Raw genomic sequence first — 72,089 nt, forward strand, 5'->3', positions numbered from 1 at the left:
AATGGTTTATAATTGTGGAATAAAAAGACTTGTGTTATTTTTGGTATTCATCTCTAAGACTATAACTTGTGGTATGTGTGTAAATTGTGGGGTCACAGTACGCAGTAGTTGGTTTTTTATTAAGATTGAGTGTTATTAAGGGAAATGGAACTCGTGATAATCCGGATCCCCGACCCCAGATTTGGGGTGTTACAGGTCACCTGAAATATTTTTAAATTCCAGAGATTCAGAATCCTTTTCTTTTTACAGGCTTGCGAGCTTGGTGTCGTCGAACGTTACATTCAATTGTGACACATGAAACATCGGATGGATTATGCTATAATCAGGTAATTCCAATTTATAAGCCACCTTTCCAATGAATTCTAACACCCTGAACGGTCCATAAAATCGGGGAGCCAACTTCTCGTAAGGACCTGGCCTACGAACGTTGGCAATAAGGTTGGAGATTAACATAAACCAAATCATTCACTGTGAATCTCTAATCTTTATGTTTTGCAATCAACTGTTATTTTCATCACATGTTGAGATCTCATGAGATTAAAACGGATACCATCCAAAATGGCATCTCGTTCCAGCAACGATTATTCGACGTTGTCGAGAAGTGTTAAATCCTTGCTCATTTTAGTTACATGTGGTGGATCTCTGCCATAAACCACTTTCAAGGGGCTCATCTTCGTAGAGCAATGAGGTAAAGTATTATACGAGAATTTTACCCGTGACGACCATTTAGCCCAAGCATTTGGTTAACCTCCCATAAAACAGTGAATCTACATTTTTTAATATATGTTAAGTATTTCCGTTTCGCCATCCGTTTGCAGGTGGTAGGCCGTACTTTTCTTCAATTCAGTACCCTGCATTTTAAACAACTTTTTCCAAAACATGATGAGAAATATGCGATCTCGATTAGATACTATTGATGTAGGAAAGCCGTGAAGACTAACCACCTCTTTCATGAACACATTAGCAGCAATCGAGGCATCAAACGGATGATGTAAACCAATGAAATAAGCATACTTAGAAAATCTATCCACCGCTACACACGTTATGTTGAATCCTTGTAATAGTGGCAACCCTTCTAAGAAGTGTATTGATAAATCCTCCCACACCATTATAGGGATATGTAGTGGCTCCAATAGACGCCCATGGGAATGTTGAGATAATTTATTTTACTGACAGATGGAGCAATGTTGCACGAATGCAGTGACGTCTTGACTTATTCCTCCCGGTACCATTTTATAACCAAGAGAATATATATTTTTAAAGCTCCGGCATGACCTCCCATTGTTAATGTGTGATATTCTCATAATAGTATGGCAATGATAGTTGAATGTTTGGACACAACAACTCTGCATTTGTATAAAAACTTATTCTTCATCACAGAAAAACCCACCAGTGCCTCAAGTCCTCTAAAATTTGTTTGATACCACTATCAGCTGCAATTTCTTTCTCTAACACTTCCCACGAAACCACCAGAATTGAATATAGTATGTTCAAAGTGATATCACCCACTTGTTTCCGAGATAAGGTATCCACCACTCTATTGGATGTCCCGGGATTAAATTGAATCTCGAAGTCAAATCCCAATAATTTGGTAACCAATTTATGATAAATCAATATTAACTTCCCTTTGCCGAATTAGAAATTTCGGACTCTGTTGGTCTGATCTCACAATAAAATGGCGTCGAAGCAAGTAGTATTTCCATTTATGCATGGCTAGGCAGATTGCAATGAGCTTATTTCCGTATCTTGACTTTTTTTTGGGTACAAGGGCCCAAAGGTTTACTAAAATAAGCAACATGCCTTTGATTTTGCATTAGGACTGCGCCTATTCAATACCCAGATGCATCTTCCTTTTAACACAAATACATGTTGAAACCATTGCTTGTTTTAGTTTCTCAATTTTTGCCATTGCACTCAATTCCATTTATAGTTGTCTTCTTTGAGCTGATCAGTTTTTGGTCTGGAAATCTAGTCGTAATTAGCAACAAATTTACGGTAGTATCTCGTTAGGCCCAAAAAACCCCTTAACTCCATAAGATTTTTAGGTTGTGTCATTCCAATATAGCTTTCACATCTTTTGATCAACTTTTACCCCCGCCTGCGAGTTGACATGCCTGAGATATGTAATGGTTTGTTTACCAAACTCGCATTTTCTAATTAATATATAAGGAATGAGCTGTCAAGGTTTCTAGAACCATGTTGAGATGTCATGTGTAGTCCTCTTTATTACTACTATAGACGAGTATGTCGTTGAAAAACACTAGCACGAATTTCTTGGGATATGGCTGAAAAATGTCATTCATTAATGACTGAAAAGTGCATGGCCCATTCATTAATCCAAATGGCATTACGAGAAACTCATAATGCCCGTCATTAGTGTGAAATATCTGTTAGATATATTTGATAATGTCATGTCTAATATGATTTGTGTTTAGTTTTCAGATCTTACTTAAACAGGACAAATCAGTACTTAACTGGAAATCAGTACTTATACTGAAGTCAGAACTTAAGTTATCATGAGATATTTATCAGGAGATAATATCAGGACTTAAGGAGACTTTCAGATAGGGAAGGCGGCTGATTGAAAGGAAAGAAGATCAAGACAAACGCAAAAAGAGATATGCATTAAGAAGGAATTCTATGAAGAATAGAATACTTGGAAGAAAAGATATCTGATTGATATATTTTAGGAAGCAGAATTATATTCCATATCAATTAGCGATTATCTTGTAACTATGTAGTATATAAACACAGACATAGGGTTTACACTATATGTGTTATCATTATCGAGAATAATATTCGTTGCAACCCTAGCAGCTCTCGTGATAGTTTGTTCATCACTGAGAGAGGACAGTTCCATATTGTAACAGAGTTTAATAAAGTTTGTTTTCTGTTACTTGTGTTCTTTAATTCGATTTGATTAAGATAAACATTATATCCAACCCCCTTCTACGGTGTGTGTGTGACCTAACAAGTGGTATCAGAGCAGATCTGTTAACACACAAAAAGTTTAAGATCTAAAAACAATCATGTCTGACAAAGAAACTCCAACCAAGCCCACCAAAACTGAAGAACCTCCAAAGACTCAAATCCATAGTCGATATGAGACTATTAGAGTTCCCATACTGAAACCATCTGAATATTCCATATGGAAGGTGAGGATGTCTATGTTTCTGGAAGCTACTGATCCAGAATACCTTGACAGAATCAATGAAGGACCACACAAATCAACCAAACTCTCTGTTATAGTTGCAGGTCAACCAGCAAAGTTTGTACCAAAGGAGAAGAGTGATTATACTGCTGAAGATATCTCATCAATTGCTAAGGATGCTAAGGTACGACACTTGTTGTATAGTGCTATTGATAATGTAATGTCAAACAGGGTAATCAACTACAAGACTGCAAAGGAGATATGGGATGCTTTGGAGATAAGATGCCAGGGAACCGAATTAATTAAGAAGAACAGGAAGACTATACTTACTCAAGAGTATGAACACTTTGACTCAAAGCCTGATGAGTCATTAACTGGTTTATATGACAGATTTGTCAAACTCTTGAATGATTTATCACTAGTTGACAAGGAATATGAACTTGAGGATTCAAATCTTAAATTCCTGTTAGCATTTCCTGAAAGATGGGATTTGAAGGCCACCACTATAAGAGACAACTATAATCTTGAAGAAACAACTCTTGATGAAATTTATGGGATGCTCAAGACTCATGAACTTGATATGGAATAAAGAAGCAAGAGGAAATGAGGAAAGTCAAGGATAGTTGCTCTTAAGGCTGAGGAGGAATCTCCCAAAGCAGCTACCTCAAGGAAAGGCAAGGGAAAAGCTCTCATCACAAAGTCTGATACTGAGTCATCAAGTTCTGATAGTGATGATGACTCAGAAACTGAAAGCTTGCCTGAGATGGATGCTGATGAAGAGATGATGAAGCTGTGTGCTCTTATGGTGAAAGGAATCACAAGAATTGCATACAGAAAATTCAGAAAGGGAAAGAAATTTTCCAGGAAAGGTGCAAGTTCTGATAAAAAGAATTTCAGAAAATCTGAAGGCAAGGGAGGAAAGTCTGAAAGAGGAGATTACACAAATGTCAAATGCTACAACTGTGGTGAGAAAGGCCACATATCTCCTGATTGCAAGAAAGTGAAGAGTGACAAAGGCAAGGCTCTTGTCACAAAGAAGAAAAGTTGGACAGACACTTCAGACTCTGAAAGTGAGGAGAACTATGCCTTGATGGCAAATGCTGATAGCAGTTCTGATGCTGCTGAGTTAAAGGTACCTCAAACTACTTATGCCTTTCATACTGATGATATTAATGAGTTGAGAAGATATCTTAAAACCATGTTCATTAGTTATAGAGATCAAACTTTAACATGTCAAAAATTAACTTCTGAAAATCTTGCTTGTAAAAAGAGGAATGATTATTTAGAAAAAGAGTTAGTCATGTTCCATCAAACTCAGAAAGATAGAGATGATGCTTTCTATGTTAGGGATGAAGTACTTAAAATGAATGAATCCCTAAAAAATGAGTTAGAAAAGGAAAGAGAGATTATTAGAACTTGGACTAACTCTGGCAGAACAACTCAGAATTTGTTAAGTAGTGGAAACTGGAAAGAGGGCTTAGGTTATGGAGATGATAAGAATGATAAAGGAACTGTAGAAATTAAGCCTATAGTTATTAAACAAAAGCCAAAGGTAAAACATGTTAAGTTTGTAGCTGTAAAGTCTGATACTGATAAATCAGAAGTTAAAGAGAAATTAACTTCTGACAAACCAAAACAGGATAAGCCAGCTGAAGTTAACATAGGCTTAATGACAAAGAAGCAGCTTAAGCATAAGCTGAAAGATGTTAAGAATGTAAACAAGGTAAAGTCACCTAGGAAAAATAGGAATGGAAAGGAAGGTGTGAATAAAAGTAATGATTACAAGCATGTTCCTAATGCTCCTAGAAAAACATGGCATAACTGTGGAAATTCTAACCATCTGGCTTCTTTTTGCAGGAAAAATAAGAACATAAACTCCTTACCATCAAAGTCAGGAGTTAAGAGTCAGTCTGTTAGATATAAGCCACAAAATCCTTGTTTTCATTGTGGTAGTTTATGGCTTTCCATTTATACCTGTAAGGAATATCATAGTTTGTACTATGATAATTATCAAATAAAACCTTCTTTAAAGAAAGTTAGCATTGTTCCTTCTAGTATAAGTATTGATGCAAAGTCTGATACTGTAAATTCTGATGAGGAAACTGTTAACATAAACTCCGATGCTAAATCCGCTGTAAATGTTAACAAACTTAATAAGGCCAAAGGATCCAAGCAAGTCTGGGTCCTTAAAACTAATCATTAGTGGTCTTTGTGATTGTAGGGCAACAGGAAAAACATCCTAGTTCTGGACAGTGGATATTCAGGACATATGAATGGAAATAAAGCCCTACTATCAGACTTTGTGGAGAAAGCTGGCCCAAGTGTTTCTTGTGGAGATGGCAACATTGGAAAAATCTTGGGATATGGCAATATCAATTTGGGGAATGTCATCATTGAAAAAATAGCTCTGGTCTCAGGGTTTAAACACAATCTGCTGAGTGTTAGTCAAATCTGTGACAGAGGTTATCATGTGGATTTCTTTAAAGAACACTGTGAAGTTGTAAGCAAATCTACAGGAAAAGTTGTTCTGAAAGGATAAAGGCATGGTAACATTTATGAAGCCAAGATTTCAACAAGTACTGATGGTTCTGCAATCTATCTGTTAAGTGGAGCATCAATTGAAGAAAGCTGGAATTGGCACAATAAACTCTCTCATTTAAATTTCAACAATATAAATAAACTAGTCAAGAAAGATCTTGTGAGAGGACTGCCAAAATCAGTACTTGCTCCTGATGGCCTTTGTGATTCATATCAGAAGGATAAACAAAGAAAATCTTCATTCAAGAGCAAGAGTGAATCATCAATTCTTGAGACTTATCACCTACTACATATTGATCTATTTGGTCCAGTGAATGTCATGTTTATTGCAAAGAAGAAATATGCTATGGTCATAGTGGATGAGTTCACCAGATACACATGAGTGTATTTCTTGCACACAAAAAGTGAAACTGCATCTATTTTGATTGATCATGTCAAGCAACTGGATAAATTGATCAAAGATTCTGTGAAGATTATAAGAATTGATAATGGCACTGAGTTCAAGAATTTGATCATGGAAGAGTTCTGCAAAGACCATGGAATCAAGCAGGAATTTTCTGCTCCTGGAACTCCACAGCAAAATGGAGTTGTTGAAAGAAAGAATAAAACTCTTATTGAAGCTGCACGAACTATGCTTGATGAAGCAAAGCTACCAACCTATTTTTGGGCTAAAGTTGTGTAGACTGCTTGTTTCACTCAGAATGCAACACTCATTAACAAGCATGGAAAGACACCATATGAGATGGTGAAGAAAAAGAAGCCAAATCTGAAGTATTTTCATGTATTTAGATGCAAGTGTTTTGTTCTTAAGATTCATCCTGAACAGCTATCCAAATTTGATCTAAAAGCTGATGAAGGAATTTTTGTTGGATATCCACCTTCCACAAAAGCCTTCAGAGTCTACAATTTAAGAACAAGGGTTTTCATGGAATCTATCAATGTCTCTTTTGATGATAAGAAGATTACTGGACTTGAAGATTTCAATGATCATGATCAGCTGAGATTTGAAAATGAAGATTTAAATTCTGATAATGTAAATCCTGACAGTCTAAATCCTGATACTGCAAACTCTGATGGATTAAACTCTGATATTATTGAAACTGTGGTGACTACGCCAAAGGAAGATGCACCTGTGCAGGGGGAGCATACTGAAGATACAACCACATCTCAAGAAGCATCAGAACCTACAACTGGCTCTTCAAGTTCTGATTCATCAAGTTCTGATGAGCCAAGTTCTGATAATTCTGGAAACTCAAATTCTGAAGGATCCAACTCAGAGAGCATAATTTCAGGGGGGGCATCAGAAAATTTTGATGAAGACAGCATGGATCATGCGGGAGCATCTAGTTCTAGAGAAAACCTTCCATCTGCAAGGAAGTGGACTAAATCACATACACCTGACTTAATTATTGGAAAACCTGATGCAGGTGTCAGAACTAGAACAGCTACATCAAATAAATGTCTTTATAATTCTTTTCTTTCTCAGACTGAACCAAAGAAAGTGGAAGAAGCTCTTCAAGATGTTGATTGGGTGCAAGCAATGCAGGAAGAGTTAAATAAATTTGAAAGAAACAAAGTATGGACCCTAGTGCCAAGACCAAAGAACAGATCTGTTGTTGGTACAAAGTGGGTGTTCAGAAACAAAACTGATAGTGATGGCATAATTACAAAGAATAAAGCAAGGCTGGTTGCAAAAGGATATTCTCAACAGGAGGGAATTGATTATGATGAAACATTTGCACCAGTTGCTAGATTGGAAGCCATAAGGATATTTTTGGCTTATGTTGCTCATAAAAAGTTTACTGTCTTTCAAATGGATGTGAAAAGTGCTTTTCTCAATGGATAATCGGAAGAGGAAGTATATGTTGAACAACCTCCAGGCTTTGTAGATAGATTCCAACTTCCAAATCATGTCTACAGGCTTGATAAAGCACTTTATGGCCTTAAGCAAGCTCCAAGAGCATGGTATGAGACTTTAGCTCAGTTTCTTCTGGAAAGTGGATTTAACAGAGGAACTATTGACAAAATACTGTTCTACCTCAACCATGGAAAGTACTTACTTTTAGTGCAAATATATGTTGATGATATCATTTTTGGTTCTACAAATGACAGACTTTGCAAGAAGTTAGCCAAACTGATGCAGTCAAGATATCAAATGAGTATGATGGGGGAACTTAGCTATTTTCTGGGCCTTCAAGTCAAGTAGAATGAAGAAGGCACTTTCATTTTTCAATCCAAGTACACCAGAAATTTGCTGAAGAAATTTGGAATGCAAGATTGTTCAAGTGCATCCACTCGCATGGCCACTGCAACAAAATTGGATAAGGATACTGGTACATCAGTAGATATTACTGATTACAGAGGTATGATTGGCTCATTACTCTATCTAACTGCAAGTAGACCTGATATCATATATGCTACCTGTCTTTGTGCAAGATTTCAAGCAGATCCAAGAGAACCTCACTTAACAGCTGTGAAAAGAATTTTCAAGTACCTTAAGGGTACAGCTGATCTGGGATTGTGGTATCCTAGAGAATCAGACTTTAAGCTAATAGGTTACTCAGATGCAGATTTTGCAGGATGCAAAATTGACAGGAAAAGCACAAGTGGAAGCCGACAATTTCTTGGAGGCAGATTAGTTTCTTGGTTTAGCAAGAAACAAAAGTCAATTTCCACATCAACTGCAGAAGCAGAGTACATTGTTGCAGGAAGATATTGTGCACAGATTCTTTGGATGAAGAATCAGTTACTGGATTATGGGTTAACATACTTTAAAATCCCTATTTACTGTGATAATCAAAGTGCTATTGCTATGACAGGTAATCCAGTTCAACATTCAATGACAAAGCACATCAGCATTAGGTACCACTTCATAAGGGAACATGTGGATGAAGGTACAGTGGAATTGCACTTTGTTCCAACAGATCAACAACTAGCAGATATCTTCACAAAACCACTGTGTGAAGCTACTTTTACAAGATTGGTAAATGAACTTGGAATGGTTTCAGGTTCTTTCTCTAAATCTGCTTAGTTTATGTTCTGGTACATCAGATTTTATGATCAGTATTTACAGATATTACTATATTTGTGTATTATGTGCTTAAATTGAAAATTGCTTAAGTGCTGATTGTTGTCTGATGTGAATTTCTAAACTCTGATAGTGATATGAATGTTTCTGTGACTATTCAATCCAATGAGGATAACTATACTAGATGCTGATCTAGTAGTCTTTAATATACTAAAGTCCCATGTTTGAAGTAATTGTTTATGTGGAAATCTTTTAAACACAAGCAAATTCTGATATTGAGCTTAGTTAAGTTTACTTTGTGTATCTTATTACTAAGTCAAAAACTAGAATAGTGCTTCTTATCTGTTAAGTTCTGATGTTAGTAAATCTGATGGATGTACTAAGTGCTGATAAACCTCACTTATCAAAAGAAAAAGGAAAAGAAAAAGAAATAAAAATCAGGTACTCCTTTGAGATCTAGAGTAAAAATGCGGAAGGGACGACCCAAGTGCATTGCTGGTATTAAGTAATATGCATTAGAAAAGCAAAATAAAAAATTTCTTGGTGACTTTTCACACTCTGTGATTACTGGAGAAATACTCTGATAATAGCATAAATTCTGATAAGCAGTTGTGACTCACTTACACTGAGAAGCCACTGTAAAATGGAATTTCAAAAGATGCATAAAATGAGCACAAGACTGTTGAGGTGGACTCATGCATGAACTCATTCTAAAGTAGACTTCAGAATACTGACAGATTTTGAGCAAAGTTCTTAGTTATGGCTTATTTCTAAGATGTACTGAAGTACATCAGACTTTAATCTTTATCTGATATTTAGCTTACTGCACACACATACACTCCATATGAATGATGAAAATTACTGTGGTGATAAATGTTGTTTTAGATGAACAGGTTAAGTGTCAGTTGCATAAATTCTGAGGACAAGTTATGATGGAAATTCTGATGATTAAATTCTGACGAAACAAAATCAGTATTTTCCTGAAGAATTATAGGAATAGACATTCACTTTTTGAGTTAATGAGTCATATTCTGATGACTGTTAAGTTCTGTATAAGTCAAAGTTCTGATATTAAATCCTGATTCTTTACTTGACTTATTTATGGTTAAAATCTGAAACAGTCATATTCAAAATCAGAATATGTTTGGGTGAGATATAAACAGTCAACATAATTTGGGTTAGTGGTACTCGTAAATGAATAGTAATTTTTATTTGTTTTGTGTGCTCATTAACTCCTGTTTTAATCTTCCAATGGCTGTCATTATTGCTCATCAGTCTAGGGAGTCGAGGGGTCATCATTTTTAATTGTAATTGTTTCCCAGTCCTCACGTCCCTTGGTATTCCATTGGCTATTTAAACCAACGATTCATTCCAACCAAAACATCCTTCACTTTCTCACAAATCACTCTCTTTTTATTCATATCAACAAAAATGGCTGAGTTTGGTTGGTTTTACAACTATGGCACTGAAACTCATATTTTTCAAAATGGAATTCCGACTGAATATCATATCAACAACATTCCTTATAATCTCTGGATTCAATTTCCAGAGATCATTAAAAATGACTTGTTGACTGTCCAAAGGACTCTTCATCTCCGTTATCTCCGTCAGCAAGAACGGATCATCCGTCTTGCAGTGCTCTTTGTCAGCAGCAGAAGGAGTTAGTCGTTAGGCTTCTTAGCTTAGGACTAAAGCTGTTGATGTTAGGAATCATAGCTTAGGACTGTCTTGTAATTTTTTGCATGTAATTCCTAAATTTCATCGCATGTAATCATCTGATACATTAATGAAATTTTAATTAATTGCAAGATTTTGTCTCTAAAATGTTTCATATTCTGATGACATGTTAAATACTGATAATAATCAAGTTCTGATGACCTGTTAAGTTCTGCTACAAATCAAGTTCTGATTCTGACGTGGCAGTATTTGTTTACTTGGTTTATTTTTGGTCATTACCTCATTGGTCATACTTTTACAGAATATTGGTAAAGCAGTAATAATCATTTATTTAGTGGGAACAGTTTTTTTAAAAAAATTTAAAATAAAACTGAACGTCCTTGATTTATGGGATTACTTGGTTAGTGAAACAGTTTTTTTTCTCCTTGAAAACTGCATGTGATAAGTAATGATTACTGAATAACTGTGCCCATTAATTATCTTTTACTGCTGCATGTCTGACAGGTGTCTCAACGGCTATTTTTTTACCGTGTATAAGTAAAAGAGAGAAAAGATTGTAAAATCTTTTAATCACTTTCATACTCTATCTCTCTCTTTTTACTCTTATTCTCTCTCACAACTACTGACGATTTATCATACAGACATTTTATCAAACACCTTACAGGCAACCTAATTTCTCACTTATTTCTCATGGCACCCAAGGATTTGATTGTAGATGGATCCAAGTTTGTACCTAACAACTATGCTACAATCTTGAACAAGGCTGAAGCTCCATCTGACTTGCACTTTGTGCAAGATTTTCTAGCAAATAGTGGGATTGGGTATGCTTTGACCCAACCTCAAGCCATTTCAAGCCAAAAAGTTCTGACGTTCTGGCGGACTGGGCATTTTGATAATGGTGGTGCTACTGGTACTCCAAGCATCGTTTTTGAAGTGAATGATGTTGAGCATATGGTTACTCCTGGAGCAGTTCGTAAAGCTCTCCACTTACCATAAGGCTGTACTTTTTCAACGATGGAGGAACCTGTTCTACAGCAGCTCATGGCCAGTTTGGGTTATGAGGGCAGTTTGGGAAAGCTTGGATAATTGAAAAGAGCAAAAATCAGGAAGGAATGGAGCTTTTTCTTCGATTGTATCACTAAGGCATTCGCCAATAAGTGCTCCAACTTTGATGTCATTCCAATTATGAGTCAGCACATCGGGTATGCTCTTATTCATCAAACTCACTTTGATTTTGCAAGTGTTGTGCTAGGTTTCATAGGGGATAGGATGACAGAAGATAAGAATGTAGTGTACTTTGCTAGATTCTGTCAGCTTATATATAATTTATGTTGTGCTGATGAACCCCAACCTACCACTGATTTAATTCCACCCTTTTAGCTTACAAAACGGGCTTTTAATGATTTGTTAAATGCTGACATAAAGAAACAAGTGGTTAGACCCTTACAGATACCTCAGTCTGTAAAACAGATCCTGGTAAATGCTGATCTTCAAACCTACACATTTGTTTTCCCTGATGTTCAACCCACCAGCACATCCCAGCCACCACAATAACCATCAGAACATACCATATCTACACCTCAAACTTCTCAACCTCAACCTACTCAACCCTCCATCAAAACATATTTCAAACCATCACAGACATCTCAATCTTCACCATCAGCACATCCTATGAGGCCTTCATCTTCCAAACCTAAGAGGACAAAGACTGCACCTCAAACACAACAGAAGAGAAGGGGATTGTTCTGAGAGATGAGTCAGACAGTGAGGAACAGGTTCTAGTATCGAAACCTGTTGTTGAAGAAGCTGAGAAGATTTCCTCTCAGAAGGATGTTAAAACTGGGAGTTCTAAGCTTCTCAAAAGACTTAGAAGGATGTATTCTAATGAAACTCCCAAAGTCTCTCCACCTTCAAAGAGACATAAAAAGCAAAGAGCCAGGAGACCTGTCAGTGTATCATCACATTCTAAAGAAACTCTGGCAGAAGGAGCTAAGGAAGGGGGTCAGGAATCTCTGATCCCAACAGAACCAATTGTTGTTGATTTTCTTCCTTCAGCACAATCAGAACCTACTCAAGACAGACTGCCTACTCCTCCTGTGTCTCCTGTAAATGAACCAGTACATACTAAAGACCCAGGTACAAGTGCTGAGATTGATATTCACAACTTGATTGTGCCTGAGGTTTTGTACTTAGAAGCTCCACCAGCTCCAATCACTCCACCACCAACACCACTTCTTGATGCTGATTTTAATCCAGAATTGCCTACAACACCTTCTCTGCATCTAGATACTGAAGATTAGATTTTAGGTGAGCACAGAATATGGATGTTGATCAGAACTTAATTGGAGATCCGCACTTAGAGGATGATGTTGAAGCCTCCATAGCCTCTCATACTATTATTTTATCAAAGGATGTTGCTGATGCTGATTCTATAAGTTCTGATGCTGCTAATGATGAAGTTACTGGTGAAGCTGTTGCTACAAATGTAGATGATGATGCAGCTGGTCCATCAGGACATGCACCTCAACAAACTGTTCATAAAGCTGAGATAGTTAAGAAGTTTGTTACAGGGAAAGCACCAGTACCTTGGAGTGAAACTCCTAGAGGACAGGAGTGGAACACAGTTAGTTTTGTTCCTTCTGAAAAGATTCTTACTGAGCATCTTGCAAAAGCTGATGAAATGCTGATAAATGATGATTTCAAGACACAACTGAGAGTTACTGCATTGAGTACAAGGCACCTTCAAGGTCAACACTCAATAACTCATGACAAGGTGAATAAAATTCAAGAAAACTTGATCCAGCAAGATATGAATCTGAAACTTGAAAAGAAAAGGTTTTTCCAACCTACCTTTGGCAGAATTTCCTACATTGAGAAAACCCAAGAGAAGCAATAGTCTCAGATTGATGAAATTTTGAAGAATCAAGCTTCTCATCAAAATCAACTCAATAAGATCCAATCCTTAGTGGAATTGCTTGTCTCTCTTCTATTACCTGCTGATGCCAAAAAGGGGGAGAAATTAGTTAAGTCCAAATGCAAACCTATTAAGACACTGAAGGGAAAGGATGATGGCAAAGATGATCCGGGAAACTCTGGAATGGGTGGAGGTCATGTTCAAGGTAAAGGTTTTTCATCAAGTAAAGCTGGAACTACAAGTCAAAGAACAAGTTCTGATACTGGGAGAAGAATAAGTTCTTATACTGGTAAAAGGATAAGTTCTGATGAACATTTGGAACTTGATGAGGAGATTTCAAGACAGTTATTTCTGAAAGAAAATCCAGGAATGGACTTTGAGAGTCTAAAGGAAGAAGAAGCTAGACTTAAGTTAGAAAAAGTCAACTCTAAATCTGAAGCTTATGTTGTTGAAAAGAAAATTCCTAGGGCTAAAGGCATTGTGATAAAAGAAAGGGTAAATCCTGAGGCAACCAAGGCCAAATCACAAATGCAGATAGATCCAAGGTCCAAGGGCAAAGTGAAAGTTGGTGAACCTGTAAAGGTTTATGTGCCTCCTATGGATGAAGAAATATATGTTGAAGATGTTAATCTTACTCTGATTTCAAAGAAGATTTCTCAAACAACCTCTAGCATGGCTCAAGTTGTTCAGAGTCAAGATATAGTAAGTTCTGATATGACACTGAAGCAAGCAACCTCTGACATAGCTCAAGTTCGTTTGATATCAGAAGATAAGGAAAAGGAAACCTCTGACATTGCTCATGTTAAACCTTCAAAATTACTCCTACCAGGATTCACTAAAGCCAAACAAACTCAATCTTTGAAGACTGCAACAAGTGGTTTTGAAGCAAGAGTGGTTATAGGAAAGGAAGCAAGAGATAAATCTGGATTAGGTAATGCTGATGAAAGAAGAGTGCAGAACACAACCAATGATCCAACTTCCTTAAGTGAACCAGGTGTTGGAGCAACTCCTGAAAGATTGAATTAGCTTGAATCTGTACAGATTGTTTACCATACCTTCTTGAAAGAAAACATCTTGTTACATTTCATGACAGATGGAAGGGTTTACTACATAAGGGAGAATGTTATACCACTGAAGTATTTTGAGGAACTAGAACATGTTCTATTCTTGATTCAAGTGAAGAACAGATTAACAGAAAGTGCTACAAATTATTTGAAGACTCAAATTCAGAGACAGAAGAAGCTTTATTATGTAAAGTCTGACAGCACATACTGTCCCAAGTACAGAGATCACAAGGGTGATATTGTTGAGATGAAGCCTAACTCTGCTAAGATTATAACTACCTTTCTGGGTTATAAGGATGTAGAATTCAATCTTGAGTCTGACAAGTTATATTTGATCAGACTGGATCAGGACATAAGGAAAGCCAGAATAAATGATCTCAGGGCTGCTATCTTTCAAATTGGTGAAGATACAGTTGAATTGAAGAATACTAAAAGGAGGATGATTGATGAACTTAAATATGTTGAGAGATGTTTGTTAAAGAACTATCTCAGAACAACTCCTGATATCAAAGAGATCAGTAATTGAAGCCAAGTCAAGATCTACAACTGCTCAAATTCTGATGTGTATACAGACTGAAGTTGTTATCAGAAGTTAAAGTTGGTAAAGCTTTAAGGACTGTAAGTTGTAGTTATCTTGTCAAATTCTCATGCATTTGTACTTAATGTTTTTGACATCATCAAATATCTGTTAAACTTGTATATTATGCTAATTTACAAGTTGGGGGAGATTGTTAGATATATTTGATAATGTCATGTCTAATATGATTTGTGTTTAGTTTTCAGATCTTACTTAAACAGGACAAATCAGTACTTAACTGGAAATCAGTACTTATACTGAAGTCAAAACTTAAGTGGTCAGAACTTAAGTTATCAGGAGATATATATCAGGAGATAATATCAGGACTTAAGGAGACTTGCAGATAAGGAAGGCGGCTGATTGAAAGGAAAGAAGATCAAGACAAACGCAAAAAGAGATATGCATGAAGAAGGAATTCTATGAAGAATATAATACTTGGAAGAAAAGATATCTGATTGATATATTTTAGTAAGCAGGATTATATTCCATATCAATTAGCGATTATCTTGTAACTATGTAGTATATAAACACAGACATAGGGTTTACACTATATGTGTTATCATTATCGAGAATAATATTCGTTGTAACCCTAGCAGCTATCGTGATAGTTTGTTCATCACTGAAAGAGGACGGTTCCATATTGTAACATAGTTTAATAAAGTTTGTTTTCTGTTACTTGTATTCTTTAATTTGATTTGATTGTGATAAATACTGTATTTAACCCCTTTCTACAGTGTGTGTGACCTAACAATATCGTCTTGTGAGTATCCTCTTGCTTAACTAGAATTTGGTGGTACCCCGCCCGCATATCTATCTTAGAAAACACCTTAGCCCGATAATCAACGCAGAAGCGCCAAGATCCATCCCGTTTCTTAACCAACAACACAGCAAGAAATCATAAATCACCTTCACGCCCCCATCTAGATGTAACCTCATTGCTTTGCATACCCCCTCATTTTGAATCATCTCCATATTTCCTAGAGATACTCGGCCACTCCATCTGCCTCGACCGTGCTCAACGCAATGAAATTATGCGTGGCACCCGGGTTAATCCTTACAACTATTCCATAATTGCTAATAAATCCACATAATTTTATAGTGATAGGATTCGAAAGACCTAGAATTTAGTGATACCTTAGTGGTGAGCTCCTCAACATGTGATGGTGAGTCATCCCTATCTTCTAATTCTGATTTTCCTTAATCTTCCTCAATCAATATCACACCCTACTCCTTTTTCTTGGCACCGATGTCTAATGCCCCATTTTGCGTCATACCTGTAACATAACCCTTTAGCTTATTTCTCCTATACTTCCTTCTCCGTTAATTTTCTATATCTCTCCCATTTGATATGTGGACTGGGCATTAGGATAAGGGGAACGAACATAGGCTTGTGATTCGGGTGACCTAGCCCCCATGTTCTGGAGGGTAGGCTTGTTGGTTGTCCAAATGTGTATGAGCTGATTGACGATGGGCCTTTATTGTACATAGAATACGTCCCTTTCTTGATTTACCCCGGGTTATTTTTCTTGTATCTCATTACTTGTAGCTTATTTTCAACATGCACCTTCATTTCCCTTGCTCTAAGTTGATGGGATGAAGCAGCCTAACTTCTGCTTTGATCTCATCTTTCAACCCATTAATAAAGTGCTCCAATATTATGTGTTCTGATGATTGTTCCAAGGGTGCTGCATTCTCAATAAATCTTCTTCGATACTCATCTTTAGTGGTTATTTGAGTAGTCGATAACCACATTTCATACGGCGATCCCCATGAGCTGATCGAAATTGTCATAATATGAACATCTTTAAGTCATACTAGTGTCTAATCGGTTTGCGTTTGTTCTCATATAAGTACCACATTAACAATCCCGTCCATTGCTACTACATTTCCCTCCAACATCTCCTCTTCGGTTAAATGATAAAATTTATAATACCTCTCTATTCGCATAATCCACCCATCGTGGTCATTTTCATCAAATATGGGCATATCCAACTTTCTATACTTCCTGTCCCCTCCTCCTCCAAGTCCCCTTCCCGAACCTCATGTCCCAAAGTTGCTACTCATCACTCCTCCAACTCATTTTCCAACATCTTCTCCCCCCTACCATATATGTATTCAAACTTGTTCTGGCTGACCCAAGGTGGTTGACACTTCCCTCTATTTCTTCTGGTAAGGGTAGCTGGAACTGATGTAATCCATTTAGGGTAGACCTAAACTTTAACTAGAACTTCAATTGATCATTTCTTATTATGTTGATTAACACTTCATGATGCTCACGACTACGGTTAATTTTCCCTTCCAAAAGCCCCACCACGACTTCCAGAATCCGCCCCCAAATTCATAGTGGTCATGTTTTTCCCGTCCGCTAGGATCTCCGTAAGAGACTGTCGCATCGCTACCATCGCTTTTTCTACTACCCCTGCCATCATATCCTTCATCTTCGCTTACAGATCACTGAGTTTCTCTTCCAGTATCTCCACCCGTTGTGCCAACATTTGTGGATCATCGAGATGCTCTGATACCACTTGATATGGGCTGACTCGGTAATTTAAACACAAAACTGAATAATAACGATGAGATCTTAATTGAAATACATAATTTATACAGTTATTTGACTTTTGAGAGGCCAATACTCTCCACGGAAAGATAAGAAATTACACAAGACAAAACATAATCCTTAATTTCCTCTTCCCCTCTCCTTATCTTCTTTTCTCTCTGCAATTACTGAAATGCCCTCATCCTTGACTGGTTATGCCTTTTTTGCCTCTTTACTTGGATTGTTGACTTCAGCATTGGTTGCTTTATTTTTCTTTTTATTTCGAACATATTATATCATTGACTTGGTGTTGAACGAGTCAATTACACACCAACCATTATCATTTTTTATTATCATGATTTGCAACCACCACTAACATATATACTTACATTACGGATGCATGTGATGCGATTTTCATTTTGATTGATAATCAAAATGCAATCGATAATAAGCAACATTTTATAATTAAAAACTAAAAATTAAATCATATCTCATTGGTACAGTTAGATTCCAAACAAATATGATTTTGTTTGAATGATACAGTTTCAATTTTAAAACTAACAGAAGTCTAAAAAATGTAAAGTAAAGACAAGAATTTACTTGCATTTTGAAGTAAGTGACAACGTTAAATGCTCGTATTTATTATACTTTCTTTGTATGTGTATTTTTAACCGCATTTTTTGTAAAACAATCATTTATAAGTATTATATCATAAATAAATTACTGCATTGCACTTATTGTCATAATGCTTATATATTTTTAATATGTAGGATTTTATGTTCAACCAAAATTTGTGTTTGCAAATATAAACTATCATAACTAAGTTTAATCAATCATTTACAAAATCATAATAGTACTATTCAATACCAACTTTAATTAGCTAATATCTGAATCCATCCAGGAAAAATTAATATTGAACTAATATTTGTTCAAACAATCATGATTACACATCTCGCATTTTTGGGGAATAGCTGCATAAGTGAAATTGCAACTAATCGAATTCTAAATAAAAAACCGAATAGTTCGTGATGTCTTACTAGTAGAATTTTTGAAGTCTACTAGCATTCCAAGTCTTTTTTATCAAACTTCCATCCAACCCTTCTATTTTGTATGTGCCTGGCCGAATAACCTCAATTACTTTATAAGGTCTTTCTTGGTTTCGCTGAAATTTCTCTGCTTGGTTGGCCTTGAAGTGGCCAACTTTCTTAACACTCGAATGCCCACTTGAAATGACCTTTTCTTCATGCTCGAATCATAGCATTGGGCATGCAGTTTGTAGTTGGAATTTCCTATTTCTTTGATGGGTTGTTTCCCTCTGTTCTTTCAGTAGATCCATGTTAACCCTTAATCCGAATTCAATTTTTCCACATTAAATAGCTTCGTACGATAAGAAGAGTCCATGCCCACCTGCATAGAAATTAAGTCATATGTTCTATATGCAAGCCTTAAGGGTGTTTCACTTGTAAAAGACCTTGGAGTCGTTCGATAGACCCATAATATCTAAGAAAGCTCTTTAATCCACTTTTCTTTGGTTTCACCCAACTTTTTCTTGATCCTGTCAAATATGATCTTGGTCGCAGTTTCGATCGCTCCATTTCCTTATGGATGTCCGACCGATATGAATTGCTAGATACCGAAGTGATGGTGGAACTTCCTGAACTTGTTTTCTATGAATTGTGTACCGTTTTTCAACACACAGACTTTCATCCTGCAACGCATTTAAGTCCTTTGTTCGACTTGTAAAAAAAATGTGAGAGATTATTCCTCTTATTCACCTCAGGCGTGATAATAAGTTAATATAGTATTGATAGGTTTGAGAATACAAGAGTTTCGAATAATATATCTATGTATGAATTGATTTGTGTAAAGTGCTCAAATATTAGATATAACTCAACTATTCGATTGGCAAGAACTTCGGAGGAACGTTGTTGGCTAGTGGATTTTGTCCGCCGGATTCTTCGACCACGTTTAACCACCAACCCATTGTTTCACTGCGAGTCTTCATCTATTGGCCTATTAAGCTGACAGACACATCTTCGACCCAATTACTCAATGGGCCTTGTCTAGCGATTCCCTAACACCAACGATAACATCCAAGAGCACCTCTACAGGGGGGAGGACAACAAAAGTGGTCTAACTCATTACAAAACTAAAATACATCATTTACACTTCATCCATGTCATATTTGATGCCTCCTCACTCGTACCTAGAGATGCACAAAAGGCCCACCGGGCCGGGCCTTGACCGAGCCTTAAAAAGCCCGGGCTTTGACCGGGCCGGGTTTTTCGGGCTTTGACTTTGACCGGGCCGGGCCGGGCCGGGCTTTCCGGAAATTTCAAAGCCCGTTTGGGCCCTCGAGGCGGGCCTAACTGGGCTTTTTTTCGGGCCGGATCGGATCGGGCCGGGCTTTTTTCTAATTTAAATCGGATCTAGTATTATTAGAGATTCCGAAGAATACATGTGTTAGCAACTAGATCATCGTAAAAATGTATTAGTTTACATGGAATATTTTAGGAAAACATTACTTCGTTGAAAACATTTAAGTTCGGCAAAAAATAAACATGTTTATATGATATATTTTATCATTGTTATGATAACAATGATATCCAAATATTCATGACAATGATATCCAAATATATATAGTGTACTTATTATATCTTCTTTCATTATTTATCCAACGAAGTATATAAATAATATTATTAATCACAAATATGTAAATATATATGTGTTTAAAGTATTATTTATATGTATAGTAAATGTGAATTTATAAATATATAAGAAAATATATTAGAATAATCAGATTATAACCGGACTTTTTCAGGCTTTTAATCGGGCCGGGCCGGGCCGAAGCCCGGGCTTTTAACCGGGCCGGGCCGGGCTTTGCCTAAAAATATAGGGCCCGTCGAGGCCCGAAGCCCGGGCCGGGACCGGGCCGGGCTTTGACCGGGCCGGGCTTGACCGGGCTTTGACCGGATCGGGCCAGGCCAGATTTTCGGGCTCGGGCTTTTTGTGCATCTCTACTCGTACCCCATACAAGGTGCCTAATTGGTTCCCGCATAGATTGAATACTACTTTTATGAGACTAATACATACAACCCCTTTTACTGAAAGTATATATTCAGGTTAAATATCAAATTGGTTAAATTAAACGTCGCAAATCTCAACGAGTTGTCATTTTAATGACTGAAGTCATAACAAAAATCAAATATATGCATCTAAATATGTAATTGAAATTAAAAAAAATATTTAATAAAATTCTATACATTTTTTTGAATGTTATTGTAGGTAAATGAAAAGTAATAAATTCTATCATTTTAAATAATATAGTTGAATTTATAAAAGTGTATCTACTATGTAATATTTTAATTGAATGACTAATTTAATACAAGGATACGTGTGTTGTCCAATTTGAGGGGTACCAACTATCAAATTTTGTCAACTTCTCTTGGCATATTTTGGGCATTGATGCAACTCCAATAGGAAGACACTCTGGACTATCAAGTTTTAGTAGCATTTTTTGGGCATCAGGCACCCGGAAGTACCTTGACACGTAAGTATTGGCACCCCTGTTGCATACTATAACAAAACAGGTCTGCTGGTTTGAAACATGCCAGAGAATAACGTGTATAATGCACTCCACTTGTCTAAAGCTAGTACTGCCAGAAAGTTCCCCGAGTAGGACAAATCTGAACTCTTAAAAAATAGGAGTGTCTTGCAAAGACAAGAGACAAGTTCAATGCAAATCGATGACACTATAATGTAGCTCTTTGTAAACACTAAAGAACTCTGCCAGTGTATTTTCCGTCCAGAGACGTACAAAATATTTCCTACTTAGATGACGGTCCACTATTTCTCTATTAGATGTCTAATTAGAGGCTTGGCAAGTTAATGAAGGCAACTCAAACTCTTCCGAAAATCTTTAATTAGTACAAACACATATATGCGCCTGCAAGCAGTAAGAAGTTAATGACCACTGATTAAATAAGGTGATTTTATTGAAGAACGAAATTTATGTACAAAAGGCATTTGCCCTAATTTATAATGCTACATTCAGAATACATTGATTGCTAGGTTATTGTAATGCCTATTGACTAGGACATACTAGCTTGGATGCCTGCGAAGACTCTTCCAGCTGAAGTCATTAACTTAAGTATGAGCAAAATCCGAAAGGTGCGTTCATGATTTAACTTCCGCAGGGGTTTCCAAAAGAATTTGTACTTGAACCCTAATTATCAAATGGGCAGTAACATGACCACCTGCCTAACCTGTCACTTTTTCAATGCTGATTCGGTTTCCTAAGTAAAACTGTATAATAAACAGGTCTATATAACACAGGCAACTTCAGACCATCATATTCAACTCTGATAGGTCATCCATTGGAATTTCAAGGCCCATGAAGTCATCATCTTGTAATCCATCGTCTTCAATATTTAACCACGAACCAATGTCTTGCCCTTGATCACCAAGATCATCGGGAACATCTAGGACTCCATCCATGTGCAAAGAGGAAAAGTCAATGGTCTCAGATTTGTCCACTACATTTAACTTCAAGTTATCCTTTTCCCTTCTGTTACGATTCACAATCGTATCCCCTGGCTTTGGCATAGAAGATAGTGATGTTTTTGGTTGTTCGGACATCTTTCCAACAATGCCATTAACAGAAGATAATTGAGTTATTTTCTGCTTAGGCTTTAACTTGGATTTTCTCTCTCCCTTCATATTTCCAGATGTTGACCTACCAATTTTAGCAGTCCCATTTCTAAATAACTCTCTGTTGCTTCCTTTACCTTCTCTATCCCTATCACTCCTCTTTCCTTTTGCACTACTTAGAACTGAAGTGCCCATGCCTAAAGAGACACCTGGTGAAGTTCCTACGACACCTCCAATAACATCATCAAGCAACAGCTCCCTCTTTTTCACTCTGGTTGACCATGTATCTTCTTTGCCAATAGTGTTTTCGGAGAGATAGTTTCCGGATAAGAAAACACTAGAACTATAGGTGTCATAGTTGCGAGCAGCATTAGTTTGTTGTGTACCTATAAAACCAGCAGAAGATATTTATATCAAGGCACAAAGCAGAAATATAAACTATGCACAAAAATAAATCAACCTTTTGACATGACATAGTAACAGAAGAAATGTCTAAAATCTCGAATGCAAAAAATGTTCAAAATTTTTTGTAGAAATATAAGTAGTACCTGAAACTCGGCCTTCTGCAGAACATCCTAATGCTTTTCCATAATGCTTTCCTGATTCCGCATCTCTAGTAGCATCTTTTTGTTGAGCATCACTCAACTGGGAAGACCTAGAGAGAAACATTTCCCCAAATACAGGCTCACTAAAGCAGCTCTTTCCTGTAAGTTCATATTCTCGCCATTGTTCCAATGTCCGTTTAACATAAGATAAAGCAGCCTGCTTCGCCATTTTGCTACTAGCACTCTTCCCTCCAGGGACAGTTGGACCCCAACAACTCTGTCAATTAAAAAACACATTTTAAAAAGTTTCTGTTTTTTACAAAAAAAAAAAAAGTTTCTGTTTTTAATGATGCAATCATTTTGGCCAAGTTTATACATGAGTGCCTTGATAATATTTCTTGAGTAACAAAATGGTCAACATTCACAAGTACAAGTGTGTACAACACCACATTTGGTTGTAAACTCAATGCTTGACAGAACAGACACTGTATGATTGTAATTTTAAGTATGTACACAATAGAATATCTTAAATGCTTCTTTTGACTTGATTTTGGCTGTTCAATTGCTTTTAAGCTATAGTAAAAAGAAAAGAACCGCCCAGTCCTTTACAAACATTTGGATACGAGTCGCAAAGATCATATGCGTGATAATCACCGGAATTATTGCATTGCACTTCAAAGAAAGCATAAGAATGGATACGGCTAATACTAGAGTGACGAAGAAAAAATTATTCTCCACTTCCAATATTTTTCCCTAGTTTTCTTAGGACACTCTTTTCTCCATTCAAGGCAAAGCAAATAGAACAGCTGCGCAAATGAAGAGTAAAGGCATTGTCTAAGCTAGCTCTATAATTTGAGTCACATGTAATTTCTAGGCAGGGGTATATATAGGAACTCAGCACTAGGAGTTCAGGCAACCCCCAGAACTTCAAATTACCAAGTTTAGCTTTAAATATGTAATTCTTTAAAAAGAGAAACTATTAATTTCCAAATCCTAAATTATTTTAATGCTTTACACTGATCCTGAGCATATTATTGGCAAGAAAGAAGGCGTATATAATTTATTTATTTTTTGGGCAAAAGAGACCAAATACTATATAGAAAGACCTCAAAAGGAAAAAAAAATAAAATTCCCCCAGCTTTGTATATTAGTATATTAAGTTACTACAATTTTTTGCTACTTGCCACTTGGTAATTAACCCATTAAACAAAGAGGATATGCCATGGTATGGATAAGAAAATAAGGACAACAATTAATTACAACGTTAAATATCAAGACATAGGCAGCAAAAGGAAACAATCCCAAAAATAGATTTACCATGTATTTCTGATATGCCATTGCGACAAGTTTCTCAAGAGCACTCCTTTCAAAGTCCCTATACAACAACATGCCTATTTTAGCACCCTGAAACACAATCAACATATTTATCAAATGCAAATAAAGCAGAATGATATCGAACTTACTTCTCTTGCCGTTCTCTCTCTTCCATAGAAGCTTTTAACAGTCTGTCAAGGAAGCTTTTCTTCCTACAAGCCTATAATATTAAATAAAGAATGAGACATGGAACCTAAAGTAATAATAATATATTAACTAAAACCACCTTAAGGAAATCGAGAGAATAACATAAAAGGAGATATAAAGGCATAAGAGACTGGAGAAGGCATTAACCATCCTACAGATTTCATATGATTATCTGGGGAGTTATACTTGAACTATGACTTGACAATAGGTGCAACTTCGAAATTAGAGAAGAACCCAATGCGGAAAAGAATTCAAGCACTTGCAAATCTGTTAAATGATAAACGAAGAGATAAAACTTATGAAAGAAGCACTCAAGCAGTGATCTGAGTCGTTGCTATCCTAGCCTGACAAGACAGGCAGCCAACTTACGTGATGTAACTATGGTGTTACTTTAACATGTCATGTTTAGTTTGTGTTATCAAACTTTTACCTGCTCATGATACTTGTCTTCAAGTTTACTGATCTCTTGACTGATTTCTTCATCCCCTGTTCGAGCTAAATAAGGCTGAAAGAACGTTGGCAATAAGATATGGTCAGGAAAATTAAGACCATTGAATGTCAACAAATATATAAAATAGGATATATTTAAGATGGCAGAAAAATGATATTTTAACCCACACACAATAAAACAATAACAAAGAACGGGTAGGAGAATATACTACTGGTTCTGGGAGAAGTCTAATACTCTGAAGCTCCAACAATGCTCTTTCATTTATGGACATTTTGTTATACTGAATATCAGAGCATGATAAGACAGATTTAAATGCTTGATTTGGAAGAAAGTCATTTAAAGAACGATCAGCACCAGAAGGAATCCACATCCTTGGCCTAGAAAAACTGTCCTTATCCAACAGATCATGCTCCGCCTCATTATGGGATATCCCATTGGCAGCTATGCCGTATTCACCAAAACCAGTAAGTCCAGCATGCTCAAAGCTGTGTAGCGACTGCTGGTTGAAAGATTCGTGTTCTATGTCTCCATCAAACTCATCTGATGCATAACTAAAATTGTTGAATTCTGACCCTTCGTTTCCACTGCTGCTAGGTTCTTCAATTTCATCTTCTGAGATCAGAGCAGAAAGAAGTATCTGACAAAGGGGAATATCACTGGAAACTCCTTTTCCTGGGCTAAGCTCACAATCCTTAGTTTCAGCCACATTTTTCGTCCGTTCAAGCACAGTTCTGTAACGTAACAGGTTGTTTGATGGCACCAGGTTGGGTTTTGATTCACATAAATCAACATTTCCCTATAAGAAAAAGGGAAAGGGGGATTCCAAAATAATTAATATTCCCCTATTATAATTTATAAATTTATATATCAAACCAAAGCAACTTGCACTCTAATTCATAAATTTGATACTTGGCTTCGTAGAAGAAGACAAACGAAAGTAAAGATCATACGATCATATGAAGAGAACTTATACCTCATCGCCATATGTAAGAAAGCTCTTCAGCATGGCAGAGACTTACACAGTATTGTTTCTAACACTACTCAGATGGAAATATAAGTGATAAAAACTTCCAAAAAAGAAGCTAATATCAAATATAATAAGATACAGGGAGGAAATAAAAAGCCAGTATAGCATGGCCATTACTCTAGCAGGCCTGTCACCGTAAGAGCATTATGTGCAAGTTTTTGAACTTAAAAATACTTGTTAAACTGCATTTCTTTAGGTTTATTCATCAAAATAATTTGTATACGCCACAAAGGACAAGAGGTCTATCCGAGTTTTCAGTTGTAAGAGGATGTACAATTAACTAGGTACTATAATTCCAATAACTTTTTTAGTCACAGTTTCGGAATATGACCAACTTGTTAGCATATTGAATTCCATGTACATATTACAGGAACCGAATTTAAGTAAGACTGAGAATACCGGAGTGTCCATATTAGGAGAGCCTTCAGATAACCTACAACTACAAGTGGAGCAATTTAATGGACAATTCCATTCTTCAACAATTATCATTTATCATCATATATATAACTAGTTGCGGACAATTTTACCATTTATAATCTCCATAGTAAGTGCAGAAATATTGATTAATTTATGTTGCTATGTGTATCACAAATTTATTTTTTAAACAACTAAAGTAAATGCCAAACAATACCTGATGCTTTAAATAGTCAATGTTAACATCAGAAACAGCACGAAAGAACTGCTCCATCTGCCTCCAAAATGAACTTGAAAAGCTATAAGCTACAGTGACAATGATGTGTATCAGAATGGCAAACATATATTAATATTATAAAGTATAGAAATACAATATCAGAAAGAACGGTACCAGAATCAGCAACCGCATTAACAGCGGCCAATAGTTCTTCGTGTCCATCACCAGAGCCAACTAAGAAAAAATTCAGCAAAAGAGATCAAGATTATAAATCTACTTGATCGCAAACATAAGTTAGCAGTGCAAAGGGGTAAGTACCAAGAAAATCTGCAGCAGCATTTACTGCATGATGCTTTTGACGGGTATAAGCTTTGCGATCTGAGAGTTTCCTTGATGGTGGTCGACCGGATTTCCTGTAAATTTTTCATAAATTAGAGTATGTTAACGAAGTATAATCCACACTAATAGTGCAAACAAAAGACCCAATATCTGTAAAAGAAATGGTTTCAACCTTTCTGTCTTGTCAATACCAAGTTTAGCACTTCTGAGCTGTTTTGCAGTTCCCGTACTACCATGCTTTTCCGTGGTCACTGGCACAACAGACCTTGTAGCAGTGAAACCTCTTCCAGTCCCCCCTTGTCTTCGAATGCCATTTCTAATGTCATCTCCACTAGCCACCTTATTCTTCCTTGGCGGCACAACAAGAGTTGCAATTTTTTGAACATTCTTCCCAGATTTATTATCTACCTCGTCGGAGTTCTTGCACTTTTCTCTAGATTTAACTTCAGGAGCCCCAGACTCCTCACTTTCTGATAATGCAGTTGACGGGTACTGGTCCCCTTTTAATCTTACTTGCTGATGGGAATTTCCGGAAAGGTTCCCAGGAAAGACGGGTCCATTCTCGTTACCAGCAGCATCAGATATAGTATCTAAGGAGGGTGTTTCATCATTACCTGTAACATTAGGGACAAAGTTTGTTCTTCTTGCTGTACGAGACATCTTTTGGGGCCTCTGGCTAGCCCATTGAGCAACAGGTGGAGATGAAGATCTTGCTGAAGAAGCACGTCTGCGATTGTGAGTTCCAGTAGCAGAAGAGTTCTTATTTATACAATGAGAAATTTCCCAATCAATTGTAGCAGTTTCCCTTTCAACAACTGGAGGCAGCTTAGAAACAATGCCTGAACTAGATCGTGGAGCCCGAGAAGCTGCATTTAATTTTGAACATGAAGTAGGATTGGCAGAATTTAGTTCTTCAACAGTATTTGTTCTGTTAACATAGGAAAAGAAGAAGCATATAATTACAATTTAAGCTGATCAAAGAATATGTCGAATGAATAAGAGATGAGAAAAGAAAGCTGCTCTGATTTAGTAAACATTACATACTTGCTAAGAGCTCTGAAATTAACTGTCTCCTTGTCTGAACTTGTACTTCGATCTCTTCTTTCATGGATCGCAGAAGCACTGTCCTGATCAGACCTAGGGATGGAAGAACGCATACCCAGGCTAACCGATTGTGGTGTGCCATCAGGTTTTACAACAACAATTCCGTTAACAGCTCCTGGCCTAAAAAAATTTGCATATTAGAGTAACTGAAAGTGAATGAACCAACATACATAACTGAAAGGAATATTTATGAAAGCATCAAAGAAACCTAATATTTCTTCAAAGATATATTCTGACTTCTACAAGATCGGATTCTGTTCATACCACTGTAACATCAAATTAGAACAGACAAGTGAGACTGGGATTTCAGATCCTTAATAAAATTTCCAGAAAATTTTTGGCATGATGTAGCTGAACTTTAAGTTAAACTTCTTGAGTTGTACTATTGTCAGTACTTGGACCGCATCCGATAACTGTTACAGATTAGATCTAATTTTACAAATAAACTAAAGAAAAACAAGAAGAAAGGTAAATTGCAGAAGAAGAAAAGTTTTTGTCTGTATTCAATGATGATGCCCTCCTCGTACAATCCTGGAATAAGTAGGATACGACAGTCTAACGGAAATGAAATATGGGCCACCTACTACATTGGGCTAAACGCTATTGAGCCTAACAATAACTGGACAATATTAGTACCCACTAATAATAAAAGAGAATGGACTTTTCCACGAGCCCAAATCAATTCAAAGAGTATAGTCCAGATAGTGGTGACAAATCCCCTCCTCATAGATAAATCCTTGACCTCAAGGATCAAAGTTTGGAAACTTTTTGTGCAACTGTTCCCAGAATTCCCAGGTTGCTTCCTCTTCTGTACCATTTGTCCACTGCACCAACAGCATGGTAGCCGGCTTGCTATTTCTCTTCACCAGTTTCCTATCCAGTACTGCAATAGGTTCCACCTGCAAGCTTCCATCTTCATCAATACCAGGGAGCTCAGTCTGTATCACCTTGTCCTAATCAATCCTTTTCTTTAACTGTGACACATGGACACATTGTGTATTTTGGATCCCTGAGGCAACTCCAGTTGGTAGGCAGCCTTCCCTATCTTCCTGATAACTCTGTAAGGCCCATAAAACTTGGCAGCTAACTTCTGATTCCTTCTTAGCACCACTGAGGCTTGCCAGTATGGTTGTAACTTGAGGAATACTTCATCACCCACCTCAAAACTCCTATCAGTCCTCTTTTTATTAGCATACCATTGCATTCTTTCCTGAGATTTGATTAAATTTTCATTTAACAGTTGTTGTACCTGTGCTCTGTCCAGTAGGAATTTTTTCACCCCAACATTGTTGGTTGTAGCCATCTGGTAATTAATTGAAACATGATCTTGGTTAAAGAGTGCCTTAAATGGTGTCACTTTTATAGCAGAATGGTAACTGGTGTTGTACATCTCCACACAACGATTCACTCTTTTCCCATCTGTCTGTGGATGATAAGCTGAACTTAGGTTGACTTGTGTACCCATGACTTTAAATAACTCTTTCCAAAATGAGCTAATAAAGACGGCATCCCTATCAGAAATTATAGATTTTGGTGGCCCATGTAATTTGACCACATTATCCAAGACCAACTGAGCAATAGTATTAGCATTGTATGGATGACTCAGTGCTATGAAATGATTATATTTAGTAAGTTTATCCGCTATGACCAGAATTACCTCTTTACCATTTGATCTTAGGAGGCCTTCTATGAAATCCATGGTGATGGTCTCCCAAGCCTTTTCAGGAATGGCCAGAGGTTGTAGCAGTCCTGGGGTTGGTATGTACTCTGGCTTGCATCTCTGGCACACGTCACATGCCTTAACAAATTCTTGTACCTCATCTTTCAGTTTGGGCCAGTAAAACATGTTCTGGATCCTCTTAGTAGTAGTTAGGACACCAGAATGTCCCCCTTCCAGAGTGCTGTGTGAATTTTCAATAATCTGTCTCCTCAATGAATTCCATTACCCACGTAATATTTGCCATCTCTCTTGATATCTCCATCTACCATTGCATAACCTTGACAATTTGCTCCATCAATCATCGGGGAGGGAATTCGTCCCTGTGCCAGATTATCATTCACGCAACTGTCCTTCAGCTCTTGTTTCCACATTGGCACCGCAGTGTGAATAGCCATATAACTTTCCCCTTCACTATGGCATCTTGAAAGAGCATCAGCAACCAGGTTGTCCTTCCCCTTTTTATACATACAGTATAATCATAGCCCAAAAGTTTGGATAACCATTTAAGTTGCAACATAGTAGTCAGCTTTTGCTCCATCAGATGTTTCAATGTCTCATAATCTGTTTTTATCACAATTCTATTCCCCAATAGATAATACCTCCACTTCTGGACAGACATGATAATAGCCATGAGTTCTTTCTCATAGGTTGATAAAACAGGGTGCTTCTTAGCCAAAATTTTACTCAGGTAGGCTACTGGCTTTCCCTCTTGCATTAGAACTGCTCCAAACCCATTATAGCAAGCATCAGTCTCCAACACAAAGGTTTTACTGAAATCAGGCAATGCAAGCACTGGAGTAGTGGACATTGCAGTCTTTAATTTATCAAATGCAACTCTGGCTTCCTCAATCCATCCCCAGACTCCCTTCTTCAATAGTTGAGTTAAAGGTTGGCTTATTAGGCCTTAGTGTTTGACAAATCTCCTATAATAGCCTGTTAGTCCCAGGAATCCCCTTAAAGCCTTCAAGTTTCTTGGAGTAGGCCATTGTTCCATTGCAGAAATTTTTTCCTTGCAGCCTCTTACACCCTTTCTTGATATCCTGTGTCACAAATAATCAATGCTATCCTTGGCAAATTCATACTTTGACAACTTTACAAATAGCTTGTGCTCCCAGAGTAGCTCTAGGACCGTTTTAAAGTGTTTCTGATGAGCTTCCAGACTAGGGCTGTAGACTAAGATGTCATCAAAAAAAAACTAGAACAAAGTCTCTTAATTGCTTACAGAACACATCATTCATTAATCCTTGAAATGATGATGGGGCATTGGTTATGCCAAAAGGCATAACCATGAATTCATAATGCCCTAAATGTGTTCTGAATGCAATTTTCTCAATATCATCCGGATGCACTCTTATTTGATAATATCCACTTCTTAAGTCGAATTTAGAATACACTACACTGCCATTTAACTCAGCTAACAATTCCTTTATTATAGGTATATAGGGAATTTTTTTTTATAGTCAAAGCATTAAGTGCCCTGTAATCTACAAAAAGTCTCCAAGTTTGGTCCTTTTTCACTAATAAGACAGGTGAAGCATATGGAGAACAACTATGCCTGACAATGCCAGCTTCAAGCATCTCCTTGACTATTTTTTCAATTTCTCCTTTATGAGCATAAGGGCACTTATAAGGACTAGTATTTACTGGTGCACTATCAAATTTAAGGGAATCTCATGATCATGCTTTCTAATGGGGGTAAACCATGAGGTTCCTCAAACACAACTGAAAATTGTTGCATAAGGTTAGTGATTACCACAGGTGGCTGTTCTTCTTTCTTATCTTCAGTGATGGCCCTGACTTGAATTAGGAAGCAAGAATCCCCTTTGTTAACCCATTTACCCCCCTTTACAGAATTTTGCACCTCTACTTTGGTTCTGCTACTAATGGGTGAGAGCTCAACCCTTTCTCCTTGCCAGTTCACACTGATCTTATTAACATCAAAGTTAAACACAACAGGACTCACCAACTTCATCCAAGCTACTCCCAGAATTATATCATAACCTCCAATGGGTAGAACCATTAAATCTGCTTTAAATTCCCTTCTTCCTAATTCCCAAGAAAAGTTGTTAATCTTTTGGTCACGGCTAGTTGGGTACCATTGGCAACAGCCACTTTGAAAGAGGTGCATGGTTGAGGCTTTAACCTTAGTGATTTAACTAACTCTGGTGATACAAAGTTGTGCTCCACTATCCACCAGTATTCTCACCACTTTAGTTCCCCTTTTTCCTTCAATACTTAAGGTATGTATGCCTTGAGTCCCTGTTAGGGCATGTAGGGAAACCTCTGAATCTTTCAATTCAGGTTCATGTTTTTCTTCATTAGTCCCCTCATTCTCCCAAATGACTGCAAGTTCACCCTGGTCATCAACCATCTGACCCTTGTCCTCTGACAAGAGAAACAGTTGCTTATCTTTACACTTGTGTCTAGGTGTAAATTTTTATCACAGTGAATACACAAGCCTTTGTTCATCCTTTCCCTGAAAACTATAGGACAACCTCCTTACTGGTTTCCCAGTTTTACCAGTCATATTGTTGGTGTGATTGCTAAAGTTGCTTCTGGTTCTTTCATTTTCCCCATTAAAAACCTTAGGACCCATGACTGTTGTATTGCTACTTTTATTTCCCCATTTGCCTCGTCTCTCTATGGCCTCTATAACACATTCCTGGGCAAGGGCCTTATCTCTAGCATCTTTCAACCTTTCAGGATAGTTGGCTTGTGTAAGTACAGAGTGCTTGCAATCTCATCCTTTAATCCACTCAAAAAACTGTTAACAAAATATAACTCGCCCAGACTAGGGTTTTTTGTACTACTATGTGTTTCTTGAATTCTTCAAACTGAGTTATGTAATTATCTACCTTTCCTTTTTGAGTGAGCTTGTTGAATTGTCATAACCCCCTTTAGTAAACCTGTGATACACCAATTAGCAAGCTCCCCCCACTATATCTTGTCGCTCCAATTGCACTAATCGGTACCAAGTGTCAGCCTCCCCTTCCAAATAAAGTGCTGTGTAAATGACTCTTTGCCTATTATCCAATGTCGGGTTCAATTGAAAGAATTTTTCACACTAGAAATCCATCCCCTGGGGTCATTCCCCACAAAACTTGGAAAATCGATTTTTGGGAATTTGTAAGGTGAAAATGGTTGTTGCTCTCTGTAGTTCGGGTTATGGTGGTACTGATGTTGGCCTTGGACGTAAGGGTTTTGGGTCATGCACTGAGGGTTGGGGATATTGAAGTTGTCCAGAAGGGTTATATGAGAATGTAGGTTGTGGTTGAGGTTGAGGGTAAGCCTGCTGGTAGTTGACTGTGGAGCTTCCTTGAGGTTGTTGTATGCCTAACACAGGGTTTGAGTGTATAGTATGAGGCAAGAACTCTATTTGGTAGTCCATGGAGCCTAAATAGTTATGAAGTAATCGGGGTAAGGGTACTGGTTGTGATAAAAATGGTGGTTGGGTGGTTTGTGGGGTTACTTGTGAAATCATAGGGTGGGACACCATGGGTATATTGTGATGACCAAAAGGTATAGGGTGTGTGATGGGTGTAGTAGGAACAACAATATGACTAAGGTTTTGTATGAAGTTTGGGCGTACCTTAGATCCGTTTGCCACATTGAAATTACTGGTTGGCCTGTTAGTCCTCTCTCCGTCATCATTGGTTGTGTCCCTCCGTCATCATTGGTTGTGTCTCTGGAATGACTTCACCAGCTCTTAGCTTAGAAACCACAGATTCAGCCCAGCCTTGTCGTTCTTGATAGGTGGCAAAATTTGTAGGCGTAGCAGGAGTAAACCCTAGTAACCCGTCTTCTTCGCCGTCACATCTCTAACTCCTGGGCCGATCGTGTTGCTTTCCCCATATTCTTTCTCCTTTTCCTTAAAAGATCTCTTCATAGACTCCATAGCCTCCATCATCTCTTCAAACTTTCTCTTATTCTCAAAACTCACCATAGACAGTTGTGACAGTTTATCACGCAGAGCCTCCATTGTTTCAAATAACCTTATCTTTTCCTCTTTCAAAAAATTTTGCAGTTGGTCCATCTTTGTATCCAAGCTAATAAGATCTTTTTCAATTTTCTCTATTGTTGTTTTCAGATTATCCCTCATGGCCAAGGATTAGTTCTGATACCACTTCGTTACAGACATGGTTGTCACGGCGCTCGACTAATCGCGACTAGTCGACGACTATTCGGGTAGTCGAGAATGGCTAGTCGACTGGAGTTGTCGACTGGTGAAAATTGAATATTTCGCCCGACTGGTCGACTGGGCGACTAGTCGGGTCGACTAGTCTTTTGGATCCTCGATTGGTTTTAAGTTTGACCCAAACCCGGTCAAAACCCGGCCCAGTTTACTTTTTAACCCATAAAACACTTGTCCTGAGCCCTAATACACATTCTAGCGGCTTCGAAAAGGGGCAAACGACCTAAAGAAGCGAACAAAGCGAGCCAGATTCAGATTCAATCAGATTCAGACTTTTCTACCAGGTAATTATAATCTTCTTCTTCTTTCTCTTCTCTCCTTTCACACACATATATATAGTATACGTATATATAATATACATACAAAGTATATGTATATATAATTATATACACTGTTACACAAAAACATAGTATATGTATATGTATTCTGTAGTTACTATTTAGTATTCACTTTTATATACTTGATATCACTAGCAGGTTGCAAGTTAGTAGACTAGTCTACGACTAGTCGACTAGTCGCTTAATTATATACACAGTTACACAAAAACATAGTATATGTATATGTACTCTGTAGTTACTATTTAGTATTCACTTTTATATACTTGATATCACTAGCCGGTTGCAAGTTAGTAGACTAGTCTACGACTAGTCGACTAGCCCGGGGTCCATTGACTCGCCTCGACTTACCACCGTGACAACCATGGTTACAGATTAAATCTAATGTTACAAATAAACTAAAGAAAAACAAGAAGAAATGTAAATTGCAAAAGAAAAAAAGTTTTTGTCTGTATTCAATGATGATGCCCTCGTACAATCCTGGAATAAGCAGGATAAGACAGTCTAACGGAAATGAGATATGGGCTACCTACTACATTGGGCTAAACACTATTGGGCCTAACAGGACAATATTAGTACCCACTAATAATAAAAGAGAATGGACTTTTCCACGAGCCCAAATCAATTCAAAAAGTATAGTCCACATAGTGGTGACAATAACTTGTCATTTGACATCCATTATAAATATACTAGCTTAATCCCCAGATTACTTAATAAATATTTCATATGTGTTTTCAATATAGAATTTAATTAATTTATTTTTTGGAAAAATTATAAAATAAATCCAACTTAATAATAAGTTGAAACTTATTTAATTAACATTAAAATTTTGTTTTAGTTGTAGTTTTTTCTTAAAACTTCATGTTTTTCTAATATTAAAACCATTAAATTTATACTTCACTCAATAAGTTTATTATACTATATCTAAACAAATAATTTTTATTTTTGTGGAGAAATTGCAAGATATTATTCAAATACCATTCACAATTTATGCAATAAGGTGTACAATTTAATAATACTTTTAATTTCTATTTAATAATACATAATGACATATTTATCCCTGACGACTATACCAATTTAACTGCCATACTCCAATTATATATAGAATATAATTTATGCAAGTATCTACTGGGAAAACTATAGGCCATAGAAAGAACCATTAAAGCAGTAACTGTCTTTCTAACTCCATTCCTTAAATCAGACATCCCTTTCTTCATAATTTTGTGGCAGAGTGAACTCTGATACAGAGATACCCTGGTCACATCAGACATTTGAGTTACAATTCTTATTTACACACACACATACACTATATTATCAAAACAAAATATTAAAAGTTTTGTTGGTTGGTAGTTTGGTATGGTCAGATCCAGGTATAACTTACATACAAACACTACCTACATGATTTCTAACCAAATTATAATTCTATACAATTCTTCACATGTGCAAGTATATTTATATACAAATTATATATTCATCTATACTATTATTCAAGCAGTTAAGATATTCTAATCAATGTAATTATAAAAACCAACTAATTTGAGGGATAACATTTATATACATTAAATAAATTAAATTAAAAAAATAAAACAATAAAGATATATGTAAAACATTAGAAGTATATCAGACAATTATAAAATGTTAAAGAACACTGTGCATCGAGTTATAAAATTGTAAATTAAAACGTATAGCATTGAATATTATTGGAATCGATAGTGCCTATGTAATGACGTTTACAGGGAAAACTATGATGGAACGAGCTGACCCAATGCGATCAGGAGAAAGAAACAGAACCATTAATCTGTATTGTTGTAATATAATATTCAGGAAAAATAAAGTTAATCCAAACTTATTAAATTCTCATCTGAAATTTGCTTAGACTCTGCTCTAGAACATATTAAACTGAATCATATAGTCAGAAACTTAAAAAAAAATAGGTAGCTACATTCCTCAATGTAAAGGTAGGAGCCAAACCTCCACTAAGTTAAGGATAAAAGGCTGCGGATTTGACATCCAAAGAGTGAAGTTATGTACAAGATTTTCATTGCAAACAGAACAGCACCTTCTCACCCAAAAGTGTAAAGAGTTATTGTTTAAAACAATTCAACTTTTTCGAGCAATGGTTTGTCTTTTCTTTCTGTAAAAGTCAGTCCATTATGCTTTAATTTAAAAAAAAATAGCAAACCTAACAGCAACAAAACTAACTATTATTTAACAATAACCAGCACACAATTTCTGACAATAGTTGCTTCTAAAAGGCGATAAAATATAACGATAACTATGATCATATCTATTTTATTAGTAATTTACCTAATCGAGGTATTCTTTATTTTATGTTTATTTATTCTGCATCAAGCGGGGTTAGATATGTTAGCATATAAGACTTGACTTAACTTTGCCAGCAATGGTCCAGTGGTAGGTCTTGGACCTGGGTTCGTTATTCAAAATATATCACACACTCCTGTATATTCGTTTGATGAAAAGTTGTGATAACGACCACAGCTACGCTACATTGTTATGGAATGTGTCATACATGATACATGGTACATGAATATACTAATCAAATGCGCAAGAACTATAAACATCCACTAAATTCCTAGGCAGTAGGCACAAATAATAATTACAAAAGGTATATACAAATTAAAATACTTCAAGATGGAAATTCGTAACAACCTAGAAGTCAAATTAGAAAGCGATAGGATATGCTTGGCACTAGAAGAGAGCTACCTGAAACCATATGAACCACTCATCTTAGAATGAGAATCAGAAAGATGTCTTGGCTGCGATCCTAGTTTTGGATCCCCATACCCATCAATAGGCTTTGTTGCACTGGAACTCGGAGCAGCATCTGCCTTTATCCCGGAACGTTTTTTCTTCATTTTTGACTTTTCCCAACCATCAACACCTACAGGTAAGGTTCGGTCCTCTCCCTGTGCTGTACCATTATTTAAAAGTCTAGAACCCTCTTTATCCTTTTCCGCATTCGCAATTGTCCTCGCCGGATTATTTGGTCGTAAATCACTCTGGTATCAATATGAATCATTTATCAGTCTTCTACATAAAACAATGGCTTTCTTGAAAGCCGAATAAACTGAACAATAAGACATGATCTAATCATGTGGAAGATTGTTTCATTTCCGGGAAAATGAACAGTAATACATGATCGAATCATGTGTAAGACATGATCTAATCATGTGGAAAATAAGGTTTATAACAGAAGACCGAGGGACGGCACAAAAGCACATGAAGGACATTAAAATGAGGTACATAATCATTATTGACGAGAAGAATGACAACCACCAAATACAACATAAGAAGAATGAATAAACAGTAGTTTGTCCAGCAGCATATGAGACACAATTTCCTTTAAGCAATTGACGAACAAAAGACGGCATGTGATACTGTTTCAAAATAAAAAGAAGGCATTATCTCAAACTACTTGTCATTCCTCTAACGTATATTACAAGTATGTTAGTAGTAGGAAGGGGTTATCTACCTACACATTTGACATTAGTTTAACTTATAAAAAGAAAGGAAACTCAAAGTGAACTTTACTCGAAAATAATTTTTACCATTATCGCAATAGTCATGGAAAATTAACTAGCATTCAACCAGGGAACCACAAAACATATATATATATATATACAATCAAAATACAAACCCTAGGATCCCCCATAGATGTACGGGTGCGTTTGTTTGGGATTGCATTCTTGGTTCTCTCCTCAGGCTTCTGTTGGTCTAGTTCAAAACCACTAGCAGTAGTATTGTTCAGGGCACCCATTTTACCTACAGTGGGGCCCGTAGCAGAATGGTCATTTAAAAATAAGCCACTGGATCGCTCCCCAGACACAACATCTGGTCGAGATCGTTTCCTTGATGCAATGCCAGGAAAACACTTGTTGAACACTGATAACCCTTCGTTAAAAGTCTTCACGCGCTCCCTGATATTAATGCAGTGCAGCTTCATAAATAAAATTTAAATCACAAAAAAAGGGAAAAAGTATCACAAACTACCTCGCCTTAATACTGATTTCCCGCAAACCAAGCTTGAATCGTTTGAGTTCCTCAGGTGATGAGGAAGCAAGTTTGCCCTTTGAAGACCCAAATGGAGAGTCATCTGGTTGGACACCAAGAGCAAGACATGCTAGCCGCTTAAAATCCATTGCACGGTTTAATTTGTGATCTGCAACCATTGCTTTCGGATCAAATCGTAAGCACTGTAAGAAGCTAGTTACATCTCCTTGGTTGACAGCTGAAGCACTTCTTGACATGCTTGGAAGAGTCGACAATATAGGATTTTCCATGTTCTCACGAAAGCTACTTGATCTATCCAATGTAGCACCTGAGTAGGATCCACGCTGCCCATATAATGGCCTATCCGGGCTTCCGGAAGACAGATCAAATTTACTTAATGCCATTTCATCAGCTTATGAAATTCCCTGCCGAATTAAACTAAGCAAAAGCTATATCTGACAACATGATAGCAGGCCTGGACATTAGAGATGTGCGCAAGCCTTTGGAAATAATCAAATAAGATTTTTACAAAGAATACCAAGTTCAAAAGGAGACTTGAGGTGCCCTACAAGAGAAGTTAAAATAACCAGTGTAAGGAAAAGCTAATATAAAAAATTTAACAATTATGTAGCAGTGTTGAGCACAGAGTTGAAGTTAAAATACAAACCAGAACAGTATTAGAGTAGTTCACAGAACAGAGGCAGGCAGCCTGCTGGAACTAGCAGGGTGCACTTAAGTACGATTTAAAAAAATTTCAACACCCTGCCACAAATTATTTATATTTAAGAAAAGATATGTCTAGACCAGGGAAAATAATAAACCATAACATTATGTACGTGTATAAATGTTGCTTTTTTATAACTAAGATGGATGATATACTCCATTATGTAAATGCCAGAATGCATTTTTTCAAATATAAATGGAAGCAATAATTTGACCAATTTGTCATATAAATTTAATTATAAGTTCTCATTTAAAAGAATTACCTCATATTCAAAGCTGTTAAATGATAGTCGCAGCAATAAAAAAAACAGAAGGAATAGTCAAAGAAATATTACAACTAATCACATTTCACAGAAAATAATATGATAGGCAAAAGAGAGGGATGTGAAGATTATGGTCAATAGCAAAAAACAATATTCAGTTTTTAAATATATCTATTATCAAATGTGATCCACTGACGAGTTTTTCAAGAATGAGAGCAGATCAAAGTGAAGGGGACTAGTTAAAATTGAATGGAAAAGACAAATAAAAACTTGGCAGTCATTTTCTTCCGAGTTTTATCGAGTCAAATCAGAGTGCAGAAAAATAGAAACTAAAAACTAAAACATTAATAAAAAATGAAAGGTCATGTTTGGAATTTAAGAAGTTTTAACAGGTTTATTATTACTTTGCCTCTCTTTCATCCCATTTTCACATTGAAATCTGAGGTAATTTTACCTCCCCTACCTTTCTAAATAAAATTTAAGAGCAAGTATGTTATACATCGCACTCACCAACCCATGGACTTAAAGACATATAGCAGGCATAAGAAAAAGAGTGAGACAATCAAGGGGCAAAATAGTCAAATGAGAAGTAACAGTCCTTGGTGGACCTATTACTGCAAGGTCAGGCTGATAACGCGAAGAGAAACAGTGGGAAAATGGAGTCATTAGTGTCTCGATTGGAGGGGAGAATCTCTCGAGTACGTGAAAATCAGGAGGCCCCGATCTATTCAATGAAAAATGATCAGGAAAAGTTCCAATCTGAAGTTCGTTCGGCGTTGAGAACATTCAATTCAGTGGCACAGCCCACATAAGAGAAAATGGAGTTTATTGCAAGCCATGGTGAGTCATCAATTCGGGGTGCAGCTAGGACCCCTACTTTGGGTGTTCCAGTTGGAGGGTTGTTTGGCAGCCCAGGAGGTGAAAGGAATTTCCAGAATGGAGGACCTGGTGGGACGATGGGAGGGGATGGAGATTTCGAAAGTTGGATATGCTGCTATTTGATGGTACGCACCCTGATGGGTGGGTGTTGAGGGTTGAAAGGTATTTTAATTTTTACCATCTAACAGAAGAAGAGAGGCTTGAGGCGGTGGTGATTACGTTGGAAAGAGATGCCCTAAAATGGTACCAATGGGAGAATAAACGGCACCCGATACGGCGCTGGGTTGATTTAAAGGGGTTTGTGTTGCGACAATTTCATCCAGCCAGTGAAGGCTCTCTTATCAACTGTCAAGACGACCACTGTGGGTGATTATTAAAGGAAATTTATAGAAACCGCGGCTCCTCTTTGAGAATGAGAATATCTTATTAGGTCAATTCTTGAATGGCCTAAAAGATGATATCAAGGTCGAGGTGCGTATTTTAAATCCCATCAATCTAGAACAAGATATGGAGTTTGCAGTGTGAGTGGAGGAAAAGAACATGACGGTAGGATTGAAGAAGTCTAGTTGGAGCATGTTTCGAGCTGAGTCTTACACATATTCTTCCAAGGGACCGAACCAATCTACACTCTCGTCGTTTGGGTCACAGACCAGCCCAATGTTAGTGTCAGTTCACGGTGGGTTCTCAGGAGGGGAGTCACCAGGGCTTACAACTGTATCCAAGTATTTGAATGGGGTCAGAGTAAGAGCAGAGGAGGAGAGATACGAAGGTTGTCACATAAGGAATTGCAGGAAAAGTGTTCAAAGGGCCTCTGGTTTCGATGGGATGAGAAGTGGAATATAGGCCATAAATGTCGAAAGAGGGAGTTGAGTGTGCTGTTAATTGATGAAGATGGAGATGATAGCTCGGAGGAAGCAGGCAGTGAACCCCCACCGTCTCCCACCGAGGAAACACCAAGTGAGATACATGTCCAGTCCGAGGTCTCTTTAAATTCAGTTTTTGGTTTGTCTTGTCCAAGAACCAAGAAATTAAAGGGGGAAATTGCGGATAAGGAAGTGATAGTATTAATCGACCCAGGGGCTACACATAACTTTGTGTCGCTGGAAAAAGTAGCAGCCCTGGGATTACCAGTTACGGAGTCGGGAGGATTTGGAGTGTCCTTAGGGAATGGGGAGGCCATAAAGGAGAGTGGTGTATGTGAGAATGTAGTTTTACAGTTGGATGGGGATGTAATAATACAAGAAGATTTCCTGCCATTGAAGTTAGACACAACAGATATTTCATACAGTGGCTTGAAAAACGGGGGGCTGTTGTTACTAATTGGAAGTCACAAATCATGCAATTCAGTGCCGGCGATTATCTTGTGACATTAGTTGGGAACCCCTCTCTTGTGCGGTCAAAAATCTCTCTTAAAGCAATGTTACGAACAATTGGGAAGGAAAACCCTGTGTGGAGATTAACAGGCTGGAGAAAACAGAGAAAAAGCAAACAAACAAGACTGATTTCGAGGTTCTATCATTTTTGACTGAGGTGGTGCAGCATCAGAGTGTGTTCAAGGAACCAAGTGGACTACCCCCCAGCCGAGGGCATGAACACGCAATTTGTCTAAAGAAAGGAAGCAATCCAGTTGGGGTACGCCCATATAGGTACCCCCAGTTTCAGAAAGATGAAATAGAAAGGTTGATAAATGAGATACTAGAATCAGGAATCATCAGGCCATCCACTAGCCCATTCTCTAGTCCGATGCTTCTTGTGCGAAAGAAAGATAAATTCATGGCGTTTTTGCATGGATTATAGGGCATTGAACAAAGAAACCGTTCTTGACAAATACCTAATGAGCTTTTGGACGAGTTGCACGGGGCAAAATTATTTTTTAAGCTAGACCTCAAAGCTGGGTATCATCAGATCTTGGTACGTCCGGAAGACACCCACAAAACAGCATTTCACACACATGATGGACATTACGAATTTCTCGTAATGCCCTTCGGTCTTATGAATGCACAAGAGACTTTCCAGGCATTAATGAATGACGTATTCAGGCCTTTTTGAGGAGATTTGTGCTCGTCTTTTTCGATGACATTTGTGCATAGCAAGACAGAAGCATAACACAGGGCACATTTGCAGCAGGTCCTGGGTACTTTGGATAAGTACCACTTGGTGGAAAATTTTAAAAAATGTGTATTTGGCCAAAGCCAAGTTGCTTATTTGGGTCACACTATTTCAAGTGAGGGGGTTGCAGCCGAGGAAAATAAATTAAAGGCTATTATGGAGTGGCCAACTCCACGCACCATCTGGGAACTTCGTGGATTCCTTGGACTCACCGGATACTACAAAAAATATGTAGCTGGATATGCACACATTGCACAGGACTTGACTGATCAATTGATAAAAGATAAGTTTGGATGGACGGAAGACACAACCATTGCTTTTAACAACTTGAAGCAGGCAATGATTTCTCCCCCAATTCTTGCTATGCCAGATTTCGTTAAGGAGTTCGTGCTGGAAACGGATGCTTCTAGGCATAGGTTGGGTGTCGTGTTAATGCAGCAGAACAAGCCCATTGCGTACTAGAGCAAATTATTGGGTCCAAAGGCACAACAAAAATCTATCTACGAAAAAGAATTAGTGGTCATTTGCCTTGTGCAAAAATGGCGTCGCTACTTGATGGGAAGACACTTTGTGGTAAGGACCGATCAGCAAAGCCTTCGTCATTTAACTCAACAACATGAAGTGGGGGGGGATTATCACAAGTGGATGACTAAATTAATGGGGTATTCTTTTGAGATTCAGTTCAAAGCTGGAAGTTCAAACAAAGTGGCGGACGCCTTGTGAAGGAAAACAATGGGAAACGTGGTTTTGGCAGCCATGGTCACGGTCTCAGGGGTAGACTGGTCTGAGCTGGTGGATGAAGTACAACACGATCCATTGTTGGAACAAATTACAGTTGACCTGGAAAATAATCAGCAAGAGCACAAAGGGTTTTCTTTATTTGAGGGTCGCCTGTTGTACAAAGGGCGTGTGGTTATTCCTCGCAATTCCAAATTTTAAGACTTCTTATTACATGAGTATCATTGTACAGTAGTGGGGGGACATACAGGTGAGACTAAGACCTATCTACGGTTGAGTGCAGAATGGTATTTGGTCGGAATTTGTAAGGATGTCACCATGTACGTGCAACATTGCGTAATATGCCAACAGAACAAGTTATCTCACAGATCTCCAGCGGGGATGTTACAACCATTGCCACTGCTGGGAGGATGTCTCCATGGACTTTATCGAGGGCTTACCACATTCGAAGGGGGTGGACATAATCTTTGTAATTGTGGATCGTTTGTCAAAGTATGCACATTTTGTGGGCTTGAGGCACCCTTTCACGGCAGCTATGGTGGCCGAGGTTTTCATCAAAGAAGTAGTTTGTTTACACGGTTTCCCAGCTTCTATAATTTCGGATCGGGACAGGGTGTTTTTGAGTAATTTCTGGCACAAGCTCTTCAAGTTACATGGCATGAAGTTAAAACGCAGTACTGCCTATCACCCACAGACGAATGGGCAAACTGAAATTATTAATAAAACATTGGAGACATATGTGCGATGCTTCGTTGGAGGACAGCCCCGCACTTAGGCTAAATGGTTAGCTTGGCTGAATTTTCCTATAATACTTCTCCCCACATGTCTACTAAGTTCACCCCATTTAAAATTGTTTACGGGCGTGACCCACCAACAATCAATCGAGTGGGGACGGGGCAGACAGTTGTGCATAGTATTGAGGAATTATTACAAGAGCGAGACGCTGTGCTTGATGATTTACACTTTAATCTGCTGCGAGCCCAATAGAAAATGAAGCTTAATCCTGATTTGAAGCGCAGGGATGAGAGTTTTGCAGTGGGTGAGAGGGTCTATCTCAAACTGCAGTTGTATAGACAACGTTCCTTGGCGGAGAGGCCTTTTGAAAAGCTTGTTGCTCGTTTCTATGGCCCCTTCGAGGTTTTGGCAAAGATAGGACATGTTACCTATAAACTTAAGATGTCGGATACAAGTAAATTACACCCGGTGTTCCATGTCTCCCAACTACGTCGTGCAATGGGACAGGTGCAGTCTTCTCCTTCTATTCCTAAACAGCTAAGCCCGGATTTGGAGTTGCTTGTGGCACCTACAGAATTGTTGCAAGTTCGTCGTGTAGGTCCTGGTCAAGACGGACGACTGGAAGTGCTCTTAAAATGGCAAGGGTTACCAGACTTTGAGGCAACCTGGGAGGAGGCAACAATGATCAATGATCGTTTTCCTAATTTTCACCTTGAGGACAAGGTGAGTGTTTGGGAGCGGGGTAATGTTATACATCACACTCACCAGCCCATGGACTTAAAGACATACAGCAGGCGTAAGAAAAAGAGTGAAGACAATCAAGGGACAAAATAGTCAAACGAGAAGTAACAGGAGGACTAAAATGAGAAAAGAACAAATAAAAAAAGAAAAGAAACAGAAGGGGGCCCACAGGGAAAGGATAAGAGGAGAATTGGGGATCTAATTAGGGTATCGATTGTGTGAGTCTTATTTTTCATGTTTTGGGAGAGAAGCTGGGTCTCCCGAATTACCCAAGCCAATCTTGTAATATTGGAGTGCTCTTTACATTATAAACAGTCTATTATTATTAATTGAGTTTGTAGTTTGCTTGTTCTTGTTGATATTTGCGAAATAGTGCGATAATTGAGCTGTAATTGTTAGGGATAGAAGTTATATATATCGTTTAGCATTTCAAAGTACATTGCACTTTTTTTATCCACATTAATTCTCTTTCGTCATGCTTTCTTCCCCATTTTAAACGCAAAGCAACGTGAAATTTTATAAAAGGAGAATACCAACACACTATAAACAATATTTTCCCATGTTATTCTTAATTATAAATTGTTTTTTCCCAATTCTAGATATCCAAAAATTCAGTTATTAACTATACCAGAAAAATACATTATATCTTTCCAAGAGAGAGTGAAAATTTTAACAAGATATTATATTTTTATACTATTATATTAAAGATGAAACAATAAAAGTTTGGTTGGTAATCGGTCTGGTCACCATAATTATAGTAATAATTTAAATAAAACACATAAATAGATAAATATCCACCACAGAATTATAATGTCTAATGGATCTGGTTTAAATAAAATAATATAAAAATTGCACCTGTATCGGGCTAAAAAAAATTATACTATTGATCAAATGTTAAATAAAAAAAATGCATATAGTTAGTTGGATTTGCAATCTCAGGCTAAAACAAAATAATAAAGACTATTGATCCCGCTAAAAACATTAGTATCGGGTCAAAACAAAATAAAAATTTAAAAGAAAATTTGTTTGGTCAATATAATGTCATGAGGCTAAAATGAAATAAAATATATAATCTCTTCGGTCCAAAATAATATAATATTCACCCCGGACTAATACAAAATTAAAGAAAAAATTAAGTATAATTAACCGAATTTGGTTGATATTACGGGACTGAAGTTAAAACAAAGATTTGATGCATCATGCTAAAACAAAATAATAAATACTATCGATCTGACTAAAAAAATATATTATTGAACTGGACTAAAATAAAATTAAAATTTGAAAGGTGATTCGTTGATCGATATAATGTCATTATGCTAAAATAAAATATAACATTTAGTCGATTTAAAACAAAATAATATTCACTTAAAGCTAAAATAAAATTAAAAATAAATTAAATGTAATTAGCTGGATCTGGTAGATATAACGGGCCTGGGGCTAAAACTAATATTTATTATTGATCTACGCTAAAATCAAAATTAAGTTCATACTAATGATAATTCCTATATTATTAATCCACGTTAAAATAAAAATAAAGTCTACCTAATTTCTTAGTAGGTATAATATAATAACTAAGATCCGACCTATATAGCCTAAATATTAAAGTTTGATTGTTGATTTATGTGTACAATGTTTGAGTTCATAGGACTACGGGTTTTCTTTAATTTTCTATAATATGCACTCTTTAAATAAAACGAAAATAAAGATAATTCCTTTGTCAATATAATAGCGTTGGACTAAAATAAATCAATATGTACTATTTATATAGGCTAAAAAAATATACAACTGATTCATGATAAATTAAAATTAAAATAAAATAATTAGACCACCTAAAATAAAATATAATATGTACTTGTATTCGGGCTAAAAAAAAAATTTAACCAATTAGACATAAAATTTTATCATTAATTCATATTTAAACAAATTAAACTAACATAAATCTGAAAATAATTAGTTAGATTTGGTCGATTAACATACTAAAGATAATTTGTATACTATTGATTTGAGTTAAATTTACCTTCTAATTTAAACATAATTATATTTTCTAAACACACCTATAGATTTCAATAAAATTATAGATTTCAATAACTACATTATGTTTTCAAACTGAAATATCACTAGCTTATAAACATATATGTATATTTATAATTATTATCAAATCTGCCTGCAAGGGTTGGCTCAGCTGGTTAAAGAGGGGATAACTATCCTCTTGGTCACATGTTCGAATCCCACGGGAAGAGAATTTATGATTATGTCTCATGAGTCAGAGCCTGTCGCTTAAATGCGGTTTACCTTGGTTCACGTGATTTGCAGGCTATTGCGTGAGTCCGTAGGGTTTACCCAGTGCGCACCCGAAGGGTAGCGGCTGCGGGTTACCTACGATAAAAAAAAAAAAATATTATCAAATCATATTTAAAATTTCAAATAATTAAATTTCATAGCTTAAAATTTTCACTTCAAATTATTTTGAAAAATTATATAATATTAAAAATAATATGTGTGCATCGCACGGGTTTTAGACTATTATAAGTTACAACAAGATCTTGTTTACTAACGGTTAGCTCCCTAGACACATTATTTATGCATACTCTCCATATCAAAATAAATGGTAACTACACTCTACACTTCAACTTCTAATTGATTCTAATTGAATCACAGTATGTTTCCACAATACTAGAATTCCGAAAGATTATGATGTTCTATAATCTCATAATGGTGTGGTGACTTGCGTTATTATCACATGAAAAAAAGAACGCACATACATAGAAGGGGACTCATTTTGGTCAAACGTTTGTCGGAGAGAGAGAGAGATCTTACAATGACTGCCCCTGAGTGGGGTGGTGAAACCCCTAGGCTGATAATGTAGAGCATGAATTAAGATTGCAAGTTTATGAATACAAACCTATGTAGAGCTTCTTCCAAAGTAAGAATGTAAGATCACAAGATTTGATTCCAGAAGGTCCTAATAACCTCTGTCCTGATTCCAGAAGGTCCTAATAACCTCTGTCCTGATTCCAGAAGGTCCTAATAACCTCTGTCCTGTACATATGGACACATTAATTAAACGAGCCTGCATCATACAAGAGCTAAAGAGCAAGATAGCTCAATTTATTGATTCTAATTGGAAATATACACCCAACCTTTGACCTAGTTCTCCTCTTTCAATCTATGTTACTCTATGTTACTCCGGCTCTTTTGTTTCCGGAGGTCAGACACTCGGTCGATCCTTTGTATGGACACTTTGATCAATTTAAGGGTCACGTACGAGTCAAACTTTTGATTCAAAATACATATGTGAGAAAAAGAAGCAAGAATGAGATTAAAGTAGACGATTAGTTCACAAAGTCCTTTACAAAATCTTGTTTATACTGATTTTTGTTACTTTTTGTTAAGATGTCTGACTTGCCACACTTGTTTATTGATAAATTATGACGTGTCCCCATAACCATGCCCAATTTTCAGATTTTTCAATTCCGACACTCGGATATGTGTTTCACTGATTGAAATGAGTAGAAGAATCATTAGCTATAGTACTGAAGCTTCCACTTGATTAACCTTTTTTATTCCAAAACATTTGCAATTTAAGAATACCAATACTTCTGCCAATTTACCTCTTGATTTTTAGAAAAAAACACAATTCCGAAAACACTACTTTCCATTACTCCTAACATTAGACCAGAATAAAAAAGCACAAGGGACCCCCTGAACATCCGGATTTTGGGTACACAGTTCTACTTGATGAAAAGTGGAGGGTGAGTATTTATTAAAAATATAATTACAACAGGGAGAACTCTCTTGTGATGGCATATAGGGAGTTATGAATCAAACCCCAAAGAAAAACATTGTTAGCATGCACAAAATAGATAATTACACTCTTACCAAAGGTTGCAGTTTCAAGATATAATTTATAAGATATGCAGGGCACACTCTAGCACTCTACTCCCCACAATTTAAACCCACACTTACAAGGGCAGACATTATGGCATATTTATCTCAAAAAAATGTTATACCAGATCTAATACCTCAGTTAGACATTCATTTCTGCAACCGTATACACATTAAAGTTCAGTATCTTGATTCTTGAGATAGACTATATCTGAGGAGGGCAGATAATATGTGCAGTGAAGGTCTCACATATCGAGTTAAGGAAGATATACAGAGTCTTTAACCTATGACATGAATCTAACATGAAAGTTAATCAATAATACGCTGCACAGCAGATTTTTTAATCATACAATCCTGTACACATAACTCTAAGTTGCTTTAATCACGCAATTTAATATCTTATCTAAAATGATGCCTACTAAAATGTGTAATCGTACAATCATGCTACAAAGAGACTATATGAAACATCGCCAAATTTACTCCAAAAAAGGCAAAATGAACTTCAATTTTATTTCGGTCACATTAAGGTACTTGAAATCCTATTTTTACATGTCTCTACTAATCTAAATTTTATTTATGTATATATGTTAGCTAAGATGCACGAAATAGCCAACAAATTGATAAAATAGATCACTCGCGAATTGCACTAAGCTACAGTATCAAATTCTAAGTAAAACAGCTAATCTCAATATCAATTCAACATAAAGAAGTTAAATACAAGCTATCAATTACACATACACACATAAAAAACATTTGTAAGCATGACATAAACCCTAGAAACACAATTAAAATCAAAAGCGACTAAGTGTACACACAATTCACCTCGAGCTATAACACAAATTTAAAGCCTACAAGTTAAATCAAGATAAGAATTGCAACTACAAACCCGAAATGAAACAAATTAAACGCAATTAGACATACATGTGTGTGTCTGTAGACGGAGAGAAGAATATTTCCGCGAATTGAAGATATATTTAATTAGTAAAAGATTATCTATATATTATAAGTTTTTTGAGAAATTATGAGGATGTAATTTTGGAGCTCGGAAATGCAGAGGGGGTCCCTGTTGATGGAAGACGAAGCCAAGCTGCGATCGGTGACGTGGAGCTTTTGATTCAAAATTACTATTTTACCCTTGCAGTCAGCTACTGCTATTTATTGGGTCATTTTTTTTTATTTTTTGCTTTCATCTTGTTTTGAGATTGGACGGAGAAGGTATGTAACTTAAGCAGAGATGCACAAAAAGCCGGGCCAGATTGCCCGGCCCGAAGCCGACGGACCCTATATCTTTAGGTAAAATCCGGTCCGGCCCGGTTAAAAGCCCGGGTTTCGGCCCGGACCGGCCCGATTAAAAACCCGAAAAAATCCGGTTATAATCTAATTATTCTAATATATTTTCTTATATACTTATAAATTCACATTTACCAATAAATATAAATAATACTTTAAACACATATATATTTACATATTTGTGATTAATAATATTATTTATATACTTCGTTGCATAAATAATGAAAGAAGATATAATAAGTACACTATATATATTTGGATATCATTGTTATGAATATTTGGATATCATTGTTATCATAACAATGATAAAAGATATTATATAAACATGTTTATTTTTTGCCGAACTTAAATGTTTTCAACGAAATAATGTTTTCATAAAATATTCCATGTAAACTAATACATTTTTACGATGATCTAGTTGCTAACACATGTATTCTTCGGAATCTCTAATAATACTCGATCCGATTTAAATTAGAAAAAAGCTCGGCTCGATCCGATCCGGCCCGAAAAAAGCGCGGTTAGGCCCGCCTCGAGGGCCCAAACGGGCTTTGACATTTCCGGAAAGTCCGGCCCGGCCCGGTCAAAGTCAAAGCCCGAAAAGCCCGGCCCGGTCAAAGCTCGGCCCGGTGGGCCTTTTGTGCATCTCTAAACTTAAGTATGGGGTCGTTTTATTCTTCAAATTCCGATATCTCAGGTATATGTTTCGGCTATTTCAACTATTTCAATTCATTTGATTCAGAAAAAATTATTTTATATTTATTTCTTAAACTCCTCATATATGGATATTTCATATTCAAGTGGGTATGAGGACTGATATGTGTATCAACTTTAATTTTATTATCTTAATTTTTTATTTATACAATAAAATATAAATGTTTAACACCAAAATAGATCTATGAATCAAAAATATATTAAAATAATAATTAAATAATATATTTAATTAAATTAAAATTTTTGATTTAATATTTTAAATTAAAAATATTCATTTCAGCACTCAACAAAACACATAATATCACATTTGATATATGATTTACTATAACACCCAAGTCCACAACTAAATGCGTACCAAACCCAACAACCCACCACAGGTCAGCCCGAAAAAACTAGCGATTTGGTACACATTAGTTGTTGACTTGTATCTATAAACGCCTCAAACACTCTTATTCTTATCAATATGGGATGTTACAAATAGCCCCTCTTAAAGGATCGACGTCCTCGTCGATCTCACAAACACACAAACGGAACCCAGGCACTGCCTCTGCACTTCCGGCCGAGTAGAGCTCTGGTACCATGTATAACACTCAAGCCCACAATCGAATGCGTACCGGACCCAATAACCCACCACGTGTTAGCACGAAAAAGCTAGAGATTTGGTACACATTAGTTGTTGACTTGTATCTATAAAAACCTCAAACACTCTTATTCTTATCGACTTGGGATGTTACATTAACCAACCCAGATAGCTTGGTTTCAAGGTTCTACAAAGCCAAATATTTTACTGAAGGTGATTTCCTGAATGTTACATTGGGTCACAATCTTAGTTATATATGGAAAAGCATTTTTGAGGCAAAACAGCTACTCAGGGACGGGATTACATGGAGAATGGAAAGTGGATAGAAAATAAAGATCCTGGGACAACCTTGGTTGTTAGATGAAAATCACCTTTTATTACTACGTCGTCTCCAACTCTGGATAATAGTAATGTATCATCGTTATTGTGCACTAACAGGAAGGAGTGGGACATGGAAGTGATTGGAGATGTGTTTAACTCCAGGGATCAACAAAGAATATTGGAAATTCTTCTATATACAGATAATAATGAAGATATATTGACATGGCGCCTTGAAAATTCGGGTAACTATTCAGTGAAAAGTGCATATAAATGGTTGCAGGTTCAAAGGGGAGGATGGCAGTTGGAAGACAATTTAAGCATCTGGTTTAAATTTTGGCGCATCAAGGCACCTCCAAAGGCTCTTAACTTAGTCTGAAGAGCCATTTCTCGCTGTTTACCTACTTTGTCTCAATTGCAGCTTAAACATGTTCCGATCCAAGCATGGTGTCCGGTCTGCAAGGAGGAAACTGAGACGATAATGCTAGTCTCATGTTAATTTGCAAAATTGTATTGGCTTACTCTGAACCCGAACGTAGTCTGTGATCATCATGATGATTTTATGGCATGGCTGGAGGGTGTGCTAGATATAGGCTAAACAAAGGTCTGAATATATAGTTTTTTGCTGGGCAATATGGAGGGCTCGAAATGATCTTATCTGAAACCAGAAATTTTTCACGGTAAACAAAGTGTTAGGATCAATTGATGATATCAAACAGAAACTATCAGAAGCATGAACGGATGATGATTACAAGCATCAATGGATGACGATCACAAGCATCAACGGATGATGATGATATTGTCGGATGTTGATATTTGACAGATAATGGTATCAACAGATGATGATGTCAACGGATGATAAAATCAGTATTTGTCACATCAATTGATCTTTGAATAGGAAAAGGAAACAGGAATTTCAAGTCGGTGGAGGACTTTATCTCAGAAGCAGTAGTATAGGTTTCCTTGTTATTAGTAGAATAGGATTCCTTATACATTGGTAGTTGTGCTCTATAAAAGCATAGTCTAGGTTCATGCTATAAGCAATCGCGACATTGTTATATCTTTCGCATAACCTAGCAGCTCTCAAGGATATTTGTTCAACCTTTCGAGAGAGTATTTGTGTAATAAGTTTTTATAAGATTAATATAAAACCTGTTGATTCCGTTGAAGCTTTGTCTAGTTGATCATATTAACTGTATTCACCCTCTCTACAGTTGTTAAGGGCCTAATAATTGGTATCAGAGCTTACTGTTAACGTACAAATAGTTTAAGATCTGAAGATTGATCAAACATGTTGACGGAGGAATCTGGTAACAACAAAGTTTGATGTTTCTCGCCGGAATCAAGATCTATGACGGTGGTTCTTCGCCGGAAAATCAAGCGGTGTGTGGTGATTGTATGTTAATTGGTGGATGAGATTGATTAGGGTAAGTGGTGGCTCCTTTTCAGCTCTCAACTTCCTACCCCTCTAATGTGCCTACGTACCCTTTATATAGGGATCAAGCCTGACGTAGTTCTTGGGGAACAAGAAATCTAATGGGCTTAAACTTCTCATTCCTAGGCCCGGTAGAAGCTCTTTCAAAATCCATCTTCCGCTAGCTTTAGGAATGTCCAACTATGAGGCCCAACCGTGAAGGCCCAAGGCTCGTCCGTAATCGCAGGACTTCACGGAATAATGCATCTCCCTGTGCGAGGATAACAATCCGCTACAGCTATCTCCCTTGATTTACGGACGCATGTATAGCCACGGTTCACCTTAAATATCGGACGCGTCCCTGTTCCCCTAATGAGGATAACCCAACAGATAGCAGGACAGGTGATCTCAAACTCTTGGGTACAAAGTGCAGGATAACTCCAAAGTTCTCCAACGAGGACACCCGTTGAATACAAGAACATAGCTCCCAAAGCACACACCAATGGTAACCTCGCATCCCCAACAAGGACACTCGTTGAATACAGGAGGAGGCCTTCAGTCATCAGGCATACCCCTGGAGGCCTTCAAGCTTTTCACGGACATCCCCCTCCTTGACCATCTCAAAAAGGGAATTTTTCAAAAAATACCTGCAACAAATATGTTAGTAAAAACAATCTCTATTCTTTTTTCCATGTTTGCCTTATCCTCAAAATATCCTTATTTTCCTTGACCTAGATGAGGACACGCCCAATTATCCAAAAGTATGCATCTCCCAAAGACAGTATGCGTCTTTTATGTGTGTAATGCACACAATTCCCTTGCATTGCAACCTTAACATGTGGATAACCCATCTTGTCAATTTTACTCATACAAGGCACGTCCTGAGCCCCAGGCGCGTCCTAGTTACCTTGTCATGGCAACCTTAGCTTCAAATGATTCAATTCACACAATCCAATACAGGTTGGCGCGTCCTCCCTTGGTACATTGTAGTCCACGACTCTATTCTTCATCCTCTTGTCCCAATTCTATTCTAATTGATCCGTATTTTACCCGAGATAATTAGATACCAAATTTTAGCTATAACAACTACCCCCCAAATTCCATATACAGTTGAAAACAAAATTGAAATTTCAACTTCTAAAAACACAAGAAAAAATTTGGACCTTCGTCCCTTTAACTGACAGGACGCGTCCTCGGTCATGGACATGTTGTACATTTGCACGTGCATTCTCCAAAAATAAATTGTTCTATGGCCGTTGCATGAAAGTTGTCGCTTATGTCATCATCACCACTCCTCTATAAATACTCTCAATAATTAACCACCCATTTATTCTCTTTTTTTCTCTCTCTCTCTCTCCTCAGAACACCATCTTTGTCGCTACCAAAAGCTTCGCTAAAAAATTCGACGATTCAACCGGCCATTCTTCGAGTTTTTACAGTCAATCAATCCCTCAAGTTCCAAGGTACACAAATCTTCTTTTATTTCTTCATTTTATCAAGTAAATATGTTGTGGTAAATGAAAAACCATTCGTGTTCTTTATCTCCACTTTACAGTTCTTCATATTTCTTTGTATGTATGTATATATGCATGTATATAATGAACCCCATATTTCACTCTCTTTAGATTCTCAATTTAGTGTTTTAGGGTTTAACTGAATTTTCCCCAAATTGACCATAACTGATTGAAATTCTGCTGCATTTCAACCATAGTGGACGCGTCCACCTCTTAGGACGCGTCCTATTGTTTGTTGATTGCATAGTTTAAGTTGTTTCAACAAGAATAGGGTAGACACGCTATCAAACTAGGACGCATCATATGCCATATTTTTCTAAACCATTAGCTAACTTCTTGCGATAGATCTCTAGGACGCGTCCTTGCACAAAACATGTCTTTACACCTTTCTTTCTCCTTTTCCTATGCCCATGCGTACCTTTATTTCTGCTGTCATCCTTTCTTTTTTTATCATGGACGCGTCCTCAAAATCTTTTTCCTTCTTGTTTCAGCTGGAGGACGCGTCTTCATCCTCTCCATTTCATCCATTCAAAGCCTTCAACGCACGCCTTGGGCTTGATTCTCCACGTCCCCTTACTTTCGATCTTGAACTTCCTGGGTATCATAGGACATATTCTTTCCTTAAAGCAGAAGCTCGTGCCTTCGAATCTCTCAAATCAAAGACTTCAATCATGTCAAATTCGAGTTCCGAATCTATGGACAACATCCCTCTAAGTACAAGGATTAGCAAGAAGAAACTGAAATGTAAGAGATCTTCTCAAACCGCCCGTAGCCAAGCAATCAAAGATTGGACTGATGATTAGATCATCCCTTCTTCCAGTAAATCTCAACGCAAAACCGTCTCTGATGAAGGCCTGTCCCCTTCTGCTTTGGACGCGTCTCCTTTTCTGGACGTGTCTCCTCTTCAAGACGCGTCTCCTTATAGTGAGAGTGAGTTCGAGAAGAGGGTTCCTAATCCCGAAAAATATCTTGTATCTCCACAAAAATCGGATTCCCCCCTCAAGCATTGGGAGCCATCTGATGCTGAATTGGATTTTGACTGGAAAGAACTTGATCATCCCCCTGAATCAGAGAAAAATGTTTGAAGGAATAGAGAAAATAAGATAGCCTGTGTTAGTCTCGATTCCATCGCAACATACTTGGAGATAGGGTGGAATATGAAATATTAGGACATGGAGGGCATATAGGCGCGCCTCTTCGCAAAATGAGACCGCATATCTTCAATACAGGAAATCAAAGAATTCTCAGGATGGTTCTCACTCCCAAACTAGTTTCTCTGGGCGTAGGCACGCCTTTGCATCCTTACATCAAAAAGATCCTGAAATGGTTTGAAGTCGCTCCAGTCCAACTATCCCCAAATTCATACAAAATGGCATGGGCTTTGTACATCATGTACCATGACCTTGAACTAGGCGCGCCATCTATGAAAGAATTTAGCTACTTTGTTAGCATTAGGAAATCCATCCCAGGATACCATTTCTTTGTTGTCAACAAATGGTTGAATAACAAAGGTTTCAACGAAGGCAAAATCAGCCATGAACGAGACTGGAAAGAAACTTTCTTTTATCTATATGATGTGAAATGGGCTCGTGTACGTTTTAACTTGGAACCAAGTAAGTAACCCTTCTAGGGCGCGTCCTCCTTCTAGGACGCGTCTTCTTGTTCTTACTTTCTTTTCCTTTTCTTGACCCTAATATCCTTGTCATTCTTTAGACAAAAGAACTCAAAGAGAGTTAACTGGCAAGAGAAAGAAGAAGGCAGAGAAGGTGTTGAAATATGCTGAAAAGCATTTTAACCTTAAAGAGATGATCACAGAGTCCAACCTCAAAAGGATTGGTGAACTGTCTGCAAGGGTAGGTTCTCTCTGCAAGTATCGTGACTTCCACAATGGTAAACCCATCCTCACAGCTTCTGAAAAAGCTAAGGGGCTTAATGCCACATAACTGGTCCAACTTGACATTAGCAAACAGGTGGACTTAGAACAGGGTAAGAATTTTTTACTTAGCCTGATATATGTACATGTTTCCATGACCCATATACTTGCTTGTGATGCGTCATAATGTTAGGACGCGTCATCTTATCATATATGTGATTTTGATGTTTACATAATGCTGTCATATTTTCGTCTCCATTTTCTTGCAAAATTCCATAATGCTATTCGTTGCTGAAAGTTTGTTACCTATGTTTTCCTTTTCATCAGGGCGCATCCTCCTTTCTTGGCACGTCCAGGACTAATGTTTTCCATGTTATGTTACAGACATGACTTCTCTTCCCAAGGGATTTGCTATTGGTGCCTCCAAAAAATTGAAAGCAAGGACTAAGCACGTTTCTGCGAAACCTGATCCAAAAACCAAGGTTCCTTGGCCTGTTGTGGTGCCTTCTTCCCCACCAAAAATCATCGATACTACTGTGGTGAACATCTTAGTCAAGGAGGACGCGCCCTCCAAGAGCCAGAAGACAGTTCCTGATGATCAATCTTTCGTCCTTAGATACCTGGGCGCGTCCTCGTCTAGAACTTTTACTAAGGAGGAGGTACGAGACTGGACCTTCAGGACAGAGGAGCAAACTGAGCAGGCCATGGTAAAGGCTGCAGCTGAGCTTCATCTTCAGGCAAGGCAGAGTGCTAACATGGCTGCTAGACTCAGGGCGCGTCTTGCTGCCACTGACACTACGAAAAGCCAAGCTGAATCAAAAGTTAGATCTTTGGAGAAAAATCTGAACCTTATTGTCAAAGAGAAGGATGCTAAGATCCTTCAGTTAAAGCAAGACAAGGCGCATCTTGAGGGTGAGAAGGCAATACTTGAGGACCAGGTTACCTCTGTGGAGAGTGCAATGGAGAGCGTGGTTACTCTAAACTCCACCATGCAGTTGGAGCTTGACACTTTAAATGATGATAGGCTGCATGGTTGGAAAGAAGGGAAGAAACTGGTATATCATAATGGGTTTGCAGCTGGCTTTGAAGAGTGGTGTTCTGGTTTTATAGCAAATGACCCAAAATATACTTTTTCCAAGTTTGATGAAGATACCCAAAAGTGGGTGAGTGATTTCAGAATCAGGGCTGCAGATTCAATCAAGGGCAAAAGGATCATCCTAGGCCTAGAAGAAGATGACGCATCCCTTGCGCCTTCTCCTCTTCAAGCCCAGCCTCCACCTTCTCCTACAAAAGATCAGGACAAACCTCAGGACGCACCTCCTTCTTAGGACGCGTCTTCTGTTTATTTATGAACTTTTTCTGAACTATTCCAAGGGTGCAGGTCCCTTTAATCCTTACAAATTATATTCGTATTTGGATATTTCAAACTTCTGGATGGTGTACTTATACGCTTTAAGTTTTTTCCAATATCATAGCCTGTTTTTACATACTCAACTTTTCATGTTATGCCATGCACAATATATGGGCTCGTCCTAATAAATGGAAGCGTCCACTCTTGCTTTTAAAAAATAAGTGCTTTGAGATAAACTAAAGTAATACCATGATTGATGTCAATTTGGACGCGTCCTGAGCCAGGGCGTGTCATCCTTTTATCTAAAAAGTAAATTACATCACCCAGGGGTATGAAATTACTTAGAGATTACTTAAATCTCCACATTTTTCAATCTCAATTCTTGAAATGCTAAAAGTGGAGCATTGCTCTATGAGGGCGCGTCCTACTAACAAGAGCATCAACCAAGATTTTTATTCCTTGAATTAATTTCATTCATATTTTTTCTTTACTGGTTATCTCGTTTTTTTATAATTTCATTCGATAAGTTATATGATGGGCGCGTCTTTCGCTCAAGACGCATCCTCATTTCACCTGCACCTGAGTTTCCCTTGGTTTCCCCTTTACAAGCCATGTTCCTACCATCTCCTTAACATTGTAAACCAAAGATTGCATTGTGATGGTGCGTCCTAGATGAAGGCGCGTCCTCATATTTTTTATGTTAGTCATTACATAATTCCGCTCGCAGGACGCGTCTTGGTCATTAGGACGCGTCATAAACTCTATTTTGCAATAAAATCAGCCAAACAACCATTGACAAGTTTTTTTCAAAGTCTTTATTTATAATGCGCTCTAGTGTTAAAAGTGCACCAGTCCCATGGCTACTATGCTCTGTGGAGAATTTATTCGAAAATATGATCCTTCGACTAGTTCTAAGGTAGATAGTACATGCACAACCCCCCTAGGCTAGGAGGAATTTTATTACTTCTAGTCTATGATTCGGGCACAACTCTAAGTATATAACTGAAAATGTAAACATAATATGCAAGGGGCCAAAGCTACGCCTTACTGATAATACTTTCGAAGATGCTCGGCATTCCATGCTCGCGGAACCAACTTCCCTTCTAAGTCTTCAAGGTGATAAGCCCCCTTTCACAAGATTGCTTTTATCTTGTATGGTCCTTCCCAATTAGCTCCAAATACTCCATGCTGGGGATTCTTTGTGTTTGGCATCACCTTCCTGAGCACCAGATCCCCTACCGTCAGCAGTTGTCCCTTTACCTTCTTGTTGTAGTACCTCGCAACACGTTGTTGGTATGCCGCGAGCCTTAACTGGGAATTCTCCCTTGTTTCTTCCAAAAGGTCAAAGTGGAACCTCTGATTAATTTATGCATATTCCTCCACGTAATTATCTCTACGAAGAGATCCTGAACCAACTTCCACGGGAACCATAGCTTCATATCTGTAAATGAGCATAAACGGAGACTCTTCCGTAGTAGATCTTGGAGTAGTGTTGTAAGACCACAACACTTTTGGGAGTTCTTCGGGCCAATTCCCTTTGCGCTCCTCCAGTTTGGTCTTGAGGGTATGCTTTATTATTTTATTGACAACCTCTATTTGCCCATTACTCTGCGGATAATAGACTGTCGTGAATTCCTTTAAAATCTTCAAATCCTCACACTGCTGTCGTAATTTCTTACTGTCAAACTGCTTCCCGTTATCAGAGACAAGCTTATAAGGTATCCCGAACCTACACACAATGGAGTTAAAGACAAAGTCTTTGATTTTCTTTGCGGTGATAGTCGCTAGCGGCATAGCTTCTGCCCACTTAGTAAAGTAATCAACCGCAACCACTGCATACTTGACATCTCCTTTAGCCTTGGGTAACTCTTCAAGAAGATCAATCCCCTACATGGCAAATGGCCATGGGATTACGATAGGCGTCAAGAGCGTTGCTGGCATAGATGAGTAATTCGCAAAGCGTTGGCAGCGATCTCATGCCCTAACAAAGTTCGCGGCATCCTCCTTCATCGTAGGCCAATAATAACTTTGGCGTAAAACTTTGATCGCCAACGAGTTACCCCCAAGTGATTACCACAAATTCCTTCATGTACCTTCCTTAAGATGTAATTTCCCTCTTCTTCATCGATACATCTGAGCACCGGTCGGTTGAAGCCTCTCTTGTATAAAACTTCATCATACACCACATACCTCGCAACCTGGTAGCGGAGTCGTCGAGCCTTGAACTTATCCTCCGGAAGTGTTCCCTTGTGAATATAGGCAAGAATGAGTGTCATCCATGTTTCCTTGGGAGCCTCATCTACTTGCATCACCTCTAGGTCTGGGATACTAGGAATCTCCTGGATTTCTAAGGGTATAGATCCCAATAACACGGCAACCTGCTGAGATCCCATTTTTGCCAGAGCATCCGTGTTGCTGTTCTTTTCTCGCGGTACACATTCCAGTCTAACCTCTTTGAACTTTAGAATTATCCATTGCGTGCACCTCAAGTATAATTCTGTTCACGGTCCTCGAGCTTGAAACCCCCCATTTATTTGGTTCACCACCAGCTCTGAATCACTCTTTGCAATCAAATTTCGCATTCCCATTTCCAAAGCAGTCTTTAGGCCATTAATCAGTGTTTCATATTTGTTAGGAATATGTTGTGTACTTGATGATAAGCTAAACAAAACACCTTCGTAGATTTAACTTAGTGAATTTTGTAGCACCCGACGGATGATCAATTATAGTCCCGATGAATGATTTAATATAGTCCTGACGGATGACTAACTGATATCCATCGGGTGAGTAGCTTATGTAACAATAAGTACTGTAGCACATTTCTGCAAACAACTTTGTATAGATTTTGTAGTAGTTTATGAATCATGTAGACTGCTAGTAGATGTGCAGAATAGGTTGATTAAATATAAATATAAGACGTCTTGTAATTCTGCACAAATGAAATGGAGTCATTTACGGATGATCAACAAAGCAACCTAACGGATGATCAACAAGGCTACCCGACGGATAACAAGCATGTACCCGACAGATGATCAATTCAAATATCTGTTAACAGTGACAACACAGTCACATGCATCGAGTGTTTACAAAAGGAATGTGGTATCTTGTTTAGCAGGGTTTTGAGAACAAAGAAGCATTGCCATTTCCATGCTATTATGAAGATCTTCAAAGATGTTGGAATTGAGTAGTGATGTAAGAACCCGAATTTTTGACATCGGTAAAAGACCTTTATGAATAGTAATATAATAACTTGAATTTTTGAGACCTTGTAAAACGTTTAATGAATAATAACCCTGACGGAAGAGGAAAAACTTTTTAGCCCACACTATGTTGTGCATGAGAAAATGAGTTTCGGAGTTGATAACATGATCATACGTACCAAATGAGTGTATGTAAACGCTATTAGTTTTCGAAGAAAACGAACTTTGAAAAGCGACCATATTTACGAATCATCGAGGATTACAGACATCAAAATATAATTACAAATTTAAAACCCTACGGATTTATATCCAAGAATGATAATTCAAAACATAAGGAATAAATACGAAAGAAATTACGTCGCGAACCATTTACGAGAAAGTATTTCGAAAACGTTTAAGCGACCGAGCGAACGCGTAGACGATTAAATAAATGTAACGCACTAACTAACCATGGTAAGAAATTAACCATGGTTACTTCATCAAATAGTGAGCTAAGGTATAGGATGATCAACCAAGGGCTAGCAAATAGTAAGCTAAAGAGCTAAGTTAAGTAGCTTAGCTTGTAAACTACAAAGGCTAGCTAGTTTTGTCTCCAAGATTGGCAACCAATATCAAATCCAAGGATATATACTAAGGAATAAAAATCAACTACAAGCTATCACAACCTCATTTCCAAGAAGCAACCAAGAAGCAACCAAGGAAGCAAGCATAAACCCCCCCACCCTTCTTCACTTCTTCCATTCGACCTTCTTCATCAAGGGAGGAATTCAAAATCAAAATCTCAAGTACTAGCCATGGTTAAATTCTCCCATTAATTCTCAAGCTTCCTAACAACCAAACTAAGGTAAGATAATTCTTTTATCTCTTTTTATCAAGGTTTGATGGGTGAAATAAAATCAAGAAAGTTACTAGTGAATAGTATGAATAGTAACCCTTCTTTGGTTTCTTGATTTCAATGGTGGTTTTAGGTTCCAAAAATCATACCAAGCACTTCCAAGACTCCACAATCCTCAAGAACACATCTCAAAATTTCAAGATAGGTAAAAATCTTTGACCCAACTTTATTTAAGATTCAATTTCAAGATCCTTTTAGTATGTAGTTATAAACCTAGTTTTGGAGGTGATGTTGTTGAAATCTTAATGTTTAGCTAAGTAGATTTAAGGTTAATTGTTGTTGCCTCAAGAACATGATTTTCTTGAGAGGAATTAGTGTTTTGATGATGATATGATGATTGTTGGTAGTAGTATAAAGATTTAGGGCGTAAACGAAACCCCGATCGTAAACGTAATCTCGTTAAAACGAACAAAACATAACTTTAAGTTTCTGCATAAAGTCCTGAAGATCTAAACTGTATTTTCTTAAAAAAAAATAACCCTTGATTATGATATACAATGTTATAAGGATCGTTTAGGCACTTGAATTGCTTGATTTCGATTTACGGATCAAAAGTTATGACCGTTTTACTAAAAGTGATTTACGCGACAAAAACTGCTACGAATTACGAACTTTGAAAATATAAAGGATCGACTTAAGAATGTTCATAAATCATGAAATGTTTACAGAGAGTATTATTTTGAGTTTCCTAACTGCCATAAAAATTTCAAGTAAAAACAATGATTTTTTGGTTTTATAAAAATATCGGAGCCGAGACCGCGCGATTAGAAACCGTAGAATCCATAAGCGGAGCCGACGGCGAAAATGAAAATCAACCTAAGATACTTAGAAAAATGAAGCGACCATGATGTCAATAAGAACTTAAATGAATAATAAGGGTAGTATAAGTTCAGAGGGTGCATAATAATAAGTAGCGCATGAGTGCGAGTCACCGTAAATTAGGACGGGACCTAACAAAACGAATTGTGTTTATGATTATAGATTTTCGAGCGGAACCTAGAGCATCCTCCACCTCGAGATACCCAGGCAAGTTTTCAAACCCTACATTTTAAGAACTGTTGTGTTGTGAATATTTTACAAAACTGTGATATATGCATGAGATTGCTTTAAACTGTTTTACGAAGTTTGAGATGTATTACATTACTCAATTATTGATAATTTCTAGTATATGTTCATACCGAGTTCGAAATGTTATATTTAGACTGAGAGTCGGTCGATGTAAGCTTATAAAACCCGGAGGTATCCCGAAGGAGTTTATAATTAAGAACATTAACGTTAGTGAGTAGCGTGGCGTGTATATATTTTAGACCGAGGATCGGTCAGTAAAAATTGATGAAAACCCGGAAGTATTCCGGAGGTGCTTATTTAAGAATATTAGCGCTATAGTAGAGCATTAGGTATAAGTTGTAAGACCGAGAGTCGGTCAATTTTGTTTTTATAAAATAAAAACCCAGGAATCATTCTGGTGATATTTATAGGACGCTAAAAGTCCATAGTAGTTACGTTTCAAGGGACTCAACGTCCATTTAAGAAATACTAAACACCTCGGACTTTTATTAAAACGATTTTCAAAGATCGCATTCCCTCAACTATACTTTATCATTCGAATAATAAAAATCCATTTACTATTCATTTATTATGGGAGAAGTATTCTCCAGTGAATATTTATTTCAGACTCTAATAAATATTAAAGATTATTATATTACCTAAATATAAATTAGTTGAGAAATATTATTTCAAATATTCTTTTCAAGTAAACTCATTCGAGGTTTAATTATTTATCGATTATCATTTAGTTATTTACTATTTATTAAGGGGTTTATTTATGATTTAAAAATCATAGAACCGGATTTAAATTACTTTCTGATTTTCGAAAGTCATTCGAATAATTTCAGATCGTCGGAGAATATTATCCCGACATTTAATATTTTGAATATAGTTTCGAGGAGAAACTTTTCCCCTTATTTAATTATTTGTTGACAACGGTCAACTCACATCCTTAGTACTTCCTCCGAAAATTTCGGAAGTACGTATATATATATATATTTATATCTTAGTAAGATAAATTGTTTCTATCAACAAGCAAAACGCTTGGGGAACGTCGATGTGGTTCGAGTTCTCGAGATATGATAGAATTCTTTTAAAAGGACAAGGGAGGGGTAGACTATGGTACTATGTGTGCTAGATCGACTACCAAAGGTACCGCAGGCGAAGGCACTCTGTGTACTCAGGAACTTGTGAAGTATGTGTATACCAAAATAATGGGACACGTAGCCCGAATGCGGTAAGGGTGATAACCGGGATATGAAGGTGTCGTCCTTCTACTAGTAGAAAAGGTTACTATTATCGTATTATGACTGATCATCATATGCGGTGGCTTCAACGAGTGTCCTATTCTTCCAATTGGAATTGTGATGCAATACCATAATCCAAGCCTAGGTGCTGGGTTTACTATTAAGGTATTCGCCGGTTAATAAAATCCACTAAATGATTGTTTTCATAAGAAGGTGTGTATCACCAAGGAAAACTATTTTTGAAGAAAACATATTTATCATATATGACGTTGTACTTGAGTTTATCATGCAGTCATTTCATACTATACATTATTATGCTGGGCATTATAGCTCACTCTTGCTTTCTTTTAAATGACACAACACAACAGATAACCAGTATGTCGCTGTGGGACTTAGTCACTTGCAGTCATGGGGAGAATCCCTAGCAGCTTTGTCTCAGGTGGGCCAGAGTATCAGATAGGTATAAGATATCAGTTGTAATTATTGTAACTTCATGTAGAGGTTATGAATAATTGTTTGAGATCCTGTAAAGTACATTGAGTGTAATAAAAGAAGATTACATTTTGTACATCGTTTCTAAGGCTATAACTTGTGTGTGTGTGCATGACATTGGGGTCTGTTGGAATATTGAATCAATACAGGTTATACATGAGTGAAGGATGACGTGACGACCCAGATTCCTGACCCCGGATTTGGGGGCGTTACATAAATGGTATCAGAGCATTAAGTTATAGTATTTAGAGACGAGAGTGTTAGGATTTTGTCTAGATGCGAGATCGCGTAAGAGCTCATATAGAGTTCATCATTGGACTATCGGATGTAGCCCAATGGGTAGGTGATGATAAGTGTATATTTGAGGTATTAGAGCATGACTAATAGGACCATTGGAGATTATCAGAATGATGAGGAGAAAAATTAGAATCATATTTGATTTGGTAAGGATGTGGATGTAGAACTCGGAGCTGAGTCTCCAGAGCATTTGGGGTAAAGACGATATTACCAACACCACATGTAAATTTTGATAAAACGAGCCTTGTTACTCGTAGTTCTTTATAGGTTGCCCATGAAGGGGCATTACATGTGAGAACCATAAAGTCTAATTATTAATATATGGTTGAGGTTATTGACCCAAACTAGTAGAAGGTGTCGTTTTATCGATGAGGATGTGAATGTCGTATTAATCACGAATTCACCAGAGATAGTGTCCAATATACCCTTAAGGATTTTAATTATATTAAGGAATATTTGAATATAATATAAAAATGTTAACGTAAGACGACTACACTACGTGGTATTATTAGTGCGCTTAATTTGTAAGGTTATGATGGTTTAGCTCAGAGATCGAGAGCATCAAAAATTGATGGCATGTGTACAATTAAATGGCGTAAGATTACAATGAGCGATGGTTCGATCTTAGAACCTTTTAAAATATATATATATATATATATACACCAGTGAGTCTAGACTGGAATTCTTCGGTAAAAATGATCTCAGATACTACGTAGACCTCTAATATATTCGGTAATGTATGTTCACTTACACACACATGCCACCGAACTTATGGACTGCATTGAGATCCCTAAGAGATCTCTTTGATCTGTTCCCAGAGGGAGCTGGCCACTTGTAATTAGTAACGAATACGTGTAGCAGGCCCCTATCGGCCCCTATAGATGCTTTTGGAATATTCTAGAGTAAGGTCTTCGAGGTAAAACACATGAATGACAGATATACGTGCGAAAGTCAAGTTAGTAAGCGATTTTAAAAAGATGTTGAAAGAGAAACTATTTGAAACATGGAATTACGAAGAAGAAGAGGTGGGATCATCGTCAGATGATTAATGACGAGAGTTAGGATAATTAGTGAAATATTTTGGCACCTACTCACTGTCACGTTACTCCCTCCAAATTGTTGATCTTTCGTATTACCTTGATAAGTTATATCAGGCAATCCTTTTTGTTCCCTACTTTGAACTTCTGATGTGACCATCTTGAATAGTCTTTCTCCGCATCAGGACTTGTTCAATTCTTTTAGTTAGTCCATGAACTTTCATTCATAGATTATGATCTTCTTGTTCAACTCAGAGATATTTGTACTTTATTTCAATTATCCAAGAGATTTTTTTTATATAAATTTTCCCTCAATTCATCGATGAATATTCATAATGAGAATCTTCATTTGATTCTTCTTTCATACTTACTCTTCTCAGTCGAGATTGTAAATATCTAGCAAATTGTTAAAAACATGGATGATCTAATATCCATATATTCCTCGGGAATCCTTTTCCTCAAATCGGGATGAAATTATATATTGAACTTTGAAATCATAGTAAGGGTATCAATTTGATATTGGTATTCCAATTCAATTCTATTTAAAGATCTGATGAAGTATGTGGACTAGGGCACCTATGAGTGTACCCTTTATTTAGAAAGAAATATTTGATAAGAGGCTATCGATTGTTCCGATGGCAAGACCGCTCAATTCAGAGTTATAATTGTCTTTCTCGGCCCAAATTTAAAAACTCTTGATTTCAAAATCGTCATCTAGGTAGCCACAATTTCTTCAGTGGTTACGATGTTGAGATTTTTACAAACAAACTGAAATATGCCTAGTTACATATGTTCTCATGAATGACTAGTTAATTGTCCTAACTAGTCAAAATTTTAATTAATACGACGAAAGCCTAGCTCATCATCCTAGCTAGTTGCTATGGGCCAAACCAATTATGTTGGCCATTTTCTTAGCCGGTTGAGAATATTGCTTGATATGGACTAGTTATTATTTTGCTAAGTTCCACTTCCAATAAACTTTTGATTTTTCCATAGTGCATTATATATGCCATATTTAATTGTTGATGAAATTTTCAAATAATGATTTAATTGAGACCTAACTAGGTCGCCCACTCAAACGAGAATTCATATTCAGTCTTATAAAATATTTTGTTCATGAAATATTTTATTCTTTCATTTATATAACGAATATCCAATTGAAATTACAAAGTGATTGAAGACCAATATACTTCTTTATTTATTAATCATTGGATAAAATTCTTTTTTTCAAAATAGCACCTCTTGGAGACCTCAATGGTTAACCTTTGGTTGAGGATGTCATTCGATATTCCTTTCATTATTCGAGAAGAAAAGTATTCTTTTAGTGGGAAAATCTTACAAGTATCATTCATATGATGTTATTATTCAACAATCACTGCTTTCAATGGATATTCTCCATAATATCACAATATAGAATTCTAAGGACATGGAAGGATAATCCTTGTTATATTCTTCCTTTCAAGTTATAAATCTTCTGAGTGTTACGACTCTTTTATTCAAAGCTCATTATTTGTTCAGATGTTAGATTTTGAAACCTTGTTAAGACTGTCTAAATTTCATCGATATCGTGAAAATCATTTTTCCAAGGCTAACTGCCTTCTGAACAAAGAGTGGTATAATTGAGAACCGATTGTTGTAATATGAGGCTGAAAGCTCAATGCTATGATGGGTAATCGGAGCACCGTGTTGAGTAAGTTGTTTTAAAAAGAAGAATACCATGTTTAGTTATTATCATAAGTACCTTTAATATGGTTATAGAAGAACAAAAATAGGGATACGACGTGATTAGTAAGGTTCACTTCTATGAAACATTATCAGGAGAGGTGCTAATAAATTCGGGAAAAAAAACCAAGCATGTATGAATTTGAGGAATAAGATTTTCAAGAATTGAAGGTAAGGTTAGTAGCAATCCCGTGCTAGAAATACTCGACGATAAAAATAGGATGTTGCGTGAAGTCTAATGATATGTCTATGCAACCTAAGGACCGTGACATAAGGCTTTCTAATAATAATCTAGAATAATTGCGATAAGGTTCGGACTAGAAGGGACAAGAAGTTTACTTATGAGAAAATTTTGGAATTTTTTTTTACACTAAACACGAGATAGAGGCCATAGTCAAATTGATCAAAGGCTATGATTGAGAAATCTATTATCATCAAGGAAAGGCCAATGTGGTGGATGACACTTAAGTAGGAAAAGATATATTGAGGATGACAAATCTCAGAATAACTGATGAGAAGGATCGCATGAAAAGAACCCTTTATTACTTAACATGACGACTTAAAGATGCCTAAAAACGTAAACGGATATTAGTCATGACAGAATATGAAAAGGGATGTCATTGAGTAGGTAAGTAAGTATTCGACATGGTTGAAAATGAAAACGGAAAGGCGAGAATTAAAATTTTGGCGATTACGACTTGTAGATGACCCAAATAGGAGTAAGAGTTAATTATAATAAATTTTGAAGGAGGATTATCAAGAACCAAGTTAGCCATCGTGCTATTTGAGGATTTTGAGTGATAGATTAAATAAGACCGCTTACTATATTATGCAAACGATAGATGCCCACTCTACAAAATTGTTATGAACGCGGAAGAGATAATTGGGACAGAGAGACCCTGTGATGACTGCGCCACGCAAGGACCCAAGATTTAATTAACGGGGCTATTTCCCAAGATATTTTGTGAAAAAAAGACGGACAGAGGAATGACTTAGAGTTCTCAAATCAACAAGTAGAATGAGAGGACTATCCTGACCATTGAAGATACGTCTAGCGGCTTACCTTTTATTTGGAACGGTTTGGGGAATCGCCTATTGTTGACAGATAATTCGTGTAGATGTACTTACCACACTAGCATACGAAAAATAATCTCCGATATCCCTTTACGAAGGATAATGTGAAAGAATAAAGGATGTCATTGTCAGAGCTGATAGAAGGCAAAGAAGATCGTACACGTCTTATAAAGACCATTGGTAGCAAGTACCAATAAACGTGAATATGTCTAAGGCGCTAGTGAGAATAACAAGTACGACCCAGAAGGTATCGTAGTACTATATATATTATACAGGGAATGATTAAAGAAGTCCGACCGATGATGGAAGCTGAACGTTCCACAACCCTAATACGTGCCAATCAATTGCGTATGAAATGGTGCTTCCTTCAAGAGGGCAACAGGACGATGACGTGCCTTACGTTACTACGGGAAGAAATGTTAAATCTGGCGCTAAGAGTGTAGCAGGAGACGAGCGTGTAGAAATGCAACGAGAACTTCTTACATGACATAATCGACAGAGAGGATGCGCTAAAATGGGAAAACATTAAGGAATGAAAATTTAGCACTATTAGGAGCGATGTAGGGGGAAACGAATAAGTTGAAGGATGATTCCAAACACTAGAAGATGCGCTAATCGTCCATATTATCGATTTTTAAGGAAACAAAAGTGACCAGTTGACGATAATCGAATCACCGATAATAACGAGTTATCATGCGAGCATTGGAATGGCTACAAAGCTTTATATGGAAGAAAGAATCGTTCTTTCTTAGGTTGGGAAGAAATTAGTAAGCGGAGAATACTGGACCATAGTTGAGTCAACAAACCAAAGGAATTCCTAGAACTTATCAGAACCCGGCTAGTGGCAGCCCATAATGAACAATAGAGATACGCGGACCAGAACTATAAAGACCGAAAGTATGAAGTAACTGACCAGGTATTGTTGAAAGTACCTCCCGAGGAGGGAGTGATGAGATTCGAAAGGAAAAGAAATGTTGAACCCAAGAGTTATTGGACCAGTTGGAGAATTAAAGGACCAAGAAAGTCGACTTATAAATTAGCACCATCGTCGAACGGTCGCCAAGTTATAACAAATACCACGAATCAAGGTTAGGAAATTTAACCATCAAAGCCAGACATATGATTGAAAATGAGCTAATAAACTCGTAGCCAGACTTAGCATATGTCGAGTAACGTGTAGAGGTCATAAGACTACAAGGACGAGTACCGGAAATATATTGGATGGATGAGTGAAATTTTATGAAGAGATCAAATACCACTAGGTCAATGTGAGAACTCAAGGTTGTCATGCAAGAAGCATATCTCTACCTATTTCTGAACTGATTGCAGGACGGAATCCTTTTAAGGGGGAAAGACTGTAAGAACCCAAATTTTTGACATCGGTAAAAGACCTTTATTAATAGTAATATAATAACTTGAATTTTTGAGACCTTGTAAAAAGTTTAATGAATAGTAACCCTGACGGACGAGGAAAAACTTTTTAGCCCATACTATGTTGTGCATGAGAAAATGAGTTTCGGATTTGATAACATGATTATATGTACCAAATGAGTGTATGTAAATGCTAATAGTTTTCTAAGAAAACGAACTTTGAAAAACGACCATATTTACGAATCATCAAGGATTACGGACATCACAATATAATTATGAATTTAAAACCCTACGGATTTATATCCAAGAATGATAATTCAAAATATAAGGAATAAATACGAAAGGAATTACGTCGCGAACCATTTACGAGAAAGTATTTCAAAAAGGTTTAAGCGACCGAACGAACGCGTAGACGATTAAATAAATGTAATGCACTAACTAACCATGGTAAGAAAGTAACCATGGTTACTTTATCAAATAGTGAGCTAAGGTATAGGATGATCAACCAAGGGCTAGCAAATAGTAAGCTAAAGAGCTAAGTTAAGTAGCTTAGCTTGTAAACTACAAAGGCTAGCTAGTTTTATCTCCAAGATTGGCAACCAAGATCAAATCCTAGGATATATACTAAGGAATAAAAATCAACTACAAGCTATCACAACCTCATTTCCAAGAAGCAACCAAGAAGCAACCAAGGAAGCAAGCATAACCCCCCCTTCTTCACTTCTTCCATTCGGCCTTCTTCATCAAGGGAGGAATTCAAAATCAAAATCTCAAGTACTAGCCATGGTTAAATCCTCCCATTAATTCTCAAGCTTCCTAACAACCAAACTAAGGTAAGGTAATTCTTTGATCTCTTTTTATCAAGGTTTGATGGGTGGAATAAAATCAAGAAAGTTACTAGTGAATAGTATGAATAGTAACCCTTCTTTGGTTTCTTGATTTCAATGGTGGTTTTAGGTTCCAAAAATCATACCAAACACTTCCAAGACTCCACAATCCTCAAGAACACATCTCAATCTTTCAATAAAGGTAAAAATCTTTGACCCAACTTTATTTAAGATTCAATTTTAAGATCCTTTTAGTATGTAGTTATAAACCTAGTTTTGGAGGTGATGTTGTTGAAATCTTGATATTTAGCTAAGTAGATTTAAGGTTAATTGTTATTGCCTCAATAACATGATGTTCTTGAGAGGAATTAGTGTGCTGATGATGATATGATGATTGTTGGTGGTAGTATAAAGATTTAGGGCATAAACGAAACCCCGATCGTAAATGTAATCTCGTTAAAACTAACAAAACGTAACTTTAAGTTTCTGCAGAAAGTTCCGAAGATGTAAACTATATTTTCTTGAAAAATAACCCTTGATTATGATATAAAATGTTATAAGTATGGTTTAGGCGCTTGAATCACTTGATTCCGATTTACTGATCAAACGTTATGACCGTTTTACTAAAAGTGATTTACGCGACAAAAACTGCTACGAATTACGAACTTTGAAAATATAAAGGATCAACTTAAGAATGTTCATAAATCATGAAATGTTTACAGAGAGTATTATTTTTAGTTTCGTAACTGCCATAAAAATTTCAACTGAAAATAATGATTTTTCGGTTTTATAAAAATATCGGAGCCGAGACTGCGCGATTAAAAACCGTAGAATCCATAAGCGGAGCCGACGGCAAAATGAAAATCAACCTAAGATACTTAGAAAAATGAAGCGACCATGATGTGAATAAGAACTTAAAGGAATAATAAGGGTAGTATAAGTTCAGAGGGTGCATAATATGTAGCGCATGAGTGCGAGTCACCGTAAATTAGGACGGGACCTAACAAAATGAATTGTGTTTATGATTATAGATTTCCGAGCGGAACCTAGAGCATCCTCCACCTCGAGATACCCAGGCAAGTTTTCAAACCCTACCTTTTAAGAACTGTTGTGTTGTGAATATTTTGCAAAACTGTGATATATGCATGAGATTGCTTTAAACTGTTTTACGAAGTTTGAGATGTATTACATTACTCAATTATTGATAATTTCTAGTATATGTTCATACCGAGTTCGAAATGTTGTATTTAGACCGAGAGTCGGTCGATGTAAGCTTATAAAACCCGGAGGTATCCCAGAGGAGTTTATAATTAAGAACATTAACGCTAGCGAGTAGCGTGGCGTGTATATATTTTAGACCGAGAATCGGTCAGTAAAAATTGATGAAAACCCGGAAGTATTCCGGAGGTGCTTATTTGAGAATATTAGCTCTATAGTAGAGCGTGAGGTATAAGTTGTAAGACCGAGAGTCGGTCAATTTTGTTTTTATAAAATAAAAACCCGGGAATCATTCCGGTGATATTTATAGGTCGATAAAAGTCCATAGTAGTTACGTTTCAAGGGACTCAACGTCCATTTAAGAAATACTAAACACCTCGAACTTTTATTAAAACGATTTCCAAAGATTGCATTCCCTCAACTATACTTTACCATTCGAATAATAAAAATCCATTTACTATTCATTTATTATGGGAGAAGTATTCTCTAGTGAATATTTATTTCAGACTGGATTAAATATTAAAGAT

At 37.0% G+C, this 72,089-nt stretch overlaps 2 protein-coding genes across 10 annotated transcripts; one reads left to right on the top strand and one right to left on the bottom strand.

The window, feature by feature from the left end:
- Positions 1 to 21,462: 21,462 nt before the first annotated feature.
- Positions 21,463 to 49,224, bottom strand: LOC141724567 (uncharacterized). Of its 9 annotated transcripts, XM_074526753.1 has the most exons (19): positions 49,006 to 49,224; positions 47,102 to 47,238; positions 46,492 to 46,575; positions 38,679 to 38,773; positions 38,550 to 38,576; positions 38,012 to 38,466; positions 37,659 to 37,938; positions 36,725 to 37,020; positions 27,694 to 27,873; positions 26,822 to 27,577; positions 26,629 to 26,723; positions 26,485 to 26,544; positions 26,311 to 26,399; positions 24,861 to 25,448; positions 24,632 to 24,706; positions 24,144 to 24,214; positions 23,998 to 24,055; positions 22,684 to 22,957; positions 21,463 to 22,521 (listed from the first exon to the last, which is right to left on the bottom strand). In XM_074526753.1, the coding sequence occupies exons 6-19, from the start codon at positions 38,413 to 38,415 to the stop codon at positions 21,827 to 21,829; spliced, it is 3,921 nt and encodes a 1,306-aa protein (XP_074382854.1). In that variant the 5' UTR covers positions 38,416 to 38,466; positions 38,550 to 38,576; positions 38,679 to 38,773; positions 46,492 to 46,575; positions 47,102 to 47,238; positions 49,006 to 49,224; the 3' UTR covers positions 21,463 to 21,826. The 9 variants fall into 9 exon arrangements, with proteins under 9 accessions (XP_074382854.1, XP_074382850.1, XP_074382852.1 ...); XM_074526749.1 differs by having other exon boundaries at positions 38,012 to 38,576; XM_074526751.1 differs by lacking the exon at positions 47,102 to 47,238 and having other exon boundaries at positions 38,012 to 38,576.
- LOC141660434 (putative mitochondrial protein AtMg00860) lies at positions 42,142 to 42,447 on the top strand. Its single transcript, XM_074467415.1, has one exon. It carries the CDS (start codon positions 42,142 to 42,144, stop codon positions 42,445 to 42,447), a length of 306 nt encoding a protein of 101 aa, XP_074323516.1.
- Positions 49,225 to 72,089: the final 22,865 nt, after the last annotated feature.

This window comes from Apium graveolens, chromosome 5 (genome assembly GCF_009905375.1).
Source record: "Apium graveolens cultivar Ventura chromosome 5, ASM990537v1, whole genome shotgun sequence".
Classification (NCBI taxonomy): domain Eukaryota; kingdom Viridiplantae; phylum Streptophyta; class Magnoliopsida; order Apiales; family Apiaceae; genus Apium; species Apium graveolens.

Coding starts and splice junctions, on each gene's coding strand:
- LOC141724567 (XM_074526750.1), bottom strand. CDS start 38,415: ATGGCATTAAGTAAATTTGATCTGTCTTCCGGAAGCCCGGATAGGCCA. Junction 24,215..24,631: donor AAGACAAGTATCATGAGCAG/GTAAAAGTTTGA, acceptor TTAATATTATAG/GCTTGTAGGAAGAAAAGCTT. Junction 22,958..23,997: donor TGGCATATCAGAAATACATG/GTAAATCTATTT, acceptor TTTAATTGACAG/AGTTGTTGGGGTCCAACTGT.
- LOC141660434 (XM_074467415.1), top strand. CDS start 42,142: ATGGAGTGGCCAACTCCACGCACCATCTGGGAACTTCGTGGATTCCTT.